This window comes from Salvia hispanica, chromosome 3 (assembly GCF_023119035.1).
Source record: "Salvia hispanica cultivar TCC Black 2014 chromosome 3, UniMelb_Shisp_WGS_1.0, whole genome shotgun sequence".
In the NCBI taxonomy this organism is placed as follows: Eukaryota; Viridiplantae; Streptophyta; class Magnoliopsida; order Lamiales; family Lamiaceae; genus Salvia; species Salvia hispanica.
Genome location: NC_062967.1, coordinates 20,987,125 through 21,059,213, shown reverse-complemented (window position 1 = coordinate 21,059,213; position 72,089 = coordinate 20,987,125). Strand labels below are relative to the sequence as shown.

The window sequence follows — 72,089 nt, the reverse complement described above, 5'->3', positions numbered from 1 at the left end:
TGTGTGACCCCTATTCCACTAACTTTCTTCCACCCACTTTTCTTAACATTTCTTAAAATCTGCGCCATTTAGAAATGTGACTCTTAATCGTGGACGGAGGGAGTACTTGGTAATACTGCAATATTCATAGAGTAACATTGCAATTTGGCAAGGTAAAAAACTTTTACGAATGATGCAGGCGCGTAACACTGCAATATTCATAGAGTAACACTACAATCTGATAACAAACTGAAAATAGAGAATACCAATTTTGCCCTTCAATGTTCTTTTTTATGTTCCATTTTAATTAAAATAGGCTATCACATGAAAGCTTCAGAATCACACGATCTCCATATCTAACAGCCTAAAATAGCGGGGTTGTCATATTAATATATCCCTACCACCACATTCACTTTATAATTTCAATTAAATAATTTTCGTTATTTACCGTTTCATTAATTTTATAAAGTGGACGAGTTTTATTTAATTTTGTTAAGTTTTCGACTTCTACTATACATCCGGAAAAATAAATTAACTATAAAATGCATTTTGGGTGTCTCATTGTTGTCTTACATAAACTTCAGCAACAACCAAAGCAAGTTGCATTCTTAAAGTCTCATAAAAATCAAAATTGCATAAAACAAAAAGAAACAATCTTTCATGGTCCAACAAAAACACGAAGCCAATATAATTAAGCTATTCATCCAAAAACACTAGCCTAAGCCTTATCGGCCTTAGCAGCTGTAGCAGCAGCTTGACCACGGAGCCGACCAGTTCTCCTGGCTGCAATAAGACCGACCTTCTGTCCGGGTGGTGCATCACGACGTACGGTACTGGCATGACCAATATGTTGATGGTTACCACCACCATGGGGATGCTCCACAGGGTTCATAGCAACACCACGAACCTTGGGCCATGAGTTTCTCTTCACCCTGAACTTGTGGTATGCATTTCCTGCTTTCAACATGGGCTTCTCAGTACGGCCTCCTCCAGCAACCTGACCAATCATAGCACGGCAGCCACTCGGCACAATCTTTTTGGCTCCTGAAGGGAGCTTGATTCTGCAGCCAAAAGTAAGGCGTGTCATCTAAACATGAAAAATCAACCCAGGCATAATCCTTACACAAGTAATAGAGTTTTAAAAATGCATCAATGATACAAACATAATGTGTGGAAAACAATATTCTACTAGAACAGCAGAAATTGAATACTGTAAGAATACATGCCTCATTCACATTGAGGATTTCAACATTCTAATTCCAGTACATAAATCCTACTTTCTCACCATATTCCTATTTTTATCATTCCAAACACAGTCACACACACACACAGACAGAGACATAGTCACACACGCACTACTCTCTCTCTCTCTCTCACACACACACACACGAAGTCACTACACAGACTTATGTGAGTGTGCGTGCATAGTTTCTTTAAATTCAATTCATATTAATTACATCATTTTTACCAAACAAAGTATCTGTAACTGAATCTTCCAATTCAATTCCATAGAAATCTAATTCCAATTCATGTACCGAGCGGAGCCTAATTGAAGTTTAACTGTGATTGTGATGACCTATGTACATAGAAAATGTTGATACATATTTGACAATCTGATCACTCATCTCTAGCCAGTTACAAAATAGCAGAACAATCAGAGTAAAATGGACCAAGTTAAGCATTAACTAGGTATGTGTTCAGAAACACGTCAATCAACAAAGCATCAAATGAATATATATCGGCATAATCCTCAAACATTTAACAAAGTTATGCAAATGATATATACAAGCATTATGCTAGCAGAACAACTGAAATTGAATCCAGCAATGTACATAAGAATACATGCCTCATTCAAATTGAGGGATTTTGAATTGACGAATTTGCCTACTGATATATATATTTGATAATCTGAGGAGTAATATTTATAACTAGTTACTAAATAGCCAAAAAACAGGGTAATATGGATCAAATTTAGCATTGATTGTCCAAATATATTACTCACAATACATGCATTATATTAACAAAGCATATCAATAGGGGTAATATGGAGCAAATTTAGCAGCCAAATATATTATGTGTTGTATGAAATTGGCAAAATCATAAATAAATCCAAATTATTTCTAATAAAATAGAAGCATGAGAAACAACAATTGAATCAATTATCAATTAAATTATACCTAGAGGTTCCATTATCAGGATTGTGCGAGATGACAATAGCATAATCGCCAGAAGCCCTAGCGAAAACACCGCGGTCACCGACGTGGTGCTCGACGTTGCAGATGACGGCACCCTCGGGAACAGATCTGAGGGGCAAGACGTTGCCGACGACGAGATTGGCCTTCTTACCGCAGTAAACGAACTGGCCGGTGTACATGCCCTCGGCGGCGACGAAGAGCTCCTTCTGGTGCTGGAAGCGGAAGGGGTGGCGGAAGGTGACGCGAGCGAGGGGGGCGCCGCGGCCGGGGTCGTGGATGATTTCGGTGACGACTCCCTTGAGGTAGCCGTTGCGCTCGCCGAAGTCGAGGGAGCGGAATCGGGCGGGGCCCTTGCGGTGGTGAGTGTGGGACTTGAACACCGAACCAGCTCCCTTACGCTGTGCGCGGATTACACGACCCATTTTCGCAGAGTGATGTGTGGAAACGGCGATGGAGAAATAGGGAATTAGGGATGATGATCTGCGGAAATAGGGTTTTAGTTTTGTGGGCTTGCTAATGTTTTCGTTTATTGGGCCCTCATTTCCTTTTAGCCCAAATTCACTTGTGGTACTCTATTTTCTACTCCCTCCGTCTCCGATTAGGAGTCACACTTTGACCGCACACAGGTTTTAATAAATGTAAAGAAAAGTTGGTTGAAAAAGTTAATGGAATGTGTGACCCATTTTTTATATTGATGTGAGTGAATTGAGTTAGTGGAATGTGGACCTACTTACTATTTATGGTAAAAATGAAGTGTGACTCTTAATTGGGAACGGACCGAAATGGAAAAGTGTGACTCTTAATCGGGGATGAGGGAGTAATAACCAACCTTTCACTATTTTCATCACGTGCCATGAATTTATTTTCTTCATATTATCTAACTTCATATTATCGTTTAATTAATTTTCAGTAAAGATATGATGGAGGGAAGGAGCTAGCGCTATAATTGCCCGGCAACGGTGATGGTGAGTTAGAAGAGAGAGGGGAGCTGGCGAGAAAAAAAATTGTTGCGTATATCAAATCACATTTCAATAGTCATGACTCAGATATAGTGATAAGTCATGATTTAAATATGGTGATTGCAGCCACATGAGATTTTAAATAAGCCATGTCACACATCCGAGTCATCCTGCAACCCTTTGAGGGAAAATTAACAACGGCTTTATAAGTTTATGGTTTTATATATATGCTTCAAAGTTAATTGGAAATACCAGATTTCGGCCAAAATTAATAGTTCTTTTAATACCATTGTCCCAAAAATTTATACTACTTCTACTCATTACTTTTTTTTTAATCCTATTAATTCGATGTGCTAGCCCTAAATCTATGCTCTATATCCAGGATTTAAAATATAAAATTCGAGTTTGATGAACCAACACCGAATAAACCCCTAATAAAAATACAGCTTACTCAAATTCGTATTAGTACTATGTAGTATGTACACAACCATTAGATTATTCAGAAATAAATGCAAAAGTAGTAAGCTTGTACCCCTTGTATTATATCGTTGTGGTTCTTCTTCCTCTCCTTCTCAAAACAATTGATTCAAACCCTTCTTCAATTAATCATTGCCTTATTATTGTATAATTATCAATGAAGCGAGGCTATCAAGAATCTTCATCATCGAGTTCTTATGGACCCCCTCAGTCCAAATTTAAGTATAATCCTGAAGGTATTTCAGCAACTGAATTTTGTTTCGAGCTATTGGGCGGATTTCCCGACTTAGGTTTTTTTTTTGACTGATAGTTGATTGGGGTTTCACAAGTTCGAAACTTTCATCAATTTTGTATGCTAATTGTTTTAATTTATTTATATTTGTGATCAGATGAATTGATTTCTCCACGAATTGGGTGATTTATATGTTTGCTAGGTGATGGACAATTTCTTGAGGATGAGAATACTAAGATATTTGCAAGGAAAGTGGCTGATCACTACAGTGCTAGAACGAATCAGACACTCGAAGAACGAGAAGCTAGCCCTATCATTCACCTGAAGAAACTGAATAATTGGGTACTTTTTGAAATTTATAAAACCATTTTATATCTTGCTTGCCAAATACTCGATTAGTTATAATGTAATGAAGTCCAATTGAAACAAAATTTCTGTAGTAGAGGCTTATTGCCATTTGCATTCAACAGATAAAGAGTGTGCTGATTCAGCTATACGCAAAAAAAGGAGACGCCGTTCTTGATTTAGCTTGTGGAAAGGTAGTATATGAGCAATAATTTTTTGCACTGGTTCGTGTATTATGTAAACTTCTGCCTGCCAATTTCAGCTTTTCCTTGTCTTTATTTGTACTAGGGTGGTGATCTCATCAAATGGGACAAAGCAAGGATTGGTTATTATGTCGGTATTGATATAGCTGAAGGATCGGTAAATTGTCACTATTCATTGTCAATTTTCATTATTCTTGCAATGCTGAACTTTGTTTGTGTTCGACTCTTCGCTGAGGCTATGGCTTTGTGGTTATCTTCTCGTCACCTGCTGCTCTCTCTCACAAACTTGCTTTCTCTATTGATTGTGTAAATTCTCTGGAACATATTGCGTACAATTGGAGGCACACTGAATCATACTGACATGTCTATTTTTCTCATTACTAAGTGCTCCATTTGTGCCCTCTTCCCCAAAACATACGCAGAAATCTTTGGTTTTTTGCTAGGCTACTTTAACATAAGGGATATTAACTTGCTTGACAGTTGACGCTCAAATTGCAGTGTGCTTTTGAATTGGCAACAGAAAGTGCCATTCTGTGGATGCATGTAAATTGTTCCACTATTACCAAGAGTTAACTCATGAATTAAACCCTGTCTTGATATGGTTGCTGATACTCACAAAAGGCTCTGCTAAGTCCAAAATATTTGATTATGTTTCGAGTCTTTTCTTGAAGGGGTTGTCTTCTTCAGATATTTCACTTAATTCTATCAACTCAACAGGAAATGCATTAATTCTTCCTTCAGTTGTCCGAAGTGTATCCGTTTATACTAGTCCATTTGCAGCATTAATGAATTAGTTAACTAGTAAGTGAACGGCTCTTTTTCTAATTGGCATCTGGTGAACCAAATGGACCTACATATTTCATGTAATTTTTTACTGTTACTAACTGCAACGGTTAGCGCATAACAAAACATCCAATTCTTCATGGCTGGACATCTTTTTTTATTTCCATGTATTGCAGCTCTCCTTGAAATATTAAGTAAAGATGGATATTCATCTCAAAAATTGAAATAAATTATACCTGCTTCATTCCAGATAGAAGATTGCCGCACGCGATATAACGGTGACGCTGATCATCACCAGCGTCGCAAAAAATTCTCCTTTCCTGCCAGACTCTTGTGCGGTGACTGCTTTGAGGTAAATACCAATGATATCTTTATTTGGGTCTACATTATATTAGAAGCATAATGACTTGTCCAGTTACCCCATCTCCTATAATCACTAGATTCTTTATGCATACGGCTAGACATCAATCTAATTCTTGTATGCTGGATAGCGGGTGAATTACCACCATCTGGATAGCTGAAGTTACTGACACGAGATTACTTCATACAGTCATATGGGCCAGTAATTCATTTGCAAAATTTCAGGTCCGTCTAGATAAGGTTTTGGCAGAAGATGCTCCATTTGATGTATGTAGCTGCCAGGTAGGTGACTCATAAATTTTCATTTTTTTAACTAAACATCTTTGTACTTTCTTAAATTAAACAATTTAGTTTCTGACAGTTTTCTTTTCTACCCAATCACATTCTCTCCTTTCAGTCTCCTAATGAGTTAAAATATGCACACTGAAATATGTGATGAGTTTTACCAGTTTGAAATATTACCAAACTAGATGATACAAGAGAAGTTTGTGTATCTTGAATTGTTTACCCTTATTTCACTGATACAAGAAGGGTATTATGCTTGCTGACTTCAATTTACAAGCTGAAAACAGTCTTATCTGTAAGAAAGATATACGTGTATAAATCTGCATGTTACATGATGATATCAAAATAGCATCTGCTGCTGGAAAATAAATAAAGAAAAACAGAAACGAGAAAGAACATGAAAATTAATGAGAGAAAAATAAATGATACTCCTATAACTAAGTGGCCATTCCTCCGTAAAGGCCACAACAAATGCTGAACTCGAACTATACTCTGAACAAATGAAACATAGCTTACCCTATTTAAGACTCTATTGAAGACTCCAATTGAATCAAAATTCCGAATTAAAAAAAGACTCCTAAACTAACTCATACTCCAAGAAATAAAATCTATTTCTTGAACTATTACCAATGCTAGACTTCCTACTTAAACAAATACTCCCTCCGTCCCACAAAGATTGTCGCATTTTTCCATTTCGGTCCGTCCCACAAAGTTTGTCCCATTTCACTTTTTACCATTTTTGGTAATGGACCCCATATTCCACTAACTCATCCCTACTCACATTTTATTATAAAACTAATATATAAAAGTAGGACCCACATTCCACTAATTTTTTCAACTCACTTTCCATTATATTTCTTAAAACCCGTGCCCGGTCAAAGTGGGACAATCTTTGTGGGGCGGAGGGAGTAACCAATAAGGATACTAAACAACTACAAGATAATCTGTGGGGAATAAGAACTTCACTGAAATTATTCATGTTTGAACATTACAGCAATGACTTCTATAATCTGCGAGGTACAGGAATGACTTCTATCACATGTTTTGGGAGATCAGAAATTTCAGCCTATGCTAGAAAACTATGCAACTAATGATTATTCATGTTTTGCAAGTTAAATTAATCTATCAAAGCTGGGATTTTGCAGTTTGCAATGCATTACTCATGGTCTACAGAGGCGCGTGCCAGGCGGGCCTTGGCCAATGTATCAGCTTTACTTCGGCCAGGAGGCATCTTCATTGGAACAATGCCAGATGCCAATGTCATCATAAAAAAACTTAGAGAAGGTTTTTTCCGTGCTGTTTACATTGAGGCTGACATGAATAAACTTAAAGGGCTTGTTTTTGTCATCATTTCCATACTTCATTTTCCACTTCCTCTAACACACAACACTAAAAACACATATGTATGAGTCATTTGCTATTAACACCAAATTTATTTTTCCAATGATATCATCTATCATCATTGTAGTGGGACCCACTTGAATGCTCATTCTTCATGCTAACCACCAAAAATATCCATCTGTTCATACGAACTGCAAATTCAGAATGGAAACATTGTCCAACAAACATATTTTCATCTTCCAGGTTCTCTAATAGTATTAATCATTCATCATACCAAAATCATCACTTTTTTTGTACAAAAAACATCAGAAGTACTAAAAAATGGAAACTACAATTTGAAATAAAAACCAATCATCCCAAAAAGTAATTTATAGGAAATTTGTAAATGAATGTTCAGGGTCTTTTTTACTTTACTTGTGGAGTATTTGTAGTGTTGAATGAGTAAGAACAGCTTGAAGATTGAATTAATCATTGGTTTCTTTGTTAATGCTAGAAAACACATTATTCCCCATTAGTTTTAATGTAAAGGTAATCATTGGCATGGCATCGCAACACCTTCTGTCTATGCGGGTTGCTCCTTAATATATTTTGTAAAGATAGTCATCCACAGTCATGCAAACACCTCTATGTATTTCCACACTCCCACTCAGTCACATGCGTATGCATACATAAACATATGTATACTTTGTAGATTATTTATGGAACCTTTTATGCCACATTCTCAGTGATGATATCATTTATGCATTTGGTTCATTTGAGTTTTGGAAATGATGCATCTTTTCAATTGCACTGACCACTGTGTCCCTTGCTTTTTGATTTGATTGATGACTGGAACAGAACTAGGTGGCCAATAGACATTACAGTGTAGCCTTTATCGAAATATGCATACTATCCTGTTGATTATAAATTTTGACATGCAAGCATTATGTAGTTTGTGAAGATATTTTGTATCATTGGCCGTTAAAAGGCTTTCCCTTGTCGATGCAGCTGAGGGGCTACAATTCGGTAATAGTGTGTACTGGATACGTTTTGATGAAGAATTTGACGACAAGGTAGATTTCTATGTTTGAACATCTTTTTACACTTCTGCTGGACTCCATTTGCAATATTTTCTTTTCTTCCATTTTTGGCCTATCACAGAAATTTAAGTCTTCAAGTCCCTTTGGCATCAAGTACAAGTTCCATCTAGAGGTATATTATTTGATCCCTTCTGATAATTTCTTTTCTTTTTCTCTTAATCATTGGAAAGGCAAAATAATCTCCTTGATCCTTATTGGTGTTAATGTGACTTGATGGATTCATTTATGTGAACTGTAATCTTTTACTCAGATTGCTTTTTTTGCTTCTAAATACATTTTTCATGGTAATATTTATTTATCTTCCTGCAGGATGCAGTGGATTGTCCTGAGTGGATTGTTCCTTTTCATATTTTTAAAGCACTTGCTGAAGAGGTACTCATTTTCTGCTTAAGCTATCGGTTTCATATTGTGTGGCAGTAATATCAAGTACTGTGTGGTGATATAATTTAGTCCCACTGAGAAGCTTTATTATTGTTATCCTGGAACGGTTTTGTAGTTGGCGATAATGTTTAAATCATGAAACACCGCTAGTTACTGCTAATTGTGAATATATGAACAAAAGACTATTTCGAGGTTACATCTTGAAATACAAGATCCTTGGGATGATTTGATTATCAGCTTAGTCACAATTATGTTTTAACGCTGTCATTCATCCTTTAAATACGCAGTATGGTTTGGAGTTGGTCTTTGTTAAAAATTCGCATGTATTTGTGGACGAGTACATGAAGAAGCCTGAGTTTGTTGAGCTCATGAGAAGACTCGGTGCTCTGGGTGATGGCAAAGACGACAATAGTAAGTTTTAGTTTATAGTCTTACTATAATCTACCTCTGTTTATCTTAGTCTGTTGCTTATTGGCTTTAATAATTTCTCAGGTACATTATCACCTGATGAGTGGGAGGTGGCCTACTTATATTCTGCTTTTGTGTTAAGAAAGGTACACTCCATAAACTATCTCCAAGTTGTCAAATTACTATCAACATGCCACTTCTAAATCTTTTCGGAGTTTAGAATATTGAAAGGAATTGCGATTTCAAATTGGCATCGTTGCTGTTGAAGTATTAATCTGTCAAAATCTGGTATTTTTCCGTGCAGCGAGGGAAACCCGATCAAGCCCCAGTCAGTAGTAGAGACAAGGGTAAGATGAACCTTTCAAAAGAAGATATCATCTTCATCAACGACCAACCTTAATTAATCATTTCAAAAATCAAAGAACTGGCCTTGCTGCAGTTTTGGCCTAAATTGTACTACTGAATTATTTTTTATGCAGCTATACTTGAATATATAAGGGGTGACTGATTTTCATGGCACTAGTCACCATGGCATTTTCTGATGTAGCGGTTTCCAAATTCGATTTATATAATCAAATTGAATAAGATGAACTAAATAATACAAATTCATTTTCTCTTTGCATCTCCAGTTTAGAGTTGATAAATGAATCTATAACTCAAGCTCATATACTTGGAACCCCCTTTTTGTTTTCTCAATCATCAGCAAGAATTGTGACTAGTTGACAAAATACGTTTTAGATTAATTTGAAGCTGACGTCGGAGTCATTGGTAAAATTAAAACTATAATAAGTACTATGAACAAATGATTTTTATTTTTATAAAAGCAATAAAAATAGCTTGAATTTAAAACATAAAAAATAAAAAGGGCATGCATTATAAAAATTGTAAAAATAATCTGATTTAAAAAAAAGAGAAGAAACTCATTTGTAAGCAATGAAGTTTCGAAAATTAAAAAAAAAATCTGATTCTATGAATGAATATATTTTTAAATTTTCATTTGTAAGTATTTGTATTTTTTTTTTTTTATGTTTTTAATGAAATAATGTCGTATTTTAATTCTAAAGTAAAAGAATAAACAATGTAAGTTAATTTTAAAGGTGGGGAGATGATGTCCATGTGAGAATTGTGATATGAAACAGAAAAGTAGGGAATGACTATATGACTTGAGTTCTAGCATGGAGAAAGTCACTCAGTGAGGATTGAAACTTTGAAACAAGATTTGTGTTATCATATTCTTAAGAAGAGGATATACCCGTGGAGATAAAGATAACATAATCTTATTTTATACTATCTCGTCGAACGAAAAAAATTCTATTGATCGGTGATACAAATATTAATGTAAAATTAATAATTATAAAAAAAGAAAAGGTAAAATGGATAAATAGAATAGATGACACAAGTTTTAATGTAATAATAACAACTATAAAAGAAGAAAAGATAAAATGGATAAATTGAAAAAAAAAAAACAGAAGTTAAAAGTAGGAAAGAGAAAAATGCTTCCACCACCTAAAAATATCCGTCTCCTAAAAATTAAAACTTTCTCTCTAATAATATGAAAACCCATTTTTCATTAACATATTTTCTTTTTATCTACCTTCTATTTTAAGTTTTGCATTTTATCTATCTTCTTTTTTTTAGTTTTGCACTAAAACTCGTATCGTCTCAAAAATTCATACTTTTAAATTTTTACTTTTATAGAATAGTGGAAGTAAATTTTAACAAGAAAAAACAATAAGTAAATTTGAAGAGAATTTCAGTTTTAATATTAGGAAACAAATTTCGGTGGACTGATTGAAATGGAAAGATATATAATAATTGATGGCTTAAAAAAAGGAATTAATGACAAAAAAAAAAAAAACAAAATATAATTATTAAGAACAACAATATGTATGTTCAGTGCAAAACCTGGTGCATGAGTATATAGACAATTGTGTACATCAGTAATAAGAATGTCGAACCAAAAGAGAAATAAGAAGCCACTATATCTAATTCATCATCATCATCATCCCGAAAACGATCAAACTCCCTTTGAAATTCATTTTACACAACTTAGATTTTTGGATTAAGTTCACTTCGACTAATTTATGCTCGTTCGGTTCGCTTCAGCAAGATCACAAGTATGGCCATCACAGCCAATCCCATGAATGATGTTTGCATGACAGCATCTGCATTTACTCTTGTTGTACCATCTGCGCCACCCTTCACTCCAAATAGATTCTGCAGGTAACCGGACAAGTTACTCACCATATCAGTCACACTACTTTTCACCTTCTCAATTATATCGATAAATCCCCCTGCAAACTCATATTCTGAGTGCTCAGATGACCCTGTGGAGCTTTTCGCATCATAGTTGGCTTCTGATCCCGTTGAAGAGTTCTGATCCACACCATCATAATCTGCAACTGGCTCCGTCCAGTCTGGCCGAGAGTCACCTTCAAAGAATTATAAGCATTATTGGCCACAATTCACCTGCAGTTGTTGGCAAACAGAACAGGCGGAGGAGATAAAGAGTTCTTACATGGTGTGTGCGACTGCAGAAACTGCTGAAGATCTTCGTTTTGCAATACTGCTTTCCAAACATTTTGATCACAGGCAATAGAAGCAACAACATTCTACCGATGCATCAATTTGCCACAATCAATACTGATTAGCATGTAAATATGATTATGTATATTCTTAAAAGAGAAATAGGATTTCTAAGATGATTAAATGCATAATGTCACGGAACTTGACCCAAGGTTCCAATGCATACGAGTAGGAATTAGTAAACAAGAAATGTAGATATCACTTTGATGAGCGAGTTCTTTTAGAAGAGAAAGGAAAAAACGCATGTCTTCTCCATCAACATCTGAGGAAATTACAAACCTTGGCCATTGAGTTCTCATGCAGGAACCTGAAGGCCATGATAGCAGGGGCTGGAACAGAAGGGGCAACAGCATGCTGACTAGTGATGCATGCTTTGGTCTCTGAATCATCATTTCCAACCGAGTTTGGAGTCGACAGATAGGTCCTGCAGAAATGAAAATTAGACAGGAAATTCAATCACAAAATGCACCCAAGTCGCAATTCGAAGCAATAAACCCACAAAGATACAGTTGATGTATTAAATACACTAGACGAATTATGCCTGCCTTGTCAACATTCCAATTGGCATTTTTATGAAGTAATGATCAAGAAAAATGGAATAATATCGAGTGGCCTCTGCCTAACCAAATCAAGAAGCTTTGCCACAACATAGTTAATAACTCCGTATACCTAGTACTTCCTCCGTCTCACGCTACTTGACACACTTCTTTCTCACAATCATTTTGGAAAAATGAAAAAGTAAAGTAAGAGAAAATATTGTAGAAAAAACTCTTCTCTACATTATTCACTTTCTTTCTTTACTTTTTATTCACTTTTACTACTGCTATTTATTATACTATTATCATTTTTCCTAAATGACTGAAACTTTTTCTTCCGTTTAACTATTTATTACTAGCATTTTTCCAAAATGAATGTGCAACAAGTGTGACAATGCGTGGGACAGAGGGAGTAACGTTAAAATTCTTAATATCTTGTCCCACATCGACTTGGGAACGATCCTAGCTCACCTATATAAGTGTGTATAACCCTCCCCTTATAAGGCCTTTTAAGGGGTGAGTGGCTCATTTCTAATAAGTAACATAATCACCATAGTACTGAATGAAATGCGATGGCAGATGAGACATGAATCAAAACCCCATCGCTACTGAAATTAACATTTCAAATAGATGCGAGTGTATGCAGCAGTACAACACCAAAATCACCAGGAAAAAATAGTTAAATAGTGCAAGTAGATGTAAATTCATAATGTTGATGAATTCAATAGCTTGTATATGAAAATCTATAATTCAAACAGATAAAAGGAATAAACAAATTCGTACTTTTCAAGTGCGGCTGAGAGTTCAGAAGTGGCCTCTTCCGCTTCCTTAATCGTCGGCGTGCCGCTAAAAACAACCCTAGGCATCCGGTGACCTCCGGCCTCCAGCGCATCAGGGAACACCCAATCATCCAATTCCAAGCACGGCCTGGCCACCAGCTTCATTTCCTCTGATGCTGGCGCCAAGGGACGGGCTGACGCAGACTTCCGGGTGGCGGAATAGTGCTCCGCCGTGACGCTGAGCATGCCGCCGCTAGCGGCTGTGATCCCCGCCATCTTCGCCACAGCTCTCATAGCTCCGCCTCCCATGGATTGGAAACAGTGAATTGGGGGGGAAATTCGAACCCTAGATTATTTTAGATTACGATCACGATTGCTTAAAAGAGGGGTAATCTGAGGCGGTGTGAGAAGGAATAATTAATAAGCGAAAATGAATCAGAAAATTGAGACTGCTTCGTTGAGGGGGTTACACGTGTAACATTTCATTTCGAATTGGACTTTGGATAGGACTATGGAGATATTTTCAAAATTATTGCGTATACTAGTACTATTTTATATACTACAAACTCCTTTTTGCAAAATTTATTTGTCGAGTTTGCTAATTAATTTTATTGTTCGACTGATTATTACTCCTTTCGTCCCGGATAATTCTGGCCACTTTAACCAGGCACGAGTTTTAAGAATTGTAAAAATAAGTGGATTGAAAAAGTTAGTGTGATGTGGATCCATCTTTATATATTAATTTTATAATCAAATGTGAGTAGAAATGAGTTAGTGGAATATGAGGTCCACTATAAAAAATGGTAAAAGTGAAATGAGACAAATTATGTGGGACAGATTGAAATGAAAAACTGAGACGAATTATTCGGGACGGAGGGAGTATATACTAATAATTTACTTACAATTATTTTAGTTAGAGAAGTGATTATAATAACTATTTATTAGATAATTTACTTACAATTACTTTTATTTGAGTCAAGTTGAATTACGGCAATTTATATTTATGTGACCCACTGGATAATGTGAGCCCAATGAGAATTATTCTTCTTCATCACAAATCTGCTACAAACGCTCTAACTTTACAAGCTGAACTCCTCATCTACTGCAATTCTTTGCACAAATTAATATTCACTTTTACCCAAATATTCATTGTCTATACATGAATCTTTTCTCCCAAAATTGCCACAATCAAAATCTCGCAATCCAATTTTTTTTGGATGGAAGAATCAAGAGTTAGAAAGAGAAGAGGAGAGTAGCAGACGATGAGAACCGATTCCTCATTTAGTTGGAGATGAACTACTTTGGGCCAAATTATCAAAAAATAAAAATGGTTGGATTCATGAACAATTGCATGCCGGGTGTTGCACTATTTTTCATCAATAAATAAACCTGCAAGTATACAGAATATATATAGTATAGCCAAAGGTCAGTACCGGATATCAAACACGGGGAATGCAAACACAAAGTGTCTATCTTCTACTAAGACTCAATTACTGTAGGTTTTGGAAAACTTTTGAAAACTAAAAACAATAAAAAGCATATAACAATTAAAATGCAAATAAAACACGGAGATAATCGATAGAGATAAGAGAATCCCAGGGATGTGCGTTCACATTTATGGTTATACAAGTTCCAAACTACAATACCCTAGCACAGTTATTACTTTGATAGAACGAGTCACCTAGCTTATGCTCATGCGATACAAACGTTGATTACAAAATTAGGGTTGTCAATCCTAACACGTAACTCCAAAAAGCTCCTAAGACCCTTGAAAAGTCCTCACTCTCAATTAACAGTGCCGTTTTAAGGGAAGCTAACTGTAGCGTCTACTAAGTGGATCTAACTCGCTAGAACTCTGTCACAGTTATGAAGAAAATAACTTAGGGAAGAAACAAAGTAAAAACACAACGGATATTAAATAGAAAATTGGAATTGTATAACCAAAGTCGTTACTAACACATCCCTAGAATCCTATGAGTTTAGTTACACATAATGAAATAAGCTAAACACATAGATTGAATGGAAGACAATTTGAACATAAAACTAAAGAAAATAAAACCCGTAGGTTGAATCCTTGTCGTTCTTGATGTTCTTGAAATCCTTCTCCAAATCCTTGCACAAATGAAGTACTCTAGCTCTTGATCTCTATGAATTATTTTGCAAGTAGAAGCTTTCTAATTTGATGAAGTTTGTGATCTTATTTATAGGGGAAAGTCAATCCTTGTTGTAGAAGGAAAAGATCTCCAAAATATGGTAAATCTTGGAGCAAATATAGGGCATCTCGGATTCGCCGCCTTTCTCCGGCGGGCCGCCGCACCTTGGCCGACGGTCGCCGCGTTGGAGTCCAGAGAGTCTGTTTCCTCGGTGGCGGATTGCCGCACGACTTCCGGCGGTCGCCGGCCGAGACTTCTCTTCCAAGCGTATTTTTCCGAGATCGCTGCATGAACTGCCCGCCGGGCGCCGGCGGTCGCCGCACACATCCGCGGCGGTCGCCGGTCGCCGTCTGACTCTAGATTTCCAAACTTTGCGTTTTGGCTCCCTTTTTCGGCTCAATTATGCACGTTTCTCATAAAACACGTCAAAATACCAAAATAGACAAAACAATGGACGTGTAGAGTGACTTTGACATAAAAAAACGGACCAAATAATGGCCTTAAAATAGTGCAAAATCCGAGCGTATCACTGGGCCAAAGGAAAAGAAAGGTGCTTGGGATTGGAATTTATAAGTTTGGGCTAATTAGATTGTGTAGGGCTAGAATGTGAAGGAGATGGTTTGGTTTGGAGTTTTAATCTGTGGACTACGAATAAAATTCAAGAATTAAGAAGGGGTGAAGGAGTAGGATTTTGGGAGCTCAAATGGCTGGCCGACGTCGCCAGTGACGTCTCGGGTGGTTGAGGAATCGAAGGATGGGGTTGCGGATGGATATGGACTTCACCTTCCCCGATGTAAAGGGTTGTGTCTCACCTTTGATGGTGATCACTCTCCACATGTCCTCGTGTTATTCATCTCCACTTCATCATCTAGATAATGACACTTAAATTATTCACAAAGTTGCTCCGTGGTAAGATTATAGTTACCATTGTCGAGTCGGATGTGGAAATTCTCTTGGGTTTCCGTCCGCCTATCCCTATTCACCTTGTCACCTTGAAGCAACTAAGGAACTCCTATGCATAGTTTCGGTTGGATGGCCACCTTATCCTGACAAGAGCTTCTATATAGTGGCGGATGCAGAAATTTGTATTCGGGTACGAGTCATATGATAAATCATTATATAACATATCCAAAATAAAAACATTATATTTTGAAATATACTCATTACTAAAAGCATTGTATTTTGAAATATTATAAAAAAAAATTTAAAGTTAGATATTTCAAACATTAAATCTAATTTATTTCTCGACGAGTCTTCATTTCATCAAAACAATTCACTATATCATCACCAGATCCTTGTAGAAATACATTTTTCTCAATGAAAGTGACCAAACAATCATTCAAAGGTTGATCACTCATACTATTTTGCAACTTATTCTTCACAAACGTCATTTTACAAAACACACTCTACAATTGCGGTAGCAACTGGAAGAATCAAAATCACACGCGGATAAACCACATCTCTTTTTGTTTCAACAAGCTTCATTAAAAGAGAACTACTATCTCGCAAATTCCGAAAGTCTTGATCTCTTTTCATATCTCCCATGAATATATCAAGTTGGCAGTCAAGGGCCATCAAATCAATGTTTGAAAATCCGAAGGATAAAAAGTGACAAGTTTGAGTACATTTTCCTCTTTAAAAGAGTAGCCATCTTTAGGATTGAAGCAAGCTATACGTTTGATCAACTCTATATTAACTTCATCGAATCGGTTATCAAGTTCTTGAAATAATAAATCAATCACTTTTATAAACACATCAGCACGAAAATGATGAAGATATGAAACTTGTTGAACAAAACGTTTTGATCTTCCATTAGGGATATATTGAGCTTTCATATATGGAACAACAATGTCATGTTTATTGCAAATTGAGATTACCTTGTTCAAGTGATTCTTCCATCCACCCTCCCTCATTTTATGTACTTGATCATTGGTTAAAGTGACAAGCCTCATAACATTAATGATGTTTTGATCTCTTTGCAAATGAAGACACAAATTATTAGTGTACCTAAATATAGTAGTCATTAGTTGTGCCAACACGAAATCAAATGACTCTAGTAAGTTCAAAATACCTTAAGCTTTTCCCTTATCATCAAAAGTGGAATATTTCTTTCCAATCATCTTAAGAACTTGAAGATTGTAGAAAACAAGTCCATGATATTCAAACGAGTCTTTTAGTGAGAACCCCAACGAGTGTCTCCAGGCCTCTTCAAACCAAGTTCTTGATTCAACCCCGATCCTGATTCAAGTTCACCAATTTCCAAGGCTAGAGCAACTTTTTGTGCTTGAATTTGTGAATCAATTCATTTCTCTTACAAGAAATTCCAATTGCATTAAAAAAAATTGCAACAACTTCAAAAAGCCAACTACAATCATCGTTCTTTGTTGAAATGGCTACCAAAGTTAGTTGAAGCCAGTGGGCAAAGAAATATACGTAGTAAGCACTTGGAGAATCTTTCATGATCAAAGTCTTGAGTCTATGTATCTTACCCTTCAGGTTACTAGCGCCATTATGTCCTTGCCCTCGAATCTTGGATGGACTAATGGACGTTATTCAAGTAAAGCATAATTGCACTTCAAAATGACAAAGATGTAGTATCACCAACATGAACAAGACCAATTAAACGATTCAACTACCTTTCTCTTTGTTTTCAACATAGCACAAGCAAAGAGTCAATTGTTCCTTTTGAGACAGATCACTTGATTCATCAGCTAATATAGCAAAGTAGTCATCAAAAAGGCCATCCACAATTCTCTATATTTTTTCTTTAGCACAACAACTGATGATGTCTTTTTGAATAGTTGAAGATATCAATTGACAATTTCTAGGTGCATTTTTCTATGTCACTTTTGAAATAACTTCGTAATGTGACTTTAGCCATTTTAAAAGTTCAAGAAGATTCCCCCTATTAAGGGGATCTTCACGAAATGTCATGCCTTGTCCCAATGGATAACGTAAATAAAAAAAAAATGAAGTATTCAAGCGAACATTATATTCTCTGTTAATCACATCAGTGACATTATTTAAAGAAAGCAGAATCGATTTCTTTTTGCCATCTCTCATGTTCACATATTTCTCATAAGAAAGATTATGAGCACTTCCAACTCCACCAATATATTTTATCATTTGTGCTTATTCCACAACTTAAATATTTTATTCACAAATGCATCCCCCCGCATTAAGTCCAACTTCATTCTTGAACAAATAGCAAACAAAACAAAGAGCAACATCTTCTTCCATCTATATTCAAGCTAATCCCATTTATCAAACCATGAAACCATAAAACGACGACGCAAACCTCCAACTTCTTTTTGTGCAAAAGTATAAAGTTCCTGGATGACAAGGTTTTCTAAGAGTATCACCCTCCTATTTGCATCTCGCCTCATTTGAAGGATATTCCATTATGTTCGTTCTTTTAAAAGAATTTTGAGGAAGTTTTACGACATTATAAATCAATTCTTGCTTATGTAATGGCACATTAGCATCTGAAGGAGATACAATACCAATTGAAGGTGCAGAGCTTGAATTATGATGCTTTTTTATCTTTTTCGAGATGAATTGTCGAAGATCAAATTGTTTTCTCATAACTTTTTATTTTATTTTCTGCATATATATCATTACAAAAATTCTGTCGAAATCGTTAGTGACCATTCAATTCTACTCCTGTGCATTTACAATAATTTTAATTAGACATCAAAGACAACTATCCATAGAAGATCAAATTTTTAAAAGTAAAGCACAATAATTTACAATCCAAAACAACAACAATAAAGCATTGCTATTTAAAATTAAATCCCAGTACACTCTAATATTCTATAATCCCTAAAATGAACATTTTTCTTACGTTTTTAAGTTGTTTTTTTTTTTTTGTTTAATTTCAATTTTGTGTTGATTGAATTTTCGCAGCTACTGGATCAAACTCAGTGACCACTGGTGCTTGCATAGCAGCCCGCTGGGAACGCACAGAATGGTTCTGACTCTTTTTCAGCGACCGCTAGTGATATGATCACAGCCCTGTTGAAGGTGCTAGGAGGTCCAACGACCTGTTCGATGTCCAGGAAGATGCTCGAAGGCATATACATGCTTATCAAGAGAGTAAAGGACGAAGAGGAAATGCGGATGAGTTTTGGGGAAGAGGCTCGAGACGGGCGTCCTGGCAGTGCCACGGAACACACCGCTCAACACCTGCACCGAGACCGAGCGGCCAGTTGGAGAAGTCCGTGACACGGCGTCGATTATTTATTTTGAATGTAGTAGCGGATGCAGAAATTTGTATTCGGGTACGAGTCATATGATAAATCATTATATAACATACCAAAAATAAAAACATTATATTTTGAAATATACTCATTACTAAAAGCATTGTATTTTGAAATATTATAAAAAAAATGGATTTAGATATTTCAAACATTAAATCTAATTTATTTCTCAACGAGTCTTCATTTCATCAAAACGATTCACTATATCATCACCAGATCCTTGTAGAAACACATTTTTCTCAATGAAAGTGACCAAACAATCATTTAAAGGTTGATCACTCATACTATTTTGCAACTTATTCTTCATAAACGTCATTTCACAAAACACACTCTACAATTGCGGTAGCAACTGGAAGAATCAAAATCAACCTGATAATCAAAATCACACGTGGATAAACCACATCTCTTTTTGTTTCAACAAGCTCATTAAAAGTGAAGTGGGACAAATTATATGGGACGGACCGAAATGGAATACTGGGACGAATTATTTGGGACGGAGGGAGTATCTCGCAAATTCTGAAAGTCTTGATCTCTTTTCATATCTCCCATGAATATATAATTTTATTTAAATAATTTAATAATAAATTTTTAGAATAAAATGTACTATATGTTATTTATGTATGATAGTATTTTTTTAGAAGTAGATATCTAACAACATTCTAATGAACATTTGTGTATGTATTGATTTATTTCCTAACTTATGTAATTTTATTTGATTAATAGTCTATAAATTAGTGCAAAGAAAATAAAATAAATAGTGCGAAAGAAATTTAATCAATGTGATGGAATGAATACATATAAAATAAGATACTGGGCCTATAGTACATCTGTGCTTTTTGTATAAATGGACCAGACACACATGGCCCGTTTGTGGTTGTAATTCCACTATTCAATCATTAGAAATAGAAACTGTGAAAAAATTAAATGGGATATTGACGACTAATATCATGGAACTTTTAAAAGTTGGGTTTTTTCCATAAATTTTGAAATTGGTAAATAATATCATGAATTATATCCTGTGTTTGTTATTTCCCACTAGTGAAAAAATTCTGGTTATATTTTTTTGATAAAAAGAAAGGCTTAAACCATTCAACATGGTGAGCAAAGGAGGTGTGCTTTAAGAAAAACTATTCTCAAAGATTTGAAAATTTTGAAACTCTCGAAGTTGTTGTCGAGAAATTACGAAAACAATCTGTATCATGATATTATTTGCCGGAATTTTTTCATTGGCGGGAAACAACAAACTCGGGGGATAAAGTTCGTGATATTATTTGTCAATTTCAAAGTTCATGGGAAAAAGTCAACTTTTTGAAAGTTCCATGATATTAGGTGCCAATATCCCAAATTAAATTAATTATTGTAGCATTTTATAGTGTACATCTGTAGTGATTGGATGCATGCTAATTGAAATTAATCCCTCCGTTCGTAAATGTTGTCCAATTTTACCATTTTAGTCCGTCCGTAAAATGTTGTCCATTTTGGTTTTATTTTTCCTATTTTTGGTAAATGTTCTCCACTTTCCACTATCTCTTTATACTCATATTCTATTATAAAACTAATATATAAATGTGAGACCCTCATTCCACTAACCTTTTCAACTCACTTTTATATACATTTATTAAAACTCGTGCCGAGTCAAATTTGGACAATATTTTGCGGACGGAGGGAATATAATTATCGGAGTTATAGTAAAAGTTTGAATTGTAAACATAAATATTCAGAATTCGAGCTAATTCAATGGTTTAATCGGACTAAACAATAAGACCATATTAGGATTTATTTTTTTTATTATTGTTTGGTAGAAAGATGGGATATAAGAAGATTTGAAAAGTAAGATAAGAAATAGTGGCTTCATATGTCACGATAAGCTCAGATGAAGATTTCTTTCATTGTTGTTTGGTAGACAAGAAATGAAGCAGAAATGCTACCCAACCAAATTTGTGAGATATATATCCTTGTATTTTGAAGAAAAATCTGTAGGTTTGGATGGGCTACAAAGGATAACACATGCTTACATGATAGGTTAACTATGATACCTAGCACTTGAAAATAGTTATATAAGTATTTATATCTAAGTATTACTAACTTATCAAACAGATACATATTAAAACTAATTATGTATTTTTCAATCTTTAAGGATCTTATATTTATAGATACTACAATCCACCACTAATAGTCTCTTTCCATTTTTTGAGGTAAGTCTATCTCTTTATGAAAGTGTGCCTCGTTCTCCACTAATAATATATTTTAATAATTTTCTCTATGTTTATCCAACTTTACAAAATTTGCAATAGAAAAATATGATATAGCATAAAATTGACGATTAATAAATTTTGAATTAATAAATTTTGAATTGTTGAATGACAGAACACACAAGAAAATGTTACGATGGATTTAGAGAGTTAGAAACAAAATTAAAAATTTTAAAACTAATATGAAATATATTGAGATTTAATTTTACAGATGTCTAAGAATTTAGAATATTTATGTAGATAACTTAAATTTTTTTCATATATATATCTAGGGATGTAATCAATTGTTAACTAATTACCAATCCCAAATTGAGACCAATTTTCAACCATTAGATTAGAAGATCTTGTGGTTAATATGATGCCAAATGTAATAAATTTTAAATTTAAATAATTATTAATTAAATTAAAAGGGTATTAATGTCAAATCCTATATGTAGTAATTATAACTAACTACTTTCTCTCTCCTCAAAATCATCTCAAATCTTTAAATTTACGTAAATCTCAATTTAAATTATTTTTTCGCAAAAAATATATCAAATTAAAGATAATTTAATAAGGATTCCAACGAGATCTCAATTGCATATGTTCCGACGATGTTCGGGTGATGAAATTTGATAAATATATTTCAATTTTCGTACATGTTGATAAGCAGCTATTTTCAACAAATACAACAAAAAATCTCAATATATTGTAGGCAAAATCTCAATATTATGCATGTCCAATCTCAATAAAAATGTGTTGATATTCCAATGTCATATTGTTGATATTTGTAATACACAATGTTGATATAAAAAAGCACTCACGAAAATTATCATTTGATAACATAATGACGATATTACCCTTTTGTTGATATTTTGTCTACTATTTATTGAGATTTTGTGAGCTTTAATCTCATCCACTCATTTTAAAATCCAAGGGTGGAGATTTAGTTTTGATTTTGGATTAGGGTGCTAAAACATTATAATAGAACCCTGTATATCTATTATATATATTATTATTATTAATAATAATTTTACATGAAAAGATACTAAATAAATTAGAGGGTTGAGTTTATTTTACTTTTTATAGTAGGAAGAAATTCCTAATTAGTTACCGAACAAGTAGGAAGAAATTGTGTTCCAGGTTTTCTTATTTGAATTGCGAATGAATTAAATTAAATTTTTATTGGGTTAGAAACTTCAAATCCTAGCTTCTAAGTTAGCAGTTTATTCGTATTAATCCACAAATTTTGGGATGCATGTTTCCAACAAACAAAGCCAGCAACAATATCAAATCTACTTAAGGTAATGCGAAGGATTACAAATTTAAAAACTTTGGCTAAGCAAGTAGTTCTATGAAGATCTTCTAAAATTCAAAATCTTACACAAAATCAGCCCATTTTAATGAATTTCAATAAGTTCCACATAGCACAAATCCACAAGGCTTTAAGCCAGTCTAGTTATACTCCTTCCTTGCGAGTTCCATATTTTTGGGCCAAAATATTAACATGTCCAACATAAATACATAATATACCATATACACTATTAACATTAGGGGTGGGTCGGTACAGTATACCATACTGAGAACGTCATACTGCATACCGTACCAAAAACTGCAGTATGACAATATATCATGCTGATACCAAATCAAATTTTCGGTATACCAAAAATTCGGTAAGGTTAATTTTTTTATACCGTTACCTTACCGTTTTTGTGGTGTACGACACATTTCCGTTATACCGTAATACTGTTATTGTGGTGTACCACACATTTTTGGTATACCTAATACCGTTATAACATGAAAAAAAACCTATTTATACCCAACATATGTTTCTTACTGTTTCTCTTTTTTAACGACATTGGTTGTGTCGTTGCTGCTCTGCGTTTGATTTTGGTGTTTTAATTGTTGGTCATTTTACTTGCTTGGTTGGACCTTTAATTTAGCTGCTTATGGATGCATCATTTTTTGATAAATTAAATAATTATATAAATAAGCTATTTGCTTTAATTAATTATAAGAACAAGTTATGTAGATTAATGGAGATTATTAATTCTTAATTTTCGTTAAATCTGTAAGAAGACACACAATATAAAATCTTTATATATGCTCTTCTTAGTCTTTGTCAAACTACTATATAATTTCAACCATTTATGAATATGAACCTTCACAATTAGAAGCTGTATCTAGAGCACCCTAGAAATATCAAAGTAAGTTGGCCACCAAATATTTCCATAACTGTTTGTAATGGGAAATAAGATAATAATAAATTCCATGAGCTAACATAAAGCAAGAAACAAACTAGTCATTAGACCTATTTATGTCTTACGAGGGTGTGTTACATAAAAATGTATAATTATATTTTCAACTTGTGCATGAATATGTTCCCCACATTTCTTGGTCCATTTTCCATCCCACAAAATGCTACAAAATCCACAACTATTTGTATAGCAACAAATCAAAAAAGTTGAGACCCAACAAAAGGAAAGTAGTAGAGCAAAATGTACACTTTAAAATAAAATAAAAAGTAGGTGTATATGCATATGAGTTCAATCATATTGTAAAAGAGATGGACATATATATATATGTATATATTTAGAGGTGATGAAACGACCCCACTTGCTCTTTGAAACGACGACAAGAAACGATGGGCCAAAAGGTTTTATCTGCATCTGACCAATCGCCATTTGTCTCCTACACTTTTCGTCTAATTCACCTTCAAAACAATCTAATTAAACATAGGATTAATTTTATTTTATATAATCTTGTAAAGATTAAATACTTTATAGAGTTTTTATACATGGATGACCATATCTTTCCTTTATTATAATATTTTTGGGTTTATCCTCTACATATCTCCTACATGCTAGGCCATGATGAAAACAATTTTATTCGGCAACATACATAATGTTTAATTATCATCACTATTTGTTGCAATCTTTTAGAATGTAAAAGTGAGGGACAAACTCATTTTATTTGGGGGAGGGGGGAATTGCCATGTGATTTGTGGCCACACTATATGTTTATATTGGTTGGTCCTCATTTATTTGTTTCCCCTTCATCAACTCATAATTTTTCTAAATGCATTGGATTTTGGAAAGGTGCTAATTGATTTTTTTCTTTCCTATTTGGGAAGTTTGTTGCTGTGTTTTTGTGTAGGCCACTAGCCATTAGTTTACTGCTCAATTTTTGCTACCTTAAGACATATGCTATCATGGTTTTTTGGTGTTGTTTAGACCAATTGCTAATAGGGTTTTCAATTGCTAATAGGGTTTTCAATTGCTAATAATCTCACTAGCCAACTTGTATCACACAGCCTTCTATCGTCACATCTTTTATCCGCCTAATTAATTCGATTTCATCCGTTAAATCTTACCATTTAACTGTAATGATGAGCCATGCCAAATTTAAGAATTTCATCCTTCAACAATGACCACTCTTTTTAGAAAATTTAATTTTAATGGAGTATCCAAATTATTGACCTTTTAACATAACTAATGCAAGTACTCAGCACGGGCCATTAATTTATTTTTATTTTGGTCAAATTTCAAAATATTAAGCAATACCTACATAGCATACAAAATAAATATACAACAACAATTTGGTCATGTACCCATTCCTAAATAATACTATAACATACTAATATTGTTTATAATAATAAACCTGAAATTAAATTAAAGTATGTATATTAATTATAGAAAGTTTAGAATTTTAATAAAAAATAAGATGGTAGGTGAATTTTATCAATATAATATTTGACCATTACAAATACAAATTATATTTTAATTTATTTATTTACTGTAAGACTTGTTATTACACTAACATTATCAGATTAATATTTCTACTTTACATGTTAGACAGTGTCAAATTCTATTGTATAATTTGAATAAGAAATTCTATTCTCTTTCTTATGTGGTTTATATTCTATTTTTCTTATTTCTCATTTCTTCTTAATTGACTAATCACTAGTTTTCAACGGTTGATATTGTTATGTAACAGTAGATATTTACTCACTGCACTGTTAGAAGCTTTAATTGTATTTAGAATTAATTTTTCAGTAAGACATAAGATAAAACAGTTGAGACATTGAAACTTGTCAAATGCTACAGAAATGAAAGACTGAAACTGAAACTCATGAAGGCAGAGTGGAAGAGTTAAGAATAATTAAATAAAGTAGCAAAATAGAAAAATAAAATAATTAAAGCAGAAAAATACATTTATTTTCGTGCTAATAAAATACAAATGATCAAGCAACACAACGACCAAAGTCAACCTGCACAATTTTATTAAGTACTATAATTCATGATTTCACCATAAATTAATCTAAAATTTGTTTAAATTTGCCCAAAAAGATTTTAAGTTTTTGCTTTTAAGTCAATGTCCCTTTCATTTTTGACACGTTACATATTTTACTTCATGCATAACAACATGCATATTGGTTTTATAACCAAGAATACCTATTTATATGGTTCCAAAAAAAATAAAAAAATTATACACAAATCATTAATATATGACCACAATATTATGCATGTTTCATGTACTATATATGAGTCCATATATTTTAATTAAATCCATAAATAAATTAGTTTTTTCTTAAATACAAAATTTGGTCACATAGATTTATTGATTGGATATTGACCCATATTTCAATTTATTTTCTCAAGTACTTAAAAACCCAAAAATTGATTTTTCGAATCAAAGACGTAAAAGATGGCCGCATTAGTGAGTTTTACTTAAAAAAATACTCCCTGGATAAATATTGTTACTTCGTCCATTCGCCATTACAATTAATCTGACACAAATTTTAAAAAATGTAAAGAAAAGTGGGTGGTAAAAATAGAGATTCTACTTTTATATAATACAATGTGAGTATGATGAGTTAGTAGAATGTGTGTCCATTACTAAAAATAGTAAAAAAGTAAATGTAACAAATATTGATAGATGAACCTTTTTTTACAAATAACAACTTATGGAGGGAGTATATACGCTAGATTTGAGTTGTATCTGTGAAAATCATTCTCTTTCCGTTCATGTTCGCATTGTGATTTTTGTGTTATATCCTTTTGATTATATTCCAATACCTTAACAATGATTATTGGTGTAATTAATTTTTTATATATAATATAAAAATAAAAACTTAATTTGTTCTGTTATTATTTTTTGCATGTATAGAAAAAATAGATAAAAAGATTTGATTAGGAAACTTTAAAATTTAATATCATTAATAATTATTTTTTGGGTATTAAATTGACACTAAATTAATAAAACGAGAAAAGACAATGGTAATGTGACTATGCAAAATGATATTCAAAGCCCTCCTCACAACCTATCTTCAATTTTCTCATGTCACATTATCGGTCTATCTCACAGTCTATCTCACAGCCTATCTTTAGCCTTCACAACCTATCTCAGCCCATTAGCAGCCTATCTCATAGCCTATCTCACTATTTTTATATAATTCAGTTTAATTGTTAGAGAAAACAACAAACACAAAATAAATTAGAGAAAAAAATATAGAAAAACATTAAAATGTGATTTAAGAAAAACAAAATTGAGATCAACACACGCAATAGTGCATTGATCTCGCACCCATCGAAGTCCGGCTATGCCCGCCCCTCCGACGACCGCCGCTCGGCTCTCCTTCCCCAATAGCACCCCTATTGTGAGTCCTCTCATGTAAGGTACTTTCTTCATCCCATCGAAGTTAACCCACTTTCACGTTTAGTTTATTCCACCCAAGATGACTCATTATAAAAATATGAACTCTTTTATTTCTACTTTATTCTCTCAATTTAACAAACAAAATAAAACTATATAAAATCTCGTAACGACAAAGAGAAGGTTTCCTTAGTACAGATGGAGTACTACATTAGTACTCATTATCTATGCTATGTATATTCCATTAAAATTACTCCACAAATTAAGTTAAAGTTAGTGATTAAACTATATACTACTACTTGCTATAAAATAAAATAATGAGTAAATACACAATATATTAGGCCATTAAATAGGTGTGGATAGTGAAAAGGATGGTAGAGGTTAGAAGAGGAAGAGAGTTTTGTGAATAAGTTAGAGCACTTAACCGACAAGTGTGCACAAACAGTAAGAAGATAAAGAGCAGTGCAGAAATCCCCCATAATCACTACAAATCCGTCAGTCACCCTATAAAGATGCCTCCCAAATGCATCAAAATCACACTGTCATATCACTATCATCTTAAATACAGTAACTCTTTAAAGAGTATATTTTGCACACACACACATGGGTGAATCCAATTAAAAGCCCAAGTTTTCGGCCACATTTTTTGAATTTTCATTTTTCCATAAGATGGAAATGACTGTGAGCCAATGCACATTTCCCTTATTGTCCGCATATTGCATCTCCCTTTTAAATAATGGACTAAAGATTTTTTTTCTTTTTCAACTGCTTTTTGCATATCACTTCTCTATTATTGGATTGGACACCTTTTAGAGCTAATTATTCACACAATTTATATTTGAAAAAAAAAAAAAGTACACACACCAATATTTGAATTTCTTTTGGCCTATAATTATCCATATGCTATTTGAATTTTATTTTCTAGACAGGACTTGTTGGATGTACAGACCGGTGTACTGAAATATGCTGCCATTTTCGATCATAGCCGTACATTTATTGGATCGACATATATTCTCATTTATGTGTGACGTGTTGGCTTGTGATTGTTGTGCAAATGAAAATATGTAGTACTATGCTTTAAAAAAGACTAGTCTTTTCAGCAACATTGTGTATCATTTTTATGACAATTTATGTATAAAGTAACTGAGTTAATTTGGTAATTCAAATGATATATGCATTAAATAATTGAAGTTTGTCTCACATGTGTTCAACAACCATGCACCAAAAGTTTGAGACAAATATAACACAAGATATTATTACTGTGTAGGCCTACTGAGGTTTATAGTGGTAATTTGTACACAAATTATGGACTGTATTTCTTGCTTTTCCACAAAATTTTAATGGTTGGAAAAATAGTACTCACCGTGTCTCATTATAAGTGACATATTTTTTTCACATTTATTTTGAAAAAATTATATAAATAGTTAAAGTGCAGAGAAAATAAAGTAAGAAGAGAATAATGTAACGGAGTATTTCATCTAATTCTTTCTTTTACTTTATTTTCTATCAACTTTAACTATTTATTACTCTCGCTGTCCGATAAAAATATGAGCAATTGAAATGACACGGAAATGCACAATTGGTAAGAAAGAAGATGATAAGGTAGTTAAAGTAGTGTTAGTGGATAATGGGACACACATTATTATTAATGTTTAATGAGTTGTAATGGTGGAGCATAGTGATATATATAAGTTGTAATATATACGGGGAGTTGAGGAAAATTTTTTATAAATGAAAATGCCCATATTTTTATGGAACAGAGGAACTATGAGTGTCACTGGTAATGGGATGGAGGAAGTATGAATTGAAAAAAAATAACAAATTAATATTTTAAAAATTGACTTAAGCTCCCCCAACATCTCTTGAATCAGCCCACGAGGCCATATATACCTTGTAACTAATTCAATTTCAGTGCCTTAACTTTGTTAGTATTCTAATTAATTATTTCTTGACACGAGCATAATTTTTGATGTAGCACTTGTCTGTTGTTAGAGGAAAGTGAGAGTATCACAGTGTGAAGCATGAACATGGCACAGTTTAATTAAGATTTCACAAACATAGTTTGATAGGGATATATCATCAATGGAAATTTGATAGAACTGATTTTGCTGCTCAAGCCCTTATAAATTTTGAGTAACACGATATTATTGGCATATCATAATTACGACTAGTTTCTAGATATAGGAACAATAATGACTTAGGTTGTGATGAATCTGCCTAGGTACGACATGATGAATTAAGCCTGTTTTATAATTGTTAAAAGTGTTGCAAAAGTATGAAATTTAGTAAGATAAGTTGAAAAGAATACCTAATTTATAGTCCACAGGCATTCAAATGAAAGTACTTTAACGAGGACCCCCGTTTAATAATTTTTTTTTTAATTTTTCCTAAGTAGGTGGAAGTCATACAGTGTAGCTTTAGGTCTCTATTTTACACTAATAGCGTATACATTTTCTTAAAAATTTCATAGGCCACCAGTGTATTTATAATTATTAGTACGTTTTTTTTTCATACATTTTTTACAAAATAATATTCTGACTTTATAAAAATAATAAATAGTAAAAGAGAACTATATTGCTTTAGGACGCCTTGATAAGATATCTTGAGCATTCATTTTGTTTGTATTATTTAGATAGGGTTCTAATACCCTAACACCATTCATATGTGATCTAAGAATTATTGAGATTCATTAGATAGTAAAAATGGACGGTGTTTATTGACTTCAGTTTCAGTTCACTGATTCATAAATATCAATTGGGGTGAAAATTAAATGAAGTTCGATATCAGTTTGTTGAGATTCATTATATTGTAAAATGGATGGTCTCGATTTTTCCGACTTCAATTTTCGTTTGCTGATTCATGAATATCGAGTTAGGATAAAAATCAATTTCAATATCAGTTGTTTGATTTAAGGAAATCAGTTAGGTTAAAAAGGATTTCAAAATATACAAACTAATACAAACCGATATTACTATTAATGAAAACATATATTTTTAGATACAAACGAATACGTCTTGCATTGAATTGATATGTTTGAATTGATATGTCACTCATAATGTGAAAATACCATAAAATTGCTTTCTGATATGGTTTTTAAGATGCAAATTAGTATGTTAATTGATATTAATGAAAAAGAATTGTATACGTCCGTGTCTTTTATTATTTCATCAACTACAAATATTGTAGTTCGTTGAACAGGTCAACGGATGTAAAACTAATTACAATTAGTGTACAAAATAAAATATCTTCTATAGTTCACTTCTAAATCTAAAATAAGGTTTGTGCCCCAATCCAATAGCCTTGAATTAATATAATCAATGCAATCCATCATGTGTGTGTGTGAAAGAAAAAGTGACAGTTGATAGCAATTCCTGTGGTATCATAATTCAAAGCAAAAGAGTGCATGTGATGAAAGAGAATAGTACTCCTAATATCAATTAAATTGATTTTGGAACTTAATAGCCATGAATTGAAGTCTAAGCACGTACTTTTATTGATTAATCATAGGTGTGACCAGAATGTCACATTTTAGGCAGGATCCCCCCCTTTCCGATACCCGATTATTTTACACTAATTCATTTTTTAATCATTTTTATATTAGATTAATCACTGGCAATATCTAACTTTGTTATACCAGAACGGAAACACAAATTAGGGACCACATAATTTGGTCTCTTGACTTAATTATTTATGTTTGTTTAAATAATAAATTAATTTGGCCAATCGATTTATCCCATTTATCTGTGTGCCAAAGGTTGCTTAAGGTTGTCCAAATTAATATTTACAATTCTCACAAAATCCACCTTTTTTCCTTCCTGGCAGGACCAAATCTTGTGTGAACGTGTGATAACCAAGACTTTGTTACGATTTTTGTTTTTAATTTGGCTATTGTTCTCCCATTTCGTATACGGACAATTCAATCCTATTAAGATAAAAACCTACAACGAGTTACGTATAAGTATTACTCCATCGTTCCTCTGTAATTGAGTCGTGTTTTTTTTGGGTTGTTTCATTGTAGCTGAGACATATTTTGGGCAAAAAATAACTTATTTATTCTTTCTTATTTTTCTCTATCTTATTCTCTCTTTTATCTCTCTGCATTTTTCCTTTCTTCCTTTATTCTCTCTTCATAACTCACTTTTAACATATTCTTTTTTAAATCTCGCGATGAAAATAACCGCATCAACTACAGATGGGTGGAGGGAGTACTTTGTATTGCTAGTCAGCGATTCATTTATGTTTGTGGAGTTTCTATGTCATCTGCTAAATGAGTAAATGTGTTTCAAGTGTTTACTTTTATTATCAAAACTAAGGATATTCACAGGCGGATCTAATGAGTATTCCGTAATGCTGATTAGTAGATGTCTTGAAGGATGCGGCAATCGCTCCATATAGAGATCAAACGCCTATTTATTTAGTTAAAGATGGAGTCGATGATAATTTTTCAGTTTGGCTATTGTTCTTCCATTTCGTATAGGAGTACATGTGATGCATGTGTAACTACTCATTTTAATTGTTAAATTTATAATTTAATATTTTAAACCGTAATTTTGTTCAAGTTTAAAAAGATAAGAAGAACATAAAAGAATAATAGTAATAGATAAATATGCTCTACACTACAAGTTATTCAAATAAACTTATGGACACGACTTACAATAATTAAACCTGGATAACAAATGACATATTTGCAAATAATTATGAAAGATAACATTGAATATAGTAACTGGCCTGCAGAATGGGGACAGTTCAAGCTATAATACATATGGGACCAAATATTTAGAAGGAAGTATGAATTGAAAGAACATGGAGACTATAACTTAGGGATCGATGTAAGTATTATTAGAACAATTGTTTAGGAGCTGTAATAATTTGATATATATAATATATACGCTCCCTATGAATGTGTGAAAGGTCTGTTGAAGAGTGAGACCCAAGAAGACTAAAAAGGTTGACTGAAATGAAGAATATGATCGGTTATTGGGTGAGGGGAGGACGGTGCTCGAGGACTCGTAGTAGGCAAAAAGCATTCACATCATTGATTTCATCAATATATTGTGTGTGATCAAATACATAAATTTATCAATCTTATTGTGTTGATATTTAAATTTATATGTTATATTGATGTAATTATGTCTTTGTGTTGATAACTTCAATACACAGAATTGAAAGTTATTAGTTTTTACTGTAAATTAGTTAGCACATTAACGCAACTCATAGTCTAGTATATATATATATATATATATAGGAGTATTATTTTGCCTCCACATTCCTCCTTAATATTTGACCCAAGGTTGCATAATTCCATCGTATCATCATCACATTTAGAGATATTAATCGGATCAATCTAGTGGATTTCGGTTTGACTCTACACGTGTTATTGGTGATTAGGTACAGGCAAATCTAATTGTGATTTTATCGTATTAGAAAATTGTCAAATCTAACCCTAAACATTAATGATTTGGGATAGCTAGCCCACTGGGCTAATCAGAGCTAAAAATAAAATTAACATAAATACATTAAGAAAATCAACCAAGAAATAGAAGGCGGAGTAATACATTTAATTATGATCATTTTAAAATATATAAATATATACTTACTCAAACATGATTAAATACTAATTTAAGATTTGTATATAAAAACATATTTTGAAAAATTTTAAGTTCTGCTTTAGAAGTCAAAATATTTCTTAGAGTGAATTTATATTTATAAATTCATTTATGTTTTATTATATTAATACAATTATAATATATTTATATTAAATATAAATAAAAAAGTTAATATACGTATAGTTGTTTATTTTATAAAAATTATCAATGAAGTGTCGAATTAATTGTTAAACAAGATGTAATAATGTATAGTTGCACCTCTCCAACTTAGGGCCAATCCATCGAATTCCATGTTAGCCATACTTGGATTGATCCTCTAAATTTAGCAAGTTATTCGAATCAATCTATAGGTTTCAGATTATACTGACCTTCTTAATCATATCACTATTCCAACAACGAGTATACATATAAAAATTTAATTTATATGATATATTAGTATTAAATAAATTTTTATCATGATTTCTCTCAATGTATTCACTAAATATCCCTTTCCAAATTCTCAAAATAATCTTATATACTTATGTCTTAGATAAGTTTTCGTTGAAATTTAGAGAGACATATAATAGAGACTGAACTTTATATATACACTCACACATAAATACATTAAATAATAAATGGTGGGAGGAAGAAAGCAAGAGCAGAATAAAGTGGAAGTGGAGAAATTCAAGGGTCAAAGATTTGAGAGAGTGTAGTTGTCTTCCACATAGGACGCAGGTAAGTATAGTAATAACATATCGACATTCCCAGAATTCCTTTTTTTTCAGTTTCAGCACCAAGCACTAAGCGCCCCACTTGCCTCCATTTCTGCACATTTTTTAATCTCTAAAAAGTCGCTAAATTAATTAATTTTATATGTATATATTGAGGTTAGATTTCAATTTTTCCACATTAAATGTATAGTGATTGAAAAGTCGCATTTTTTACGTAAAAACCGTAGAATTTTTATCTAATTGAAATTAGACAAATTTAAACACAGTTGTTTAGTCATTTTCTAGTGAAATGCCATATAATCCAAACTTGTTATTTTTGGTGATTACGTATCCTATGATTAAGTTAAGAATAGCTATATAAAATTCATGTAACAGACAGGCTGACAAGCCTCTTATATTTATTTTTGTTGTATACTTCATTAATTATTAATTTTCACATTTTAGGGAACATTAGTGGAAACCAAATTTTATTGAGTTGAATTTAGTGAAAGGGTACGACTTTCAACTCTACCACGCCATGTATCTGAATAACTATTGTTGCAGAGAGAGAGAAAGTGGAGTGATAACTATTCACAACCGTTATTAAAGATTTCATTTTCTTACCTCCAAAGTTTAATTGCGTAAAATAATCGTAGCTTCCTCTAGGGTTTGTAACAACAATAAGATATTTCCAAATTCCGGATTTAAACGCAAAAAAACTTGTCTTAAAATAATTGTACATTGAATAATAAATCTAGAATTTTATAGACAAAATAACTAAATCTCTCTCTTTCTTGATGGATCGGTCTTTTGGAATTATATCAGCTCTTCTTCATGTATTAGTATCGCTTTTATTTATATGCTCGACGAGTTAGAGTGGTGGGCCGGAGAATGACTCAGTCATGGCCAACATGGTTGTAACCAACTAGGAACTTCAAGAGCCTACTTAGAGTGATGATCTGCGATAGGAGCCTACTATAATAAACGAGGATGTTGATCTTAAATCCTCAGAAAAGTTACAAATTACAATATTGCCACTTTTTTCATCAAATAAGTGATTAACACGTGTCTCATTGAGTTCTAATCACATGTGGTGCATTCCATTTTCCGATGAAAAAATGATGTGAATTTACCTAAAAACTACCCCCTTCGTCCCAGATTTGTAGTAACATTTTGCCATAAAAGTCTGTTCCACATTTGGAGTAACATTTAGAATTTACCATATTTGCACATAAAATTTTAACCCATTATTCACTAAAATTACACTCAAATGCCATTATCTACATTAAAATAAATCAAAACAAAAATAACAAACCAAAAAGTCAAAAAGGGACCCACCAACTCACTTAATTTATTACACACTCCATCATCTCACTTCATTTATTACACACTCCATCATCTCACTCCACCAACATACTTCATTTATTACACACTCCACCTCTCACTTTAGTAATTACACACTCCACCAATTCCTTAAAACCCGTGCCATAACTAAATGTTACTACAAATGTGGGACGGAGAGAGTAATAGACAATAGCTCGAAAGATTTAAAAGAAATGTTCTGTTATTATTTGCTATGAACTGAGTACGAAAGTCCTATGGACTATGGTTAACAAGTGGCACTGCATTGAAGTTTTGGATATGAATCGTGATATTATGCGAATTTGCTATGAACTGAGTATGAGAGTCTTTTGGAGAAAAAACACAATGGCGAAACTACCATTAATTGGCGGAGAAGCTGCCATTGACGAGATCTCTTCCGTGTGCACTTCGTGTATAATAATAAGCACATCTTCTTTGTTGAAGTGGCTAGAAAGAGTGGATTTGTTACATGTTGCAGTTGCATCAAGATAATAGAAATTAGAAAAAGTCAAGTCATCATCAAGAACAATGTCATCATCCGAATCACCGTGCTCCTCATTTTGTTAAAGGGTAAAGGTGTGTAGACAAAGAATGGTTAATAAATGCAAAAACACTATACAAAGTAAATAAATGAATTGGAAATTTTATTCCATTCACATTCTAGATCTATCATATCGAAATTTGAAATAGGATTACTTTTCATGTAACTTTGGCTGCACGTGTGAATATTTCAAAAACTGAATTAGTTCAATTTGATGGAACTGAAATGCGTTGTCACATGCATGTTTGTCAGCGGCAGTTAGCATGGTGCACTGCCAATTTGGGGCTATACAAAATCACAATTCTATACGACGACTGCAACCTTAATCATGTGTCTTTTGATTTAATTTTTAAAACCTTTATCTATATCACATTAAACGACATAAAACCAATAATCATCTTTGACTCATCAGTTTTTTTCTGTGAAACACGATGCTGAAATAGAAGAAAATGATGCACGAAAACAGGTGTGTAGCGTTGAATTAAACGGTGAATGAAGAAACAGAAACGGGTGGAGAGAAGCTCCTATTCGTACACGTGTTAGATGGGTGATGTGGGCGCCAGCTGTCAAAACGCAGGAGTAGTGTAAAGCCGTTACAACTGAAGTAAAAAAATAATGGAGTAAGAAGTTTTTTTTTTTTAACCAAATGTGTATTGAATTCATTTTTGGCGGAATCCGACTAATCCCTCGATTGCGTTTGCGGATTAAGGCTGAAAGTTTCCGGAAGGTGTTGGGGTTTGAACCCGTTACCTACATTCACCACAGCTCCGTGCTGCCAACTGCGTTGCGATCTGTTGGTATAAGAAGCCGGTTTTATGGTAACCGGGAAACGAAGCTGCTGCCTTGTGAAGAAACACCCGCAGTACAAGCACGCATGTTATATGTGCGGGATTACTGGGTATTGCCGGTCAACTCAGCCTCATCTTCATCTACCCCTTTCCTCACAACCATTGCATTCCACCAAATTTCACTTGTCTTTTTACTCTATACATATAATCTATTTTGTGTATGAATAATTATAAACAACAAAAAACACATACATATATAGAAAAAGATGAGTTGGTGGGAAGGTAGTAAATGGGCAGAATGCAAATTATATGAACCATTAAATTTGAGCGTGTGAGTGAGTGATATCTGAAAAACAAATTGCCACAAAGTCCTATCCATATTCACAATCAAGCCATCCATCCATTTTGCTTCTTTGCACTTTTGAACGCAACAATGTGGGCCCCATTTCCTCCCCATCCCCCTCTATATAACCTCCCTCTCCCACCCCAACCTCAGACTCACACACACACACACACACACACACTCCATCACAAACTACATTAACTCATACATACATACCATGCCTGAGGCACCCGATCAGAACCCGATGATGTCCGGCTTCAGCGTTGCCGAGAACAACAAGAAGAAGCTGGACTTCATCGAGGATGTAACCTCCAACCCCGACCAAATTCAGCAGCAAGTCCTTTCCGAAATCCTCTCCCGAAATGCCAACGTCGAGTACCTCATGAGGCACGGCCTCAACGGCCACACTGATCGTGATACTTTCAAGAAAACCTTGCCCGTCATCTCCTACGAGGACATTCTCCCCGACATCACCCGTATCGCCAACGGCGACACCTCCCCCATTCTCTGCTCCCGCCCCATCTCCGAGTTCCTCACTAGGTAACCCAAATCACCTCACTTTTCTCTTGTTTAATTTCCACTTTTTTCTGTTTCAAAAAGAGAAATCAGATTGGACCACACTGATAACAACAGCTCTGCTCCCTACTTTATGATGATTCTTGCATGTGATTCAATTGTCTTTGTTGGATGCAGCTCTGGAACATCTGCCGGGGAGAGGAAAATGATGCCAACGATCGAGGAGGAGCTCGGTCGGAGATCGCTTCTGTATAGCCTGCTGATGCCGGTGATGAGCCAGTTCGTCCCGGGGCTAGACAAGGGGAAGGGGATGTATTTCTTATTCATAAAATGCGAGAGCAAGACCCCGGGCGGCCTCCCCGCCCGTCCGGTTTTAACGAGCTACTACAAGAGCTCCCACTTCATGGACCGGCCTTACGATCCCTATACGAACTACACCAGCCCGAACGAGGCCATTCTCTGCCCGGACTCCTACCAGAGCATGTACTCCCAAATGCTCTGCGGCCTCTGCCAGCACAACGAGGTCCTCCGCGTTGGCGCGGTCTTCGCCTCCGGCTTCATCCGCGCCATCCGCTTCCTGGAGAAGCACTGGGCCCTCCTCTGCCACGACATCCGCACGGGGACCCTCAACTCCCTCATCACGGATCAGGGAGTGAGGGAGGCCGTGATGCGGATCCTCAAACCCGACCCGAAGCTGGCCGAGTTTGTGGAGTCCGAGTGTAAAAAAGGGTCGTGGCAGGGAATCATCACCCGCCTCTGGCCTAACACGAAATACGTGGACGTTATCGTGACGGGGACCATGTCGCAGTACATTCCGACCCTGGATTACTACAGCAATGGTTTGCCCCTTGTCTGTACAATGTATGCCTCTTCGGAATGCTACTTTGGTGTCAATCTCAATCCTCTCTGCAAGCCCAGTGATGTCTCTTACACCCTCATCCCCACCATGGCCTATTTCGAGTTCCTCCCCGTCCACCGCAACGACAGCCTCTCCAACTCCATCGCTGTCCCCGTCTCCCTCAACGAGAAGGAGCAGCACGAGCTCGTTGATCTCGCCCATGTCAAGCATGGCCAAGAATACGAGCTTGTCGTCACAACTTATGCAGGTAGTGCGATCAGTGGCTAACTATGTCAACAGCCTATGTTCTGATTGAGTTCATCATGCAGGTCTGTACCGGTACAGAGTGGGTGACGTGCTGCGCGTGGCCGGGTTCAAGAACAAGGCGCCGCAGTTCAACTTCATCTGCAGGAAGAACGTGGTGCTGAGCATAGACTCGGACAAGACCGACGAGGTGGAGCTGCAGGCCGCGGTGATGAGCGCGGTCGGCCACCTGGAGCCGTTCGGGGCATCACTGACCGAGTACACAAGCTACGCGGACACAAGCAGCATCCCAGGGCACTACGTGCTATACTGGGAGCTGAGTCACAACAGGTCGATCCCGATCCCACCATCAGTGTTCGAGGACTGCTGCCTAACAGTCGAGGAGTCGCTGAACTCGGTGTACAGGCAGCACCGCGCGTACGAGGCCATAGGCCCGCTCGAGATCAGGATTGTCCAAGGAGGGACGTTCGACAAGCTCATGGACTACGCCATCAGCCTCGGCGCGTCGATCAATCAGTACAAGACGCCGCGATGCGTCAAGTTCGCGCCCATCGTCGAGCTTCTCAACTCGAGGATGGAATCCTCCTTCTTCAGCCCAAAGTGCCCCAAATTCACCGCCGCAGCGGCGCCGCACAGCCAATGGAGCACGGATAATTGAGTTGAGCGCCTCTCTACTGTTTAATTTTGTCATCATCATCATCATCATCATCATTTGTAGAGATGTACAACTTAATATTATGCTATTTAGGTTAACCAATCATTTTTCATCCTTTTCAATCTCCTTGTTACCATTTTAACCGCTGTTTTATTATGGTAGAATCTTCCGCCATGTAAAAATGAAAAAACAGATCCTTTTTCAAGGAATGTTTTCTTCTTCATCATCTATGGGGATTAATTTGTTTTCTTCCTTCCCACTCAACTCAATCAGACACTAGGCATATCATACTAGTATAGAAAGTAAATAAAATCTATATAATTAATTAGTTCAAATACCACCATATTTGGGAAAGTAAGCCTACTTTATGCCTTCTTTAATTCAATGTAGAGTAAAGCCAACTTTATTATTACCTTTCCAATATAAACAAATTAGAATAATCCTTCCGCTTACTATCCAAAAATTAGCTGTTGAGCTTAATAGAACTCTATCCGTCCTCTATTACTCTAAGTCGTATCTCATTTTTGGATTGTTATATTGTAGCTGAGTCATTTCATTTTTTGGTGTCTCTTACTTTAATATCTCCTAATCTGTTTACTTTTCTACTTTATTATTCATTTAAATTTCATACCGAAAAGAAACGTCCATACTGTATAAAATGACGTAGGGAGTAGTAATTATAGCATTTAAAAGTAATGAGTTTCCACTTTATCTCTATTTCCGCAAACAGAACAGATAAGGGGAGAGGGAAACAGCAACACAAAGCTAGGGGCCCATGTGATTGACTGAATAAAAGTGTTCATTTCTTATTTTAGAGTCTAATCTTTATTTTCTAGTACAAAAATGTTAAAAGACTGTTTGCGTACTTGTAGTTGTACTCAAATTTGTTGGGATTAGGTATCGTAATTAGTTTGGTCAAAATAGGTTTATTAAATTATTGTTATTTTGAATTAGCTTAAAGAATTATTTAAATCAATGAATTTTAATTAAATTTAGTAAGTCAGAATAAGATTTGAAACAAAATAATAAATCACGATATTTATGTATTCAAAATCATCCCACCAAACAAATATTATATAATCAGTAATCTCATCAAAACCAATGCGCGTACGGGTCACCTTATTCAAAGTAATAAACTTAATCGTGGGAAAATTTCATCAAGAGACAATTATGAAAAATAAAAACTCGTGATTACATATTTCGTATATATTAAACTTTATGAGTTTGATTAGAATTTGATCAAAGTTAATGATTTATTTATGTAGCTAATTGTGACTTCAATTAAAACTCAATGTGAGTTAAAGAAAGGGCGAAACAACATATAGGCATGACTTTAACAAAATTGATGATACAAGTTTGACTATCCAAGTATAGGAAATTGATCCCAAAAATTTGCAACACTAGGAAACTTAGAGGACTCGCAATGCAGACCACGCGTGCATTTTGATAGAGTGTATGCTAACATGGCGGCCAGTGCTGCGGGGGGCTGATCGGCGGGTGTCCTTGTGGTGAAGAGTGTCTTGATCAAATTATTTGTATGGACTTTATTATATATAAATAAATTTATCTATATATAATTGTAATAAAATGATAACTCAAATCTTCTATAAGGAGTAACTAAGAGCATCAATAACGCAAGCGGGCCGGGCCGCAAATTGCGAGTCCCGGCCCGAGAACAGCGTTGGAGCACCGTGCGTCCCGGCCCGGGACGGTCCCGAGGACGCAGTTGCGTCCCGGGGCCGCTCCCGAGTCACGTCCCGGCCGGCGTTATGCGTGCCCGTGCCGCAGCGGATGCGGCCCGTCCCGGCGTTAATTGCGTTCGGGCCGGGCCGCAAGTCACCACGAAATTTCAATTTTTTTTTTTGTTTTTCTATTTATACACTATATTTGCTCATTTTTTATAACTCTTCCACACAAACTCTCACTCTCAATCCTCTAGCATTTCAAGACTTTTTGAGTTCTATGGATTGGTTTAACAACGACCAACGCCAGATGGACGATTTCGTGAACTCCCAGAACTGGCAAGTGCCGCCGACACCCGATCCAGATGCAACGCCTAGTCCCGGGCTGCCTACCAATGTGGACATGAAATCGCCAGTTAGCACTGATGAGTACAATATCAGCGATATGGAGCCAGCTCCACGGAGGGGCAAGGGCAAGGTTGCCGATGAGGATGGGCTGAAGAAGTACAGTCCGCAGGAGACAATGTGGCTGACCAAGAACTATGTCGACGTCTCCGAGGACGCTGTGATCGGCAACCAGCAAAGCGGCAAAGTGTTCTGGCAGCGGATTGCGGATAAGTACAACGCTGGTCGACCCGAAGGCTCGTTCGAGCGTACCTACGTGAAGCTACGCAAGCATTGGGGTCGGGTGCAGAAGGAGATTAACAAGTGGAATGGCAAGTGGACTAATGTAGTCCGGATGTGGTCGAGCGGGCACAGCGAGATGGACCTTGTGGACAAGGCCAAGGAAGATTACTTCGCTGACGGGAAGAAGCACTTCAAGTACTTTGACGTTTGGAAGCTTGTCGAGAAGAGCCCGAAGTACACTGGTGGGGCTGAAGCGGCGTCGAAGAGAACCAAAGTCGCCGCCGGACACTACACTTCGAGCGAAGGAGGTCCGCCAATCGACCTCAACGTGATAGACGATGACTTCTTCCTCTCATCTCCTGGTATTGAAAGCCGTCCGATGGACACAAAGGCGGCAAAGAGGAAAGCAAAGGGGAAGGCAACTGCGAGCTACTCCGCTATGCCGCCGCCGCCACCCAATCCTTCCTTGGACAAGATATCAGACTCTATGTCGGATATGAGTATTACGTTGCGGATGGGCCAGCTGACGGAGTTGACATCGAGGGATACCTCGAGAATGTTGGAGTACGAGCTCGAATTGCACCGTGAGATGATCGAATACCTTCGCGCACAAATGAAGAAAAAGTAGTTCTTTTTTCTAGGATTTGTAATTTTCTTTTTTCTAGGTTTGGTAATTTTCTTTCCCTAGTATTGGTAATTTTTTTTTCTAGGATTTGTAATTTTCTTTTCCTATTTTCTGACTGAATAATGAATTTTCCCGGTTTTAATTGTTCAACGTATTCTATTTTACGATTAAAATATGTTGTGAAATGAATAGTTGTGGCCTGAGTTGTGGCCCGAGGTGTTAATGGAGTTGTGGCCTGCGGTGTTAATGGAGTTGTGGCCTGTAACCCCTAATTTGAGGGAATGATGATGTGGAGGGGACTTGCGGCCCAAATCCGGGCCAGGGTTAAGGATGCTCTAATAATTGAACGGCGTACTCTTGTGATTAAGTGGCTAAAATGAATTTCTCTTTTTCTTTTAATTTTTAAATGAAAATGGCAAATTTTGACATCTGACTTATGTGGTCGCGACGGTTATTCCTTTCATATTAACTTTGAATATCAATTTCTCTCTACTAAAGTAATTGAAAATTTGAATTTCTCATAGCTTTTTAATTTAAATAACTTTTTTGTGATGATTCTAACAAAATACCAATCACATAGTATTATACCAAAGACTGAAAATACGATTATTGTAACATAGACACATTGATATTGTTTTTGTGTGATAATAATATCGTGTGTCTTAACAAAATGATACTATGTTCAGTACAAAAATTATGTTGCTCAGTAGAGAATACTCCATTTGCTAGACTGTTGGGACGACATGAGTTTTAATGCATAATTTGTAAAGTAATAAGACAGATAGAAAGAAAAATAATTGGAGTATTATTAATGGAGAATGGGGCACACTTCCTTAAAAAAAGTTACCAATAATAAAAATGAATTATTTTTATAAGACGGACTAAAATGACAAAAGTCTCTTTTTTATAGGACGGAGGGAGTATGATACTAATTTTGATGTAAAATGATTTCAATATAAGTAACATGCCATTGCTTAACAGTATAAAATAATACTTCGGTACAAAATAATATTGAATGCAAATAAGAACGATTAGAGGTGGGGGAATTATACCAAAATATCGGAATACCAAACTTACCGTACCGAAAAAATACCTCGAATGAATTGGGCGTTAATGGTAACTGTATTAGATATCCTATACTGCGGTACATCAAATCTTCGATATACCAGTATATACCGACATACCGAATCGTCGATATATACAGACGCTGGTGTACCGGTATATCGATTGAATGATATGCTTTTAAGTTATAGAATGATACTATCCAGCCCAAGAATGATATGTTTTCGGGATGAATCTGACTCATCCTATTTATTGGTCCAAATTGAGTTATATGTTTCTAGATTATTTTAAGCGGCTTGTTAGGTTAATGCATCCCATACAAACCACGTTAACTCATGAAGACAACATCAAAGCTAACATTAGGCCTTGCATTATTAGTCTATTTCACGTATTTATCTTTACATTCGCTTTTTTTGTTATAAGTAATTATCACCACTCACATAATAATTGAATTCAAATTACTTGTATCCTAATTAAGTTTTTTATTCGTCACACATAATAGTAAAAGAATTTTATGTATCAAGTATATTTGTATTCTACGATTCAGTGGTATAACGATTTGTAAGTTGTCGCACATGGTCTCCAATATATGGCAGAAATACCATATCAGTGATATCAAAACCTCAAAATATTATTTTGAAAACAAAGTAGAAAAGGTAAGGATATTTTGTCCCATCATCCATATCAATCTAGCAATTCAATATCACATTTTCAGTTGAACTGAAGCGTAAAAATATTTCTCTATTTTTATTCCAATTAAGTAAAACAAGTTTTGCGTTGATTTAGTTAAATAGGAGACAGGGACTTGAGGGAAAAAACAGTACTACCATAATCAATTAGAGAAAATGATGATTTTTTCAGAAATTGTTCCCCTGTTTGCCTCTGCAGAAAGTTGCAACAGAAAACAAAAACTTTTTCTTTTTCCAGAAAAAGAAAAAGATATTGATTGCTGAATCTGCGCAAATTAGAGGCTACATAGCGTTTGTTTGGGTGTAGAAATGAAATTTCAACATTAATTTACATAGTTTTTTTTTTCATTTAGAGCATCTCCAATGGGTCGGCTAGAGACCGGCTAGCCGATTCGCGGCGCTAGCCGATCGGCTAGCCGAACCATTGGAGGCGGCCAGCGGGAAATCGGCTAAAATTTCGGCGTGGGCTGGCCGATGCGCAGGCCGGCATTGTGGCGTGCCGATCGGCCAGTACTATTTTTTAATTTTTTTTAATTCTTTTTTTTAATTTTTTTAATTCTTTTTTAATTTTTGAAAAACTATATAAACGCGATTTTCTCTATCTCTAAATTTCTGTACTAACATTGCAAGGCATACTAATATTTGTTAATGTATTTTTTTAATAAATTAGTGAGGAGTAGAGTGGGGTGGTGGCTCGTGTGTGGAAGCCCAGATTTTTTTTATTATGTAATTTTTTTTATTTAAATAAAGTTAATGAATTTTTCCGTATATGTCTCGTAAATTTAATTCGGTAATTTAATCGTAATTTTAATTCCGTAAATGTAGTATATTTTGAATTATTTTTATTGCGGCTGGCCTATGGCTAACCTAAATCTGATGTGACAGGTGAATTTTTGGTGCTGCTGATATGGCAGGGAGAGAGAGTGGCTGGCCTATAACTGGCCTATTTGCATTGGAGATACTCTTACGTTTTGCATCACGCTTATTATTGGTAGTTTGATTTGCTTTATTCCTTTATTCTTTTTCCTAGTTGTACGAATACGCAATTGAATGCAATATAAATTTAATTTTTATTTTGCAATGTGAACATTTTTTAAAGAAAAAACTAATCTTTCGTTGTCTAACTTAACTTGCCTTCATATGATCGATATACCAACCAAATCTTAGTAGGAGTATGAGTTAATGATCAATGTTTTAATCAATGTTTTAAAATCTGGACGGCAAGCAGTATGATGCAGTAATAGAAGATAAGATTTAAAAGCTAAGCAAATTATATTTTAAGTTTTATTTATTTCCTTGTTAATAAAATTAGTAGATGAAAAAATATTAGGAGTAATTGTTTTTCCTTCTATAAATTAGGTTTTCCTATTTTGCTCATTTTCCTTTTAGTTATTTTCCTTTTAGTTTTAGTTTCCATAATTTTAAGAGTTTCCTTTGACTATATAAAGGTCTCATTGTTGAACTTAAAATACTGACTTTTGATTATTAATTTTACATTGAGTTTTATACTCTGAAGTTCTCAATTAGTCTGAGTTCTTTATTTACCAGTTCAGTCATTCTCCATACGTTTCTGCGTCATAAATACACTTGAATTATTAGTTAAAGTAAATAAATTATTTATCAATATTGTGTTAGAGTTTGTATACTAGTGTATTTTGAATGCGCGTATATGTAATAAATTATTTACCCATTTGTGACTATATTTATGAGAATGAGTATTTTGTTTCAATGTGTTATGCTTATGTATTTATGAAGTATGTTTAATATTTTAGTGTATAGGATATGCAAAATGAGTGTAAGACTTTTGCATAGTAGACAAGTTGTGAGTTGCGTTCACAGTAGGTAACTTGTCAGTTCTTGTAAAACGAAAATTGTTTCACAACCTAGATACTTTGACCATCTATCGTAAAAGGTTGCGACGCCAGTCCTAATATTTCCTCACCTTAGGAAATGATGACATCAGTGTGGTATAACACTGAATGGATCTAACGGTGAGATAAGTCTTTCGTGCTATTTACTGAAAGACGAGATCTCGGTCGATTTATCATTTCTTAACCATTGTTGACATAACATTGAGCATACGATAATATTTGACAACTAATTTGATTTATCAAATGGTGAGGGTCTTTCGTTATCCAATAATTCTGGTAAATTGGGTAGTGGTCAATATTATCTAGTAGGTGCTAGTAGTGTTATTGCAATGCAATGTGCGCTGGAGAGTCCAGAGAAGAAGTTTTATTATTCTGAACCTAGCCAATATGGAATTTATTCCATGAGTAATAAAAAGGAATTTCTAAACATTACCGCTCTAAGTCAGATAGCATACTCGAATATTAATTAATGGATATTTCTATCTTCAACACGAGAAATGATATTATTAAGAGGAAGTCTCATTTTACTCGTAATTTTGGTTTTTGGACGGACAATCAATATTATATCTTTGGTGTTTATTCTCTAGGTCTCTCTGTCTTCAATCTTGTTCGAATCCTGAGGAATTGACGAGCTATGCCGACACAAAGGTCAGTTCTGGGTCGAGTGAATAGATCAGAAGATCCGTGGTTGAGATCAAGTTCATATGACAGAATCAAAGAGTGAGTGAATTCAGTTCCTAAATTCTACGATACGATTTATGTGATTAATGCATGAATTGATTTAGTTATGTAATTATGTGATTAATAAGCACCAAATCATTTAAAATAATAATCAGAATTAGAAACAAATACAAGAATATGGATAAAATGTAATACGACCATCACCAAGTGAACACTCCAACAAAGAAACTTGAGCTTTGAAGTAGACATTTAAAAAAAAAGAAGACAATATCAGACTATCAGTAAGCAGGAAAAAATTTAATATTTTATCAAATAAGAAAGTTCATGCAGGTAAGAACTGTCTGTACACATTTCTTCCACAACCTTATCTTGCCACACTTTCTTCAATCATTAAATATTAGATCGAATTGATCAAATTGTTATTTTCTCTCAATAAATCGTCATACCTAGCCTGTTATTCATACTCTATAAACAATTCAACAATACTACGTATACACATACAAAAGAGTCATTCACACCTATAAAATGCCTCATGAAAAGAAGGATTATCTAAAAATATATCGAAAAGAGAGAGAACTAATGAGAAAAAAGGGTTATAATAAGATATAGTAATAAATAGTTAATCAAACATATTACTCTACAATGAGAATTGAGAACCAAGCAATAAGATTAACAAATAGTTAGCCAAACATATTACTCTACAATACATAAAATTTACATTTCAATTGGCCAGATAAACAGTTGTAACATGTTTAACATTTATAAACTCAAACAAAAAGAAACACGAATAGACATGATACATATATATATATATATATATATATATATATATATATATATATATATATATATATATATATAGTCAAACATAATAATTTGCACTGAGAAGTGTTATGATCAGCCTCATCTGCAATAATGGTGAAAGTGAGGGGTACGAATGCTATTGATCAGAATTAAAGTATCGATAGCGAGAGTGAGTTTTGCTTTTAGGAGACAGTAAACCCAACAGCGACGTTGACGCCGATGTTGACATTTACATCAACTGCGCTGTAAAAACTCTCCATTCATTATATTGAAATTTAGGATTCTACATTTTTCTCACACTCATTTTAGTGCATGTATTAAACTTGATATTGGCAAGGAGGTATAGTTGACCATTAGTATCGTCATGATCAAGCTTGGTCCATTTGGTATTGAATTGAGTTCCGTATTTTGTTTATCGAATACCTTGAGACTAGCGAGCTTCAAAACAAAATATACTCATTGGTTACTTACGATAGATTAATGTAGTTACATACGAATACAAGTTTACTACTACTACTTAATAAAGAAAAAAATATAATTATATTTGTTTAGTAATTTTGTAAATCCAAGTTAAATCACTTAATGAGCGTATTCACAAGATTTTCTTAAGCACGCATAGTAAAGTATGCGAGAGGCTTGGTTCGTGTACAACCTATGTAAAAAAGAATTTTACATAATATATCTAGGTAAATTATCATTATGCTCTTGTTTTCCTAATAATGAACAAAAAAACGCTACAAACCATCACCACGTGGTGAGTTCAATCTTGGAAAAATTAGCATCAGTAAAAAATAATCAAAGAATAACAAGCTAGAAAAATCTGTGAGAACCTATGTAAAATAAGAATTTTACATGACATGTCTAAGTATATGATCTTGTTTTCCTAATAATGAACAAAAACGCTACAAACCACCACCACTGCTAAATCAGCATCGATTAAAAATAATCAAAGAATACTAACTTACAATAAAAAGTCGAGGAAATCAAGAAATGACATCAGAAAAGATGAAAAACCCCAGCTCCATGTTGAGTTTTTATTCATGGGAGTTTTTTATTCATGGTATAGTTCTTTTGTAATACTAGATTTTATATCACGGTAGATTTTAATATTTGGTTTTCCATGGTAGAGTTCTTTTTTAATTCATGGGAGTTTTTAATACTTGATTTTATATCAAGTATTAACATAGCTTATTTTTATGCTAAATTTCATATTACGATGCATAGCAATAACCACCATCCATATAGGTTTAAAATCAAGTATTAACATACTAGTTTTTTTTTCTTCTCGAAATTTTTAAGAAAAGTTGGATAATTTTCTCGATTGTGTGTCGACGCTTATCCATAATATCATTGTAATTATTAAAATCAATTAGCACCACAGCTTTTTATAAGGTTCCAAACAACTAGTTTCTTTAAGTGGAAATACATTTATATCTATATTTGAAAAGGCACGTCGCTGTTATTCGAAAAATTATTGCAAAATATTTACATTATTTCTCTATAACACATTATTTTATATAGGTAAGCAAGGAACATATCCACCAAAATCCCGGGTATATTTGCCAAAAAAAGATCACGTGGTGTTGTCACATTTGCTGTAGCTTTGGCCCATGATTAGGGTAGCTGTGAAGCAATCTTTGTTGTGTTATTTACATGATATTATTAAAAATATTAAACTAAACCCTGTAATATCTATAAAATTTATAGGCATTAATCAAAACAACTGTATCCATCTACTGACAATTGGTCAAAGATAAAATATCGTTGAGTTGATTGTGTGGTGCTTTACTTTATTTTTTTTCAAACTAGAATAATGTTCCCTCCTGTCTTCAATAAATATATATTTAATAGTTGTAAATTTTAAAAAATTATTTCATACTCCCTTTGTCCCCCAAATATTATCGCATTTTGACTCGACACAGTTTTTAAGAAATGTAATGAAAAGTGAGTTGAAAAAGTTAGTGAAATGTGAGTCTTATTTTTGTATATTAGTTTTATAATAAAATGTGAGTAGGAATGAGTTAGTGGAATATGAGGTCCACTACAAAAAATGATAAAAAATGAAATGGACAAATTTTGTGGGATGGACGGAAATGGAAAATGGGACAAACTTTCAGGGACGGAGGGAGTATTACTAAAAACGTGGAAGGCAAAAATTAATAGAATGTGAACCCTACTTAATAATTTTGACTAGAATAAGTTACGGAAATGCAGGATCCAGTTATCAAAATAATAAAAATAAAATGAAATATTTAATTTATTTTGAACGTAAAGAAAATATGGAACAACAGAAAATATGGAACATCTAACGAAGATCAGAATATTATATACTTATAATAAAATAATAACTACATTTCAAATGATAAATGAAAAGTGTTAAAATTACTTTAAAATAGGTCGGATGTCAACTTTATCCATACTAATTCATTTAATTTGAAAGAATATTGAATTGTAGTTATTTAATTCTATTTTATTTATAGTTACGATAAATCCTACTCCCTCCGTCTTCAAAGCATATGCACTTTGGGTTCGACGCGGATTTTAATATAAAATGGGTAAAATAAGAAAGAGATAGAGAGAAAAAATAATTAAAGCATTGTTAGTGGAGAATGAATCCCACCTAATTAGAGAGAAAAGACTTTCCAAAATTAGAAAATATATATTCTTGTGAGATGAGCTAAAAACGAAAGAATGCATATTTTTTTGGGACGGAGGGAGTATATTACTACTCCAAACAATGAGGACACATGTCATGCGCGTGAGAGTGTAGTAGGGTAAAAGGAATTCTTATATGTTTTGTGCTAATATGGACAGGTTTAGTTGACAATAATCTCAATATGAGAACTTTGGTGATATAAATTATATCCGTTATTACTGATATATTATAATTTATAATGTTAATTAATATGTTATTAAGTTTTCATTTTAAGATAATTTTCAATGAATTATATACTCTCTCTGTCCAATTAAAAATAAAATATTTTCTTTTTTGGGTTGTCCTATTAAATTTAAAATATTTTCTAAAATGAAAATACCAATATTTCTATTGCTTCGCTCTCTCTTAAGTTTATTCTCTTTTCATTAATTACTCACAAAACAACACTACATACATAAAATATAGTGCGGGAAAGCAAACATTTCCTATTCAATAGAACAGATGGACAATATTAGTAATATACTCCGTATTTCGTAGAAAATACTAATGATAATGATACATTTAATATGTTAGTGACCTAATAATATGGGCCAAAATGGAAGCCTGATAATCAAAGTCATCCAATTTATATCTTTCTAATGACTTATAATCAATGATTTCATTGATTAAATATCTAAGAAATTGTTATCAACTTTATGAAGTTGAGAAATTATTAATGTATCAAGGTTTAATTTTTCTTTTTTACTTTTAACTTCAAAACAAAAGAAGATTTGTCCAGAACTTTAACATTAACTCATTAGTTGGAATCCCCAATATTTGTCCTTTCATTTACTCAACCAATAAACCAACAAATGGTAGTCAACCCCACACAAGTTAAACAAAATGTTAGAGAGATGGAGAAGAGTGTTAGAACTAGAGGATCTCTTTTAAGTTTGACAACTTATGCTATGCAAGCAAGTAAACCAAAGGCAATCGTTACCAACGAAATCCACCTAAACTGACTTCATTAAGTAGAAACAAATAACTAGCAAGCATGCTTTTACATAAACAAATTAAAAATAAATCAATTTAACATGAATTTCATACATAAACTCAACCAAACACATGAGAGAAACTCTTAAAGGAGGTTTAGGGTTTATACAATTTCAAAAAGAAGAAATCATGATAGAGTGTATTTTATACTTGGGGCGAAACACATGAGGAAATGAAGCTCTGAACACGTCACACGGGTCGTGTGACGGCTAGTTTGGAATCGTTTTGAGTGCAGTACATATGAATTATATTCTTATATTATATTATACATTTTGGTATTTTTGACGCGTTTGTTGAGTATTGATAATGCTCTCAGAATGGTGTATGGTGGTATACAATATGATATGGTATTAAAGATGTGTTAGGGCGTATCAAATTATGTTTCTAACCGCTTATATTCTAAATTTCCTACCTTTCCAATTTATGAGAAGAAATTTATTATCACATGTTTTGGCATTAATTCTCGTGTCATTTTAAATAAACATATTTTTATGCGACAAGGAAGTATCATCTAAGGACACAAAATAGAGACGCAACTACTTATATAGGAAAATTTTTAAAAATAAATCTAGGATGCAAAAGAAAACGTTCATAATTGAGGATAAATTAACTTAATCTTTTGCTATTTGTGAACGACCTCGTCTTCTAATATTAGTTGACAAACCAACTATAAAAGTATTTTTTAAGCATTAATGGTATATTTTAAAACAAATTACGTAGCATTTTTAATTGCATTAGAAAATATTCTTAGCTGTAGTAGTGTATGTAATTAACTCACAAATAGAATATTGGTTGCTATAAACTTGGTTTGGAGTCCACTCTGGATGCGCTTACTACTAAGCTAGTTTTAAAATCCATACGAATTTGAATTATTAGTTGTATTCAACTCCAAGTGATAAGTATGAAAGATGGAGTCAAACATTATTGTTGTGGAATACTATTTGACGATCAACTTTGCGTAATCAAAAATTGAAAAATGTTAGAAGAAGAAGTGATCTCACACGTGTGTGGCGGTGACAAGACAGTGAGTGGACACCAGCACTTGTTGTGTGGCAGCGACAAGACAGTAGACACCAGCACGTGTGGCATTGGATTCAGGAGTCGTGGCTCTTTGACCTCGACAATTTTTGGGCCCTCACCCAAGCGTGAGCTTACCTAGCTGTCTTCGCTTGTCTCTAGGCCCATTGGGCCCATACATGGCCTCATTTTTTGTCGATATTTACAGGTAATATATCCATGGATGTTTGTCCTCCAAATCAATATATACATGTGACCACTTAAAGCTATTCTAACTTCAAATTTGATTATCGAGCTAGGAGACTGTTAGTCGTGTATATAAAAACTTTTATTAAGAGGTGGCAACAAATAATTAATTACTCCCTCTGTCCCATAGAAATATGTTACGAAGATGATACAAGTTTAACGTATAATTGATAAAATAAAGAGGGAATGAGAAAAAGTAGTTAAAATAATATAGTGGATAGTAAGACTGATAAATGATAAAGTAAAAAAAAAAAGAAAAAAATGTTTCCATAAATAAATATGGACTATAAGTATGAGCAACCTATTTCTATGGGATGAAGGGAGTATATAAGTTATAACACACTAAAACTAAAAAATACTACTAAAAGTAATATATTTAGAAATTAGAAAAATTGATCAATCTTAAAGTCATGTACTCCCTTTGTACGAGCCTAAGCGGGAAATTTTCCTTTTTGGTACATCTCAACCTAAGTGAGACGTTTCCTCTTTTGACAATTATTAATTCACTCTCTTTTCTTACTTTATCCTTTTATCTCTCTAATTTTATGCCCTCTCCTACTTTATTATTTCTTTCTTTTTCCTATTTTATTCTCACTCTTATTTTATTATCTCTTTCTGTTTCTTAATTTGTTATCTCTTTTATTTTATTATCAATAATTTAATCAAGTAAACACCACTACCTTAAATCTTGTGATAAAATAAAAATGTCTCAATTAGACCAGGAGGGAAGGAGTTTTCAAAAGAGAAAAAAAAAAAAAATTACTACATAACATTTAATTTATTTTTAGCGGGTTTTCATTTTACAAAGTGACAAAAAAAATTTCAAAAATTTAGTACTGCTATTTCTCAACTAACTAATCACAAACGACATTTTACAAAAACACTCTCTACACTTGCAGACTGCACTAGCAACAAAATTAATAATAAAAAGTAATTTCATATCGTAATGCGTAATTGAAAAAGGATAATTAAGCAACATCTCGTTTTCTTTCAACAAATTTAATCAAAGTGAAGTAAATCGTGGAAATTTGTAAACTTTTCAAATCTTCAATGAATGTATTAAAGTGACACTCAAGAACCATCTAGCCAATAGTTGGAAATTCGAAAGGACAAATTGTGACAGGCTGAAGACATTTTCCTTGTCAAAAGGAAAGAAATCATCTTTACGATTGAAGCAAGATATGAATTTAATCAATTTCATACATACCTCATGCAGTTAATCAATTGTTTTTATAAACACATTAAACTGAAAAATGATGAAGATGTGAAATCTATTGAACAAAATACTTAATCTTTCTTGGGAGAATTATTCAATTTTCACCTAAATTTAAAATAAAATGTAGGGTAACATTTTATGTCATAAGTCATACATAGCAAGATGAATTTAATTAATTAAAATAAGCATATCGCACATTAATATATTAAGCAAATGAAAATCGACGAATTTACTTCCATTGATATTAAGAAATTGTTCCGTGGCCCCACCACAGACAAGGTCCTGCTCCAAGTTTGAATTCCTCATGTAGTTATCGTCAACTGAAAAATTACGAGCTAGTATTAGTAATGAGCTATAGCATTATCTCTCTCATACAAATTAGTGTTGAGCTATGCTAAATAGATGTATATATAAAATTGTACTCCCTCCGCTGAATGTGATTAACTTTTTTTTTGGCACGGAATTTACAAAGATGATACTACTACTTCTTATTAATTTAAGTAGAGGGGATAAAATAGAAAGAGATAGTAGAAAAGATAAAGAGAGAAAACAAAAACAACTACTTGCAAAAGAAATAATATACTAATAAACTAATAATATTGTAAAAATAAAAATGGAGGTGCATATTCCCTCTTAATAGTGAGTGGCCTCAGATACATCATTGTGATATGAGAGTTTGATGTTATTTTCGTATATACTTATGCTTATCATATTTGAATACGTATGTCTACTTAGATATGAGGGAGACCCACTATGGTTCCGTCCAGCCTTTGCTCTCTTGGTTTCTCCCATTGTTTGGTATGAGCTAGCCACAATGTGCCTGTCCTACTCAATGGGCTTGTTATTACACTTTTTGTTAGCATTAATATTTATTTGTAAGTGGATACTGCAATTATAGTATAGCAAAAATTAATACGAGTATCATTACTGCAACAAATAAGTAAAATAAGTAGTTTTAGAGTAAAATAAGTAGTTTGAACCCCTATTTGAGCTACTAGTTTTAGAGTTGGTTTGATTTTACTAAAACAAATAAGTAAAATAGCATAAATTAAATTTATAAAGTTTGAATTAGAGAAATGGTATTCAAGAGTATTGATTTTCTTGACTCTTGATATAGTAATTTAGATTATAAATCAGGAATGTGATTAAATGAAAACTCTAAATATTGTACAAACTCAAAACTCTGATCTAGACTATTGAAAAATGTCAACATATCACAAAAAAGTATCAACAGGAAAATGTCAACAGAATTTCAACGGTAGTCAATGATTGATGTTGTGTTGATATTGTGTTCCAATATCAACATTCCAATGGTAATTCCTGCTTTACTAGAACTGTCACAATTCTAACATAAGTTTCTAAGATTCCCCATGTCCTCAAACAATTAGTCTAAAAAATCCTTGGTTTTTAATGACTTATTGTTAATATTTTCTATGTTCATGGATATTTCCATCTCTCGAATTTTGTAAAAACATAACAATACATTCAATTATTAGCCAAATAATTAAAACATTCAATCATTTGTCACATAGTAGGTTTTTTTAGAAAGGAACTATTAAAAAACAGAATTAGGAATTAAATAAATAATTAAAAACATATTAAGTCAAGTACTCTCAAACTAGAAACTCAATGAGTTTACCTATCTATAGCCATAAGCTTTAAAAGGATAAAAGAGAACACATAGAATAAACTAGATAAATCCATGTGGATGAATCAGTTGTCTTGGTTTTCCTTGAAATCTCAATCCTTATTGCTTGAACAATCCAAAAGCTCTTTGATGGAATATGGATGTATTGAGTGTGTAAAAAGTGTATGAAAATATGAGTTAAAAGAGTCACTAGGTTGGAATATGACTGGGAAGCCAATCGGTGCTAGGCCTCTTCTGTCCACCATTTTAATTCCAAATTTCGTATCATATATTTTGATCCTATTTTATGCCTCTTTTCTACACAACGGAATGGTAACAAAATATAAATTTAATTCCTAAAAAGTAATAAAATCTGTCCTGACCACTCATCCTCCTCAAATTTATGTTTATGTTCATAGTTGTAGATGTGTTGACCTTTTCGTATTCTTTTTATATATGAAATGTATTCCATGATTTATGGTTTTATTATATCTAAAGGTTGAGAGTCTGCCTAAATTTTTATTTGTATAATGTTTTGCATAAAAATATACTAATATTTAAGAAAAGTGATTAAATTGAATATGAACTAATTAAGTATTATCCCATTCTTTTCCCAAGCTTGGGATTGTTATAGTATCACTTGTTATGAATAGACATGGAAGGCGAAAGCTTTAAAAACATCAATGAATTATGAGAGATGGAGATGTACATTTAATCATATTCATTGAGAGATTGAGATGTCCATTTAATCACCCAAATTTTAATCTACTTTCCCCATCACTAAATGAAAATAGTATGTAGTGTACAGTGTACTTGAAGCATAGAGAGGTGTAAGGTTAGGGTTTGTGTAGTAACATAAGAAGCTCCTAAAAAAGAAGACTCCATTTAGATCAATACATGGCACCCCTATATGACACGTGTCTTATAAGGGAACACTAGTTTATAACAAAATTAATGAATTAATTCGATCTGCAGAAAGATGGGAGCAAGAGCAATCAGCAGAGTTAAGGATAGGTCCCTCACTCTGCAAAATGATAAATTTATTATTCTCAATTGATAGATGAAAAAAAAAATATATTGTGGTCCTGCCTATTAATTAATTTCATGTCGCATAGAAATTCCATGCATTATTCACACTCTTCTTCTCCAAACCAATCTCTTAACATACTTGCATCTTTCAAAAAGACATTATTCATTTCACAATACCTTACACAAATCCAAAAAGAAAGGTGTTGAAAAAAAAAACCATTACCAACATCGAATAGGTGATGATCTGGGCTATAGAAATGTGTTGAAAACCCCTATTCCTGTCCCAAAATCGACAAGGTGATGATCCTGTCTTATCTATATATTCCTGTAGCGTACAAGGCGAGATGGGGTGTGTTAAATGTGTGTGATTCGATTAAACATGTGTAGTAACTATCAATCTTAAAAGGGACAGCATGTGAGGTTGCAATTATGTATATGTTGTCAAGTTTTCAAGAAACTCTTTTTAACCTGATCAACAACGATGCATCGAACCGTTATTAATGAGGCTGGCTTAACAGAAACACAAGCCCTTGGATTCACCAATAAACTCTTAAATATCGACGCGGAATTAAAACTAAAATGATTGATTGGATAAATAGATGTGAATGTATGGAGTCCACGCATTTGAAGAATACACCACACACACACATATTATCATTTGCACGTTCAATTGAATTGAAAGTTGAAACAGTAGACTTGAGATATTTGGCTTTATACCACAACAAAAATATCAACTTTTGCGGCTCTTATTCTAGCTAAAATCCTCAGTTTAACTGCTCTACAATTATAGATTCTAAACTTCAAAATGAGCGTTACACATTTCATCCCCCACCCCAACCCACACAATTGGTTAGTTAAATTTAAATTTTATATGCAAAATTGGTTCTATAAAGCACATACTATCTCCCTCCAAAAATAGAAACTTTGAAACGACACAGATTTCAATGCATAATTTATAAAATAAGATATATTAATTGGTAAAATAAGAAAGTAGAAGAGATAAAAAAAAAACTAGTAAAAGTAGTGTTAGTGGAACGCGGGGTCTATTTTTTTAAAATAGAAAATTTCAAAAAGAATTTATTTTTAAAGAACAATAAAAATAAAATTAGTTTTTATTTTAGTATGACGCAAATATAGTGCATTTAATTATAATATTAAAAGTACTAGAAATTTTAATTTTTCGCATTGGTTCAACTTCGCATCTGACGGCCGTCTGAGTGTTAATTTTAGTCACTTTATCAATTGTAATTGAGTATACAAATACATGGATCTCTCTTCCTGTAGAAAGTATATAAACTTAATTTTTACAAATCCAAAATGTATATCCATTATGCACACGGTTCGAGAATATCTTTCGAAAAGAAGTGCATGAACCAATAAGAGTGTATTTTGAGATTTACCACATTCACCAAATTAATTATTGTTATTTAGTCTGGAAACGGAACTAAACAAATTTATTTCTAATGACAACTAACTAAAATCATTGGTATATCACAGATGAAATTCGGACTGAAATTGATGCACATTTAAAGGATGGGCCTAACACAAGTTCAATATCTAGGCTCAAAGCCCAGCATAATTAATTTCTTTTGGCCCAAATATGTTTAGATTAATTGATACATAAGAGGGAATTGAATTAGGCCCAAATATTTTTAGATTAATTGATAAAGAGGGAATTGAATTTTTAATCCATGGTCCATATTCTTAATAAATATCCCCAGATATTCATCGACATTGATATAATGTTACTCGAAGGACTTGCATTTTTTAGATTTATTTTGGACTAAAACGCCCCCAGGCTATAAGCGCTATTTTTCACTAATATTGCTATGTGCTGCATCGGCTTAAAGATCATATTATAACACAAGTTTACCCGACATTTATTAATCAAGATCAAAAAATTATACTCCTTCTGTCCCACTAGAAATGAAACGTTTTCCTTTTAGAATTGTCCCATTAAAAATGAAACGTTTCTTAAAATAGAAATAACTTTATCTCTACTTTTCCCTCTCTCTTACTTTACTCTCTCTTCTTTAACTGATAAAACAACACTACATAAAATCTTGTGCCGAAAAGCAAACGTTTCATATTTATTGGGACGGAGGGAGTATTTACCAACGTTTTTAGGTACATAATCTTGCCTGAAGTTAGTAATAGCTTTTCTTTTGAGTGTTTGGTAATTCTAATATGCACATATATATATCGAGCGGCCCGTTCAAGTTTCGTCAATCAATCGTCTCACATAAGATATGAAACCTTAACAAAAAGGTGAATAAACAAACAGTTTCTACCGATTAAAAGTAATACTCCATTCGTCCCTATTATGTGTCCTATTTTTATTTTATTTTTTATTTTGACCTGTCTCATATTAATTGTTCCACTCCACTTATACTACTTTTGATAATGAACTCCATATTCACTAACTTATATTCCCCCACATTATATTATAAAAATAATACTCCCCCGTCCCACAAAAGATGTCACATTTTTCTTTTTAGTTTGTCCCACAAAAGATATCACATTTCTATTTTTGGAAAAAAATCTCTCTCACATAATTAAAAAAATAATATTTTCTCTATATATTTAACACACAATATAAAACCCTCTAAAATCATGTACCGTCCCACAAGTGTGACATCTTTTGTAAGATGGAGGGAGTACTATATAAAACCTTCCTTACTAATATTATAAAACTCTCATTTATAATAAAACATCTTATTTTCTCATTTTATAAAAATCCAATGTGAGATGAGTAAACTCACCTTATGAATGAAAAAAAGAGTATCTTTCTCTTGCAATTGAACCTTCATTCCCACAAATGAACTACTCCCTCTGCCCCAGGTTAATAGGTACGTTCCAGTTTGTGCATTTGCTTTGGAAAATAATATAATACTCCCTCCATCCACGAATAGGAGTCCCGGTTCATAATTACCATAAAAGGTAAAAAGGTTCCACATTCCACTAACTCATTCCACTCACATATCATTTAAAACTAATATATACAAGTGAGACTCCTATTCCACTAACTTTCTTCCACCCATTTTTCTTAACATTTCTTAAAACCCGTGCCGAAAAGAAATGAGACTCTTATTCGTGGATGGAGGGAGTACTAAATAGTTAAAGTGGAGAAATAATAGTGTAAGAGAGAAAATAATGTAAAGAAGATTACTTTGACCACTTTGTCTATTTCCACCACATATTTGAAATGTGTGTATTTGAAATCACACGAGAATTAATGTTAAAAGTAAGAGAGAGAAGAAGAGTAGTTAAAGTAGTGGATAGTGGGACCCTATTGTGATTTCTAGGGTGCAATTTAGATACACAAAACAAGTTATAATTCTCCAAAAATACTACTTCTGCAAGTATATAGACGTGCAATGCAATATAAAAGGTGTCCAACCCACAGGAAGGGGGTTAATTGCTAAAACTAGTAAACCTAACTAAAAAACAGTAAATTTGTTTGATTTGGGTTTTCGAAGAGACAGATAGTGAAGTACTAAACGAGAAAACAAAATGCAAGAGAAACACAATAGAGAGAAAATACTACTCCTTGCTTGTTTTGGGTCACTTGTTCACATGAATCCTAAAGTCTAATCACTTATCATTATTTATCGGGATCGTGTTGATTTCACGCTCTCACGAAGTTGATCACTGATCATGGAATTTTACACCTAGAATAAGCTGATCACGATTCCTAGGCTCTACTCACCAACCCCTCACTCCTACAGTTGCATAGTAAGCTCGGGTTTGGCTTCTAAAAACATTCAACACACAAGATCCACCTCGGGCTATCCCTTGATCAGTTTTAGCACTAAATAAACCTGCAAGTATACAGAGTATATATAGTATAGCTAAAGGTCAGTACCGGGATATCGAACACGGAAAAGACAAACACAAAGTGTCTATCCTCTACTAGAACTCAATTACTATCTGGAAAAACAAAAGGTTTTTTGAAAACTTTTGGAAACAGAAAACAATAAAAAGCAATTAACAACTAAATGCGAATAAAACACGAATACAATCGATAGAGATAAGGGAATCCCAGGGATGTGCATTCACAGTTATGGTTATACAAATTCCAAACTACAATACCCTAGCACAGTTATTACTTTGATAGGACGAGTCGCTTAGCTTATGCTCATGCGATGCAAACGTTGATTGCAAAATTAGGGTTGTCAATCCTAACACGTAACTCCATAAAGCTCCTAAGACACTTGAAAAGTCCTCACTCTCGATTAACAGTGCCGTTTTAAAGGAAGCTAATTGTAGCGTCTACTAAGTGAATCTAACTCGCTAGAACTCTCTCACAGTTATGAAGCAAGTTATATTAAATCATACAAGATTGTGTCACTCAATCATGCAGCATCAGAACTACTTAGGGAGGAAACAAAGTAAAAACAAAATGGATAATAAATAGAAAAAATGAATTGTATAACCAAAGTCGTTACTAACACATCCCTAGAATTCTATGAGTTTAGTTACACATAATGAAATAAGCTAAACACATAGATTGAAGGGAAGACAATTTGAACATAAAACTAAAGCAAATAAAACCCGTAGGTTGAATCCTTTTCGTTCTTGATGTTCTTGAAATCCTTCTCCAACTCCTTGTACAAGTGAAGTACTCTAGCTTTTGATCTCTGTGAATTATTGATAAGTCGTATTCTAAGTCTTGGTTACTGATCAGTATGTCGTAAAATGTATCCAGATTAATGGATCCAAGTCAGTAGGAGACAATTCGGGTGACGCAAGTGAAAAGAGCGTTAGAAGGGTGCAATACTGACCAGGATGCATGCCAGAGAAAAGGCTCGAGATGGAGAAGGAGGATAGCTAGGATGATCATTAACAAGGGCAGAAAAGTCAAATCGTGAAGGAAGTCTACCCTAAAAGCAAGGGCAAGCCTCCCTATAAAAGAAGCCACTTGGAGAGAGAAGAAAAAAAAAGTTGGAAGTTCGCAAGTTCGATTCTCATACACACTTAGTAGAATTCTCTCTAGAAGATCAGTCCTTCAACATTATCCAATCTCTCGTTCCTCGCCACAGCTATGGTCACTTGACGTCCAAGAGTCTGCCGGAGAAGTCATCGTTTTACCGTTCCAGCCAGTTTGCCGTAGTAGTATAACAGTATCACCGCCCGGAGTGGCAAAACAATCGTCTTTTGCTTTTTAGTTTAATCTTTACCTACTTTCTTCGTTGGATCTGTTGCAAACATTTTATCTTGGTTAACTTTTGAAGTACTTAGTGAAGATCCAAACGTTTAAGTTATGAAATTTCTATTCCAAATGTCTCTTTGGTTTGAGTTTGCTCCATTCTGCCTAGGAAAGTTAGATTTAGTTATCGCTTTTAACTTTTAAGTGCGTGCATGTATTTTCTTTCGAGTAAGCTAGATCTGTGGTTGTTGATTGAATTTTATAGTTATGTTTCAGTCTGAGTTTTCGTGCATGAGTATTTCGTTACGCGTTGTAATTACCACCTTGCATGTCAGTCATTAGAGGTAAAACTTCAGTTCCGCCGTCCATCTTAAGTTTGAGCATTTTAAATCAATGGATTTTGAGTTTGAAGTCATGAATCTGAGTTTAGTTATGGTGTTTGTGTTCATATAATTTCTGTTAATGCTTGGTGAAGAAGAAAACGTCAAAATCAACTTTAGTTTGGACCACTTTACTTTTAAGTTACTTTTGCTTTTGTTCCCTACTTTTCAGTTGTACCTTCCAGACCTGTCAGAGAGCCAACCAGCCACCAGATATATCTTGTTGTCTAAATTTCCTCTTTTAGTAACTGTCTACTTTTCACATACCTCTGAGACACCTTGTCCCTTATTTTCACGAATACAACCACATGCCTGCTATTTTCATGCCTACTAGTCATTAGAGTACCACCTTTATTTCTTGCCTAGGTAAAATCTCAACCCAAGCGTGGTAGCTACCCAAAAACACCCAGGAATGTCACCGTAGTATCCGAACGTGTCCATCCTTGTGGGATTCGACCCTTACCTCCATTATACTAATCAGTAGAAGTGGGTTGAGGAATATTTGTTTGATACCATGTTTCGGTTATCGTGCCAACGACTCAGCTAGGTCGGGAATCTCATCCTGATCAGTTGGATACATTGACCGAGAGAAAACCTGCACTTTCAATTATTTTGCAAGTAGAAGCTCTCTAATTTGATGAAACTTGAGGTCTTATTTATACGGGAAAGCCAATCCTTGTTGTAGAAGGAAAAGATCTTCAAAATATGGTAAATCTTGGAGCAAATATAAGGCATCTCGGATTCGCCGCCTTTCTCCAGCGGGCCGCTGCACCTTGGCCGGCGGTCGCCGCGTTGAAGTCCAGAGAGACCGCCGCATGACTTCTGGCGGTCGCCGGGTGAGACTTCTCTTCCAAGTGTAATTTTTCGAGGCGGACCGCTGCACTACTCTGCCCGCCAGGCGCCGGTGGTCGCCGTACAACTTCACGGCGGTCGCTGGTCGCCGTCTGACCCCAGATTTCTAGACTTTGTGTTTTGGCTCCCATTTTCGGCTCAATTATGCACATTTCTCACAAAACACGTCAAAATTCCAAAATAGACAAAATATGCAAATAATGGATGTGTAGAGTGACTTTGATATAAAAAATGGACCAAATAATAGCCTTAAAATAGTGCAACATCCGAGCGTATCAGTTCCTTATCTATGTTAGCTCCCTACTCCATGTTAAAGAGACATTGAAGTTAAGGCCTTTACCAGATTTAGTGCGCTAGCAAAACTCAACACAGATAGAAATAAAGACATAGATAAGAACCAAAACATGAAAATCTATCAAAACATAGTCATGGATTCATATTTACAAGCTCCCTAACAAACTAGAAGTAATCCATAAAATCTAGCTACTCATAGAGGACAACAATACAAGATGAGGATTAAATGCTACCATATGAGGCTTGATTTTAGGTGGAAGGGGGCTTGATCTTCTCTCTCCTTCCAAAAATGGTTCCCAAGCTTTAATACACGAACCTGGCGAGTCGCCAGATCGGGACGAACCCTAGGGCTGTCGGCGGGTCACTAGGTTCGTCAAAGCACGAACTTGGTGAGTCGCCAGTTTTGTCCTTGATTTTCCATAGCTAGGGATGTCAATCGGGCTAACCCGTTCGGGTTCGGCCACCCACTCGGGTTGCCGGGCTTATCGGGTGCAGGCTATTCGGGTTATGAATTTTTTGGGTCATAAATTTTCAACCCTAATCCTAACCCGCCGAGTTTCGGGCTAACCCATCAGGCTATTCGGGCCTAAAACTTTAAAAAATAGTCTCTTGTATTAAATTTTCCTTTATAAAATGATTTTATATTTTAGATATTTTTCTCTTCTTAGTTTTAGAATCATATAAAATTTTTAAATTTTCATAGTTTTCTTCACAGAGAAGCATTTCATCTCGATCAACTACAATATAAACAAAGATAGCTCAAAATTAAATCAATCGAATTGAACTAAAGATTGTGTTCGTATCATTATTTTGAATTGTTCATAATTAAATCTTTATGAAGATTAAAAATCATGTCTTACATTAATCATTATTAAAATGATAAATATATTGAGATTTTGATGGGTTAGTTCTTAATTTTGTCTTGATTGGCTTTGGTGTTGGTAAGACAGTTAGGTAGATGATGAGAAGATAGAATAATGAATCAAAGTGGAACTTGAATGTTGATAGTGCAGGATTGAGTGGAAAAGTGTAGAATGAAGAAGAGTAATGGTTGTGCCACATGAAATTCAGAAATACGAAAAACCCCTAAAACTAATAATTTTTATTAATAGTTGCAACCCATCGAGCCGACCCGCAACCCGTTCTTGCCAACCCGTTTAACCCGCCAACCCATTCGGGCCAACCTATTTAGTCTGTTTTGTATTCGAGTTATAAAATTATAGCCCTAACCCACTAATTTTACCGGGCTACTCGGGCCGACCCACGGTTTCAGGTTGGATTGACATCGCTAGATTTGTCAAGGCACGAAGCTGGCGTCTCGCTGGAAACGTTCTGTCCGCCTTTGATCATGCTCGGTGAGCTCTTATTGATACGCTCAGATTTTGCACTATTTTAAGGCCATTATTTGGTCCGTTTTTAAAGTCAAAGTTGCATTACATGTCCATTATTTGCATATTTTATCTATTTTGGTATTTTGACATGTTTTGTGAGAAATGTGCATATTTGAGCTTAAAAAGGGAGTCAAAATGCGAAAGTAGGAAATATGGAGCTTCAGGTAGCGTCTGGCGACCATAGCAACACTTTCGGCGACCGCCGGCGCTTAGCGGTGACAAAGACACGCCCGACGACTGCCGGGAAGTGCTTGGCGACCGCCACAAGGAGTCATAAGCTTTTGATTGAAGCGCGACGATCGCCGGCCAAGGTGTGGAGGCCCGCCACAAAAACGCGGTGCACGACAGCTGGTACCAAGATCTTTGTCTTCGAACGAGCTTCGCGTTGGTACCAAGATCACCTCAATCGGAGTTCTGTGGAGAGAGTTATGGCCGTTCTACCAAAGTCGCGCAAAGCTGTCAAATGCAGTCTAGACGGAAATTTAAAGAAGGAAATAAGATTTTACCTTGTGAAACCAAATCTTTTCTTTCTACTATGGGGAACGAAAATTCCATCTTTCCTATTGCTTGGAGGAGACTTTTTTACCAAATTTAAATCCCTCTCTTACCAAATTTAAATCCCTCTCAAGACTATATATACCCTATAACCTAATTCATAGAATTCAACCCTTCCATAGCCCCCAAAAAGGGGAGCTTTCATAGCTCCTCCTCCAACCCTAATTCTTCATCATCTTTTTGCCAATTACTTCCATAGCATAAATTTGAGAGTTCTTCATTGTGCAAGGGGTTGGAGAAAGAAACAAGAGATCATCAAAGAGCTACAAGGATTCAACCTTTGGGGTTTTATTTGCTTTAGCACTTAAGTTTATTTTTTCTTCACTTCGATCTATGTTTTTAGCTTATTCAATTATGTCTAACTAAATTCATAGGATTCTTTGGATGTGTTAGTAACTTTTATTATTTTATACAATTCCTTTTTCTATTTAATATCAATTTTGTTTTTACTCTGTTTCTTCCCTAAGTTATTTTCGACGCTTCACGTCTGAGTGACACATTCTGTGTTGATCCAACATAACTTGCTTCATAACTGTGAGAGAGTTTTAGCGAGTTAGGTCCACTTAGTAGACACTGCAGTTAGCTTCCTTTAAAACGGCACTGTTAATTGAGAGTGGGGATTTTTCAAGGGTCTTAGTAGCTTTTCGGAATTACGTATTAGGATTGACAACCCTAATGTTAGTAATCAACATTTTCATCGCATGAGCATAAGCCAGATGGCTCATCCTTTCAAAGTATAAACTGTGCTAGGGTATTGTAGTTGAAATTTGTATAACCATAATTGTGAACGCACATCCCTAAAATTCTCTTATCTCTCATATTTTATCTTTGTGATTTAATTGCATTTAGTTGTTTTCTTGTTTTTAATTGTTTTTACTTTCAAAAATCCAAAATTATCTTGTTTCTCTAGATAGTATTTGACGCTTAGTACATAATAGCCAGTTGCAATTATATTCCCCGTGTTCGATATCCCGGTACTTTACTTTAGCTATATTAGATCTACCCTGTATACTTGCAGGTATTTTTATTGCTAATAAAAAGTGCATCACTTATTCTGCCCTTTTTCTCAAGCCACTTCCTTACCCGAGAGCCGTGAACCTATAGCAATCGATGTTAGCTCCATTTGATTCACATCAGACCCACATTATTATTTGAGTTTAATAAGTTGAATTGTAACAGCCCGGCATTTCTAGGGTATAATAAATACAGCGACTGCTACTTAGGCGAACTTAAAAACAACAAGAACAGAGACTAGGGTTTCAATTAAAGAGATTTACCCTAGCAATTAATGAAGATCAAGGCAATAAGTCAATGGCTAACTTACGAGAATCAAGACTTAATAGATTAGGCTCAAAAGTCAAAGGTTTAGCATAATTCCAACAAAACGCAATAATTCCCCTCATTCCAAAACAAAGAATTAAGTTCACCATAACCAAAAAAATATAAGTTTTCCAAAAATATTCAGCGGAAGCATATCAAGAGAAAGCGGAGCCATGTATGAAGACACGACTACACTTATAGTTTCAAACATCCATTTTATTCGAATCAATCTTCTCAACACCACCGACCGCCCATCGCCGCTCAACCTGCACATAGGGAAAACACATGCAGGGCTGAGTATTTTAAATATACTCAGTGGACTCATGCCAAAACATTTTATAGTTATGCCACCCTTACCATAGTGAACTCGAGGTTTTTGCATTTATTTAAAGATAAGCATCGAGTATCACAAAATATATAATGGACTGGCCAGTCAAACAATACCTCCCATTTTCTCATCATTTCCACAATCACAATCACAATCATTCCATAGTGCGACGAAAGTGTTGCCACACTTTTCGCCCACGAGACCGGCCGACTAGCAAAGACGGCTCCCGATCCCACCGTGTACACAGCCTGGTAGGGTTTGCGGCCCTACTCAGACCCGAATTCGTTTAATCATAGCCACTGTAGCCTAATGAAGCGTACTCACAATCTAGGCATCAGGCACACACAATATCCAAAATAATTTATAGGCATGGCATAACAGTTTAATCCACCCTTATTTCTCCAACATCATAAATTTGCACATAGAAGAGAGTTTAGAATAAAGCCCACCTCGATTTCTTTCGAGTTCAACAAAAATGCACTTCTTCTTGATATCCCACCGGGAACGCGAACTATCACCTTTAGTTCATATTTTCCAAATAAGTCTCAAATCATGGATTTAAAATTATGCATGATCTCACGTTTCCCTTTTCCCTTCGATTATTTTCAAAATCAACAATCAAAATCAAAGTACGATTATCCTATCGTTTTTATTCACACAACAACTCCAAATCTTTCATCAAATCGTGTCACGCATGAGTGTTCTTCCACACACAACACATGCACACACACCACGCATGTACACGCCTACCGAGGCGTGCACACACACACACACACGGTTACACACACACATGCATCAAATTTCACCGATTAATTTCCCCCTTCACTCGATCTAAATGCATGTGGACTCAAGAACACCGATTAATCGGTAGAGGAAGAAAAGATTAATAATAGAAGTACCTTTTCTTGCAAAAACAAACGGTAGAAACAAGTAGAATCATGATTCTTCAATGAATTCTTGAATTGCAGCTTCAATTCTTCTCCAAAAGATGAAGAATTAATGGAGAAAGTAGAAGAAAAATTTGAGAGAGTGGGAGATAGAGAGAGACCGAAAATTGGGAGAGTGGGGGACGGTTTCTGTAGTGCTAGGGTTTTGATTTCTCTCCTCTTATTTATAGAGTGCAAGATATACTCCAATAATTAAATAAATAAAGATTTGGAAGAGATATGGAAGATTTGTTTGTTGAAGTGGCCGAATATTTGAGAAGTAATAATAGGGAATTCGAATTCTAGCCTATTAATTTAGCCTAGGATTTAATTTGAATATTTCACGGAGTAGAATAAAATATCACGGAGCAAGAATAAAATAAAAATAGATTTCCCAATTTAAAAAGGAAAAGTGGCGTGTGATATCCAATTCCTTCAAGGAATTTAGTATAAATCCTAATTTAATTAGGATATGGTAAGATCTTCTTAGATTTGACAAGATATGCTAGGATATTTGAATTTAATTATGGAAGAGAATCAATAAGGGATCAAATAATAGAATAAAATAATCCCTTCTCCCATAATAAGGAAATTTCGAAAATCCCTCTAGGCCATTCATAGGTTTCGAAATTTTCATCAATTAAAATAGGAATAATCGGACTTTAGATTTAATTTGGATAATTATCCCAAGCAATAATTAAATCCAAGAAAAATAGGATTTCTTTCCAATAAATAGGAGGGTCGAAAATTCCACATGATTAAATAAAATGCTCCTATTTAATTCTCACTCATCCCTTAGGAAAATAATTCACCACAAATATTATTTCTTCCCACATCACAATATCCACATTTTCGAAAATCATCTCCACTTCACATTTTCAAACGACTTTGACCATTCCACGGCCACGTCATATTTTCCACAATATTGACTATTCAATAGCCACGTCACATATTCCATATGTTTGACTATTCAACTCAACCTCAACTCAAAATCGCAATTAGGTCACAAGAATATTGAAATTAATTCACGCATCAATTAATTCCACATATCATAGCATTAAAAGCATTTAATGCAAAATTTCCACGTCACAAAAATTAGGGTTCGAAAAAGCGGGGCGTTACATCCTACCACTCTTAAAAGAAATTTCGTCCCGAAATTTGGTACCTTCATGGAAAAAGTTCCGGGTACATTTCCATCATCTACGGAATTCTTATATCCCTACTTTTCTTAGATATTAAGTTTAGGAATTTTAAATATTTAATTATTTAACAGTATTATTTTTATTATTTAATACAACTATACTAATTAATAATCCTTACATCCCACCGAGTATGAACCACTTTCCTTTTTGGTTTGTCCCATCCTAGACGACTCATTTCCAAAAATAGAAACTCATTTTTCTTTACTATATTCCATCTCTCTTACTTTATTCTCCACCTAACACACAAAATAAAACTGGATAAAATCTCGTGACGTCCAAGAGATGGCTCATCTTCCTTGGTACGGATATTAACATTGTCACTAGTATTAATGTTACTAATATTGGTCGTTTGATGTGCATGATGTCGAGTTTTGTAGCTAAAATCCTTTTATTCTGACACATTATACGACCATTGAAAATTTAACAAGTTTGATTAGAATATGGTTAAATAATAGTTTTAAAAAAGACTTCAAAGACAAAGAAACGTGCCAAGGGAGAAGAAAGGCTCCAGAGAGCTCCACTCGGTCAAGTAGAGCTCCGCCTTGAAGGAACTCGACCGAGTCGAGTAGGCAACTTCCAATAAGATGATTATACTCAGTGATAAGGATCCATGTATTGTGAGATCCATTTCCCAAGGAAAATCCAATTGAAGATGTTTTATAATTTTTTTTTGTAAAGTAGATGTTCAATTTATCAAAATAAACAAAGATAAATCATAGATCCAACAAGAAATAGTGAATCTAAGATGAAACAAGAAGAATCAACAATGGAAAAGGAATGAAATGTCATTGATGGAATAAGCTAAGGCACTTACACCATACTAACATGCATTCATAGCTAGATTTTTAAGGTAACCACAATCCTGAAAGCATACCTCTACTTGATCCATGTTTCACTAAGAATTGATGGATTCAAGCAACCTAGAGCTTGGAATTGGAAGAAAACCCTCAAAGGGGAAACAAATCTCTGAAGCTTCTATGTCAATCAAAGTCTAATTGCAAAAGAGGAAGATACTATTTATAGCAAAGGCCCAAAATTCTAGAAAATGGCCCACAAAATCTAACTCCAGGTGATTCGCCCGGTCGGGCGAAATGAGAGGCGTGAAACGCCCGGCCGAACGAAGTTTCTGGAATGCGTCGCCATTTCGCCTGGTCGGGTAATTTTCAGGGATCAAAAAGCCCGATCGGGCGTTCCTTCTGCCTCGTTGTTCCGTGCACCCCTGGTTGGCCTTCATTCTTCAACACGACCTTTATCGTTGGGTCCTCTGCCTTCATAAACTCCTCCCACATGGCCTTTTGAATGAAAATGGAAAGCCTCTCTCGTAGCCGCCTCGCCATGGACCTCGTCGTGGGACTTTCACGTGGGGTGGCATCAACTCGCCCAAGTGGAATTTGGTATTTATACTCTCTTGGCCGAGTCTTGAAGATCCTATTCGTCTGAGTGCAGTTTGATCCTTGAACTAACTCGGCTGAGCGATGCGAAGGATTGTTGGTCCTGGAGATTCTACTCGTCTGAGTCAAATTGGCGTCTGAAGTCACTAGGCCGAGTTAGCAAAAAGCTTCCTACTCCAGAGACATGTAGTTGTCCGAGTCATAGCCAACCCAAGTGGAGACTTGGTCGAGTAGAGATCGGCCATTACAGATATCTTTCCATGTTGAGTTGGAGTATAAATCGGAGCTAGAGCACGAATTTTGTAATAATTTCGTTTCCCATCTTTCTTGCCCTTACCCTTCTTGGTGCCATGACACGTTCAACCCTATGAGGATGATTGCGGAGATGCCACCACTAACTTTGTCTGGACTAGACCTGAAAATATGACCTTACTCAAAATAAATTACCTTTTACCATAGCTAACCATTTGGACCTTTAAACCTTTTCTTTGAAAGCTAAAATAATGGAGATTACTCTTGGGATTATTTGTATTTTTTAGATTAGAGTTGGAGAGAAAAAGGAGATAACAGTGAAAAGTAGTATGCTAGCTTCAATTTAAAAATACATAGTTGATTAGAAATTGAAAAAATCAACTGCGCATAAAATTAAAAAATTATGTACAAAAGAAAAAAAGAGAAGAAATAGAAAAAAAAAATTCTTCTTGTCCTATTAAAAATGAAACGATTTCCGTTTTGGGTTGTCCCACTAAAAATAAAACATTTCTTAAAATGGAAACAACATCATCTCTACTTTTCCTTTCTCTAACATTATTCTCTCTACATTAACTCACAAGAAAATACTACATAAAATCTCCTGCCGGAAATCAAATGCTTAGTATTTAATGGGACAAAGAGAGTAAAAAAAATAAAAAAATAAAAAAAGAAGAGTAAAAATCAAAGAATTTGGGAAAAGTGGGAAGTAAGAGTTTGTATCAAAGAGTTAATTGGGGTTGAATGAAAATAGTTGATGTTAATTCGTTCTTTGATTTGGGAATTTAGTCATTTCTTAGCCAAACATTCCTAACCTATCAAATATTATATATTACAGCAAAAAAATAAAAAAAATTAAGATTTTTTATGCTTAATCACAATAAGTAGTGAACAAATTAGTTTTGGAGCAAGTTTATGATAAACTTTGTATGATGCATGTTTTGAAAGCGTATGCATACTTTACCATATATACTTTGAGAGTAAGTGAAAAACACACTTCAAAACACTTGTGAGTGCATGAGTCCAAGTGATCAGCGACCTAGTAATGAAAGTGAACAAATAATCTTGCTTGATAAATATCCTTAAATCATTTATCCATGTTTCTAGAGCAATAACGAAGTCTAGTTCTTAACATCCGTGTTCCTTATTAAGTTTTTCTTTTTTTCATTGTTTGAGTACAAAAATAGTTAAGTTTGAGGATTTGATAAACATGGATTTTACATCTTTTTATAGTTTAGATTTGGCTCGTTTAACTATCTTCCATTCAAAATATGTTCTTCAATAGACTTAGAAATAAACTATCTTCCATTCAAAATATGTTCTTCAATAGACTTAGAAAAGGGCATAAAAACAACATAAAAAGACAAAATTTGTACAATTTGATATTTTGACATGTTTTGCGGGAGATTTGCAAAATAGATTTAGAAAAGAGCATAAAAAGGTCAAAATTGAAGATCAAAGGACTTGGACAAAGCCAACACCGCCGAGCGCGCGAGCGGTTGATTAAGGTCCAATGGCCCATTGTGAAATCAGTCCTAAGCCGACCTCTCGACCAGCAGTTCCCCGAGGTGAAGTTAGTAGTCCACAAAGAGTTCAGTGCCGAGTGTCCATGGGCATGTCAGTGACCCTTAGGAGGGAAATCAGCGACCAACTGAGTTTGTGCGGCAGATCCAGCTTGCCCTTCGCTCCAATAATTACCTTTATGGGCCAGCATTGTCAGCATGCCGAGGAAAATGCCCCAAAGTCTGTAAATACAATTCATAACTAATAATTACTTCATTTAAATTCGTTCTTTATACTCCCACCGCTCCATAATAATAATAATATATTTATATGGCGAGCTCATCGTCTATTAATAATACTTCAATCATTTGTTTTTTTTTTTTAATTTTCCACTTAAATTCCTGACACCCTAAAGTTAGTATTTTTTTTGAGAATAGAGGAAGTATAATGATTTTTTTGCCCCGCCTTATTAATATTTTTGGCAGGTAATTATTAGTCACCCATCTTTAAATTGAAATTTTGTTGATGTTTGAAAAATTTAATGGGTTGACACCTAATGTCGACCACTTAGAAAGGTAACTATTAAAATAATAGTTTGATAAGTGGGCTGGAACGTGTCTTTTCACCAACAAGGTAAAGCGTTTAATGTAATTTTCAGTTTTAAAACTTTATTTCATTATAAGTTTTTCAAATCAAATTTTATCTCCTAGTTTAATTGGTTGTAAATGTTCTAACTTTCAAATCAAATTTTATTGCTTAGAGTTATTTTGTTGTATGATTTTTCTTTAATTAACACTTAAGCAAATTACGCAAGATAACTTGCTTATATTAATTTCATAATAAATAGATAATCTATT

General features: G+C 34.3%; 5 protein-coding genes and 1 long non-coding RNA gene across 6 annotated transcripts; 3 read left to right on the top strand and 3 right to left on the bottom strand.

The window, feature by feature from the left end:
* Nucleotides 1–506: 506 nt before the first annotated feature.
* On the bottom strand, nt 507–2,651 carry LOC125215006 (60S ribosomal protein L8-like). The gene is made up of 2 exons (XM_048116278.1): nt 2,157–2,651; nt 507–1,040 (listed from the first exon to the last, which is right to left on the bottom strand). Exons 1-2 carry the CDS (start codon nt 2,594–2,596, stop codon nt 698–700), a joined length of 783 nt encoding a protein of 260 aa, XP_047972235.1. The 5' UTR covers nt 2,597–2,651; the 3' UTR covers nt 507–697.
* A 987-nt stretch (nt 2,652–3,638) lies between these two features.
* On the top strand, nt 3,639–9,569 carry LOC125216765 (mRNA cap guanine-N7 methyltransferase 1). Its single transcript, XM_048118530.1, has 13 exons — nt 3,639–3,846; nt 4,045–4,184; nt 4,313–4,381; nt 4,476–4,547; nt 5,424–5,525; nt 5,759–5,815; nt 6,964–7,102; nt 8,147–8,211; nt 8,300–8,350; nt 8,548–8,610; nt 8,907–9,030; nt 9,112–9,173; nt 9,332–9,569. Exons 1-13 carry the CDS (start codon nt 3,768–3,770, stop codon nt 9,425–9,427), a joined length of 1,119 nt encoding a protein of 372 aa, XP_047974487.1. The 5' UTR covers nt 3,639–3,767; the 3' UTR covers nt 9,428–9,569.
* A 1,350-nt stretch (nt 9,570–10,919) lies between these two features.
* Nucleotides 10,920–13,321, bottom strand: LOC125215087. The gene is made up of 4 exons (XM_048116397.1): nt 12,933–13,321; nt 11,893–12,037; nt 11,546–11,639; nt 10,920–11,459 (listed from the first exon to the last, which is right to left on the bottom strand). Exons 1-4 carry the CDS (start codon nt 13,235–13,237, stop codon nt 11,110–11,112), a joined length of 894 nt encoding a protein of 297 aa, XP_047972354.1. The 5' UTR covers nt 13,238–13,321; the 3' UTR covers nt 10,920–11,109.
* Nucleotides 13,322–36,725: 23,404 nt separating this feature from the next.
* Nucleotides 36,726–39,056, top strand: LOC125210421 (indole-3-acetic acid-amido synthetase GH3.6). Its single transcript, XM_048109979.1, has 3 exons — nt 36,726–37,095; nt 37,249–38,177; nt 38,239–39,056. Exons 1-3 carry the CDS (start codon nt 36,773–36,775, stop codon nt 38,829–38,831), a joined length of 1,845 nt encoding a protein of 614 aa, XP_047965936.1. The 5' UTR covers nt 36,726–36,772; the 3' UTR covers nt 38,832–39,056.
* Nucleotides 39,057–40,790: 1,734 nt separating this feature from the next.
* Nucleotides 40,791–41,765, top strand: LOC125209562. The gene has a single exon (XM_048109160.1). The coding sequence runs from the start codon at nt 40,791–40,793 to the stop codon at nt 41,763–41,765; it is 975 nt and encodes a 324-aa protein (XP_047965117.1).
* A 24,102-nt stretch (nt 41,766–65,867) lies between these two features.
* On the bottom strand, nt 65,868–66,939 carry LOC125213130. Its single transcript, XR_007174860.1, has 3 exons — nt 66,861–66,939; nt 66,411–66,479; nt 65,868–65,899 (listed from the first exon to the last, which is right to left on the bottom strand). It is a non-coding gene; the product is annotated as an uncharacterized LOC125213130 (long non-coding RNA).
* Between the last annotated feature and the right edge of the window lie 5,150 nt (nt 66,940–72,089).

Excerpts from the sequence above, each read along its gene's own strand:
- LOC125216765 (XM_048118530.1), top strand. The coding sequence starts at position 3,768 with ATGAAGCGAGGCTATCAAGAATCTTCATCATCGAGTTCTTATGGACCC. Across the intron at positions 3,847-4,044 it reads ATTTAAGTATAATCCTGAAG|GTGATGGACAATTTCTTGAG; the intron begins GTATTTCAGCAA and ends TATGTTTGCTAG. Across the intron at positions 9,174-9,331 it reads CTGCTTTTGTGTTAAGAAAG|CGAGGGAAACCCGATCAAGC; the intron begins GTACACTCCATA and ends TTTTCCGTGCAG.
- LOC125210421 (XM_048109979.1), top strand. The coding sequence starts at position 36,773 with ATGCCTGAGGCACCCGATCAGAACCCGATGATGTCCGGCTTCAGCGTT. Across the intron at positions 37,096-37,248 it reads ATCTCCGAGTTCCTCACTAG|CTCTGGAACATCTGCCGGGG; the intron begins GTAACCCAAATC and ends TGTTGGATGCAG. Across the intron at positions 38,178-38,238 it reads TGTCGTCACAACTTATGCAG|GTCTGTACCGGTACAGAGTG; the intron begins GTAGTGCGATCA and ends TTCATCATGCAG.
- LOC125215006 (XM_048116278.1), bottom strand. The coding sequence starts at position 2,596 with ATGGGTCGTGTAATCCGCGCACAGCGTAAGGGAGCTGGTTCGGTGTTC. Across the intron at positions 1,041-2,156 it reads CCTGATAATGGAACCTCTAG|AATCAAGCTCCCTTCAGGAG; the intron begins GTATAATTTAAT and ends TTTTGGCTGCAG.
- LOC125209562 (XM_048109160.1), top strand. The coding sequence starts at position 40,791 with ATGGATTGGTTTAACAACGACCAACGCCAGATGGACGATTTCGTGAAC.
- LOC125215087 (XM_048116397.1), bottom strand. The coding sequence starts at position 13,237 with ATGGGAGGCGGAGCTATGAGAGCTGTGGCGAAGATGGCGGGGATCACA. Across the intron at positions 11,640-11,892 it reads ATGAGAACTCAATGGCCAAG|AATGTTGTTGCTTCTATTGC; the intron begins GTTTGTAATTTC and ends ATGCATCGGTAG. Across the intron at positions 11,460-11,545 it reads TCTGCAGTCGCACACACCAT|GTGACTCTCGGCCAGACTGG; the intron begins GTAAGAACTCTT and ends AATTCTTTGAAG.